General features: G+C 36.8%; 1 long non-coding RNA gene across 8 annotated transcripts; it reads left to right on the forward strand.

Moving 5' to 3' along the window:
* The first annotated feature begins 6,167 nt into the window (after window positions 1–6,167).
* On the forward strand, window positions 6,168–32,698 carry LOC132564620 (uncharacterized). 8 transcript variants are annotated; one of them, XR_009554889.1, is made up of 11 exons: window positions 6,168–6,187; window positions 8,384–8,535; window positions 13,356–13,552; window positions 22,719–22,809; window positions 24,754–24,916; window positions 25,105–25,211; window positions 27,312–27,463; window positions 27,757–27,938; window positions 29,310–29,442; window positions 29,810–29,923; window positions 32,053–32,698. It is a non-coding gene; the product is annotated as an uncharacterized LOC132564620 (long non-coding RNA). The 8 variants fall into 8 exon arrangements; XR_009554890.1 differs by lacking the exons at window positions 6,168–6,187; window positions 8,384–8,535 and adding exons at window positions 9,331–9,507; window positions 25,892–26,071; XR_009554886.1 differs by lacking the exons at window positions 6,168–6,187; window positions 8,384–8,535 and adding an exon at window positions 9,331–9,507.
* The last annotated feature ends 30,574 nt before the right edge of the window (window positions 32,699–63,272 follow it).

Consider the following 63,272-nt stretch of genomic DNA (forward strand, 5'->3'; position numbering starts at 1 on the left):
CTGTTAGTTAGTCCAGTGGGTGTCATTCACTGTGATTGTTTACTGCAAGTCTTCACTGTTATCTATTGATTATTTCATGTCCAAATCAAAGCTGAAAAATGCTTTAAAGCAGATTAAATGTTCAGTTAATATTAAAATTTGGTAATTGAAAAAAAAAATTTAAATTCTACAAAAAAAAATGAAGTTGTAATTTGAAATTGAAAAACTTTTTTGTATAGGTATATGTAGGAATTATTCAAGTTTATATACAGCAAAGTGTATGTAAAGCTGAGTTAAAATCTCAGTCTGAGAGGGGTTTTTCAATTCTTCATAACTCCTGTTTTATTTGACCTACGCTGATTCTGTTTACGCCGAAATGTTTGAAATAGCTCACAGTTGATGAAAATATTTTTTTTTAAATTTTAAAAAAAAAAGTGTCCTATAATAGGACTAAGACCACAATTAAATACTTCCGGGTTCAGTACCCACGAATGAAGTCCCTAAAAAATGTATGTATATTTGGGAAAAAAAATAATATGCCTCTTTGAATTGGATGTTTGCCTATAAATTTGCTGTAGATGTGTTATAGAGATGATAATCTAGCTGTCAGTGTGTAAATCATTCATATTGAACATGTATTTTGTGCTGCAGGATCCGGTGTAAAAAGTCCTGTTTTCACCTCCGGATGTATATAATTGACGTTGGTGACACATATGGAGGTATATCTCCAGAAAATGCCCAACATGATGGGTTGAAACTTTTACATTTTGCTTCTCAGATGTTGATCTTGGCCAGGTGAAATGGAAATTTGCAGATGAAACTTTGGGACTTAGTTATGAATTTTAATGTTACAATGAAACATATAGTGAAATTAATTGTGGTCTTAGTCCTTAATGACATGCCTAAAAATCCATGTTTTTATTTCTCATACCCACATTTTTTGACCGATTCTCATACAAATTGGCATGGTTGTTCTATATTTCATGACTGATTAGGTAGTGAAATAATTTTTAATTCATCACTTCGATTATAATTAAAATTTTAATTGAATTAAATTTTTAGAAAATTTTTAAACTTTATTTTCTGGAGTGATCAGGACATCTATAAATAACATCAAATTAGCATATTTGTGTTCTTGTGTATTCCTACGCCAGATTTTTAAAAGTTAAGATGGAGGATTTTTTTCAAATTATACAAGTACAAGATCTTAGAAAATTCTGTGGTTAGCCCAGATAATGGCTTGTGTAGGATTTGGATTGGACCTGTAACAAGGACAGGGAAATATGGAATTCTGTCATTTAAGGACCCCAGTGATTTAAAATGGAAAAAGAAACATGCACACAGACTTGCTTTTATTTGTTTTTCTGAAAATTTAGAATTGTCAAGTGATCTGGACTGTTCCCATCTCTGTCATAATAGTTTATGTTTAAATGTAGAGCACATAAGTTCAGAACCTCATTTTGTAAATAATAACAGGCAGTACTGTTTAAATTCAAATGTGTGTTATGGTCATTTAGGGTTCAGTGACTGCATGTTGAATTTGAAAATGTAATTGAGTTTTTATTGATTTGAGGGTATTAGCTATTGTACACTGATGTATACAACATTGTCCGACTACCACCACGTGGAGGTTCCCTCATTAGGTAGTCATATATTTTGTTGTTGTTGTTGCTGTTGTTGTTACATTATTTTGTGTTTTTTTTTCTGATTGTTGACATGTCTCTAATAAATTTGTTGTCACCTCTTCTTCTCAATACAGGTGGTCCTGAGGTCGGTTGTCTCCCCTACATGGATGGATGTTGGGATCTAGCTGACCTCTCCTGTAGTCAGACTTCCGAGCGGACCTGGACCTTTTCGCATGCTGCTTGTGCTGTTCTGCTAACAACAACATACTTCTTTTCTTGACAGCAGGTTTGTATTGGTGGTGGCGTTGATATATTTCCTCTGAGCTGAGTTGATTAAGTTTATGTTTGACCTCCCTACTTGATTGAAGAAGCAGTTGTATTCAAACCTAATGACACAGTGATCAGGTGACATCATATCCTTTCCCTCTCAGCCAAGCTCCTGTCCAGCAAAGTTTGTTGTGGAGGGCACGTCCAAGTATCCACTTCTTAGGGGTAGATGTCTCGATACCCAGACTTGACCCCTGTGAGGCATTCATCCCTGGCTTCTTAGCACTTCCAAATGATGTACTGTTGTACCGCCCATCCACAGCTAGTCCGATGGTGCTCGGGGAATCATCTCCTCTCAGGGTGTTGGCCTCCACCACCAGTCTGGTCTTCTCGGACATGTCCTTTTTGTTGAGGGCAGTAATGTCCTTGGACACTTGATTTGCCTGTCGCTGCACTCCACTCTTGGCTCCTGCAGGTATATTCAGGTGTCCGAGAAGTAACGTGGCTCCTTTGGTGCTGACAGCCTGGCCACACAAAGCTGAAGGCAGGTACTTGTTGACAAGGGCTGGCTTTGGTCCGGGCTTATCCGTGTCTGCCTCTCTATGTAGTTTGTACAGTGGAGATCTGTTCTGGCATTTATTACATCGGACAGCACAACTCCATCCCAGAGCCCTTTTCCGCTCGGTGTCCAGTTCAAACTCCGGTACCATGCATGATGTAGTGTTTGGTTGTCCGGCGTGAAGTCTGATGATGGTGTTCCACATTTTCACCATCAACACTATGTCGATGATCCGGTTTCCTTCTATTACAGGCTCAGAGTTGGATTCTTCAGCTGTAACAGTTGCCGGCCGTAGTATCCATGTTGGACAAGGTCTGTCTCCAGTATCTGTTGTTACCAGGGAAAGGCCGTCAGGACTGGGCTTGGTGATCAGCTGAAATTCCTGGGTGGTCAGTCTTCTGGTCAGAGCTGGTCTCTCTTCTCTGGTGACAGGTACCTCAGGATCTTCAACTTTAAATACCTGGCCCTTATTCTTTGGAACATTTCCAGGCTTGAACTAATTGTTCCTTCTCTTTCTGTCTCCCTTCATATTGGTAATGGTCAGTAATGGTCAGTAGTGGTCAGCAGTGTGGTCAGCAGTGGTCAGTCAGAAGTAGTCAGATGTATTAAGAATACAAAAATCAAACTGAAGCTGACCATTTGATTGGTCATTGTGATATACACATCATTGCCTGTTTAATAATATAACATCAAAGGTGTTTCAGAGACAGGGAGAGCCCCAAAAGTAAACATAAAGGCCCAAAGAGAACACCCCACCCCCCTCCCCTGCCTTTGGCATGGGTAGTCTTTGTATGTATACATGTGGCTGTTAGTTAGTCCAGTGGGTGTCATTCACTGTGATTGTTTACTGCAAGTCTTCACTGTTATCTATTGATTATTTCATGTCCAAATCAAAGCTGAAAAATGCTTTAAAGCAGATTAAATGTTCAGTTAATATTAAAATTTGGTAATTGAAAAAAAAAATTTAAATTCTACAAAAAAAAATGAAGTTGTAATTTGAAATTGAAAAACTTTTTTGTATAGGTATATGTAGGAATTATTCAAGTTTATATACCAATTTACAGAACTGAAATATCTTAATAATTGCAAAATCTGTTTCATTTTTCCTGACGCTTGGTGTCTGTGATATGTACAGCAAAGTGTATGTAAAGCTGAGTTAAAATCTCAGTCTGAGAGGGGTTTTTCAATTCTTCATAACTCCTGTTTTATTTGACCTACGCTGATTCTGTTTACGCCGAAATGTTTGAAATAGCTCACAGTTGATGAAAATATTTTTTTTTAAATTTTAAAAAAAAAAGTGTCCTATAATAGGACTAAGACCACAATTAAATACTTCCGGGTTCAGTACCCACGAATGAAGTCCCTAAAAAATGTATGTATATTTGGGAAAAAAAATAATATGCCTCTTTGAATTGGATGTTTGCCTATAAATTTGCTGTAGATGTGTTATAGAGATGATAATCTAGCTGTCAGTGTGTAAATCATTCATATTGAACATGTATTTTGTGCTGCAGGATCCGGTGTAAAAAGTCCTGTTTTCACCTTTACCCCTGACCCGGATGTATATAATTGACGTTGGTGACACATATGGAGGTATATCTCCAGAAAATGCCCAACATGATGGGTTGAAACTTTTACATTTTGCTTCTCAGATGTTGATCTTGGCCAGGTGAAATGGAAATTTGCAGATGAAACTTTGGGACTTAGTTATGAATTTTAATGTTACAATGAAACATATAGTGAAATTAATTGTGGTCTTAGTCCTTAATGACATGCCTAAAAATCCATGTTTTTATTTCTCATACCCACATTTTTTGACCGATTCTCATACAAATTGGCATGGTTGTTCTATATTTCATGACTGATTAGGTAGTGAAATAATTTTTAATTCATCACTTCGATTATAATTAAAATTTTAATTGAATTAAATTTTTAGAAAATTTTTAAACTTTATTTTCTGGAGTGATCAGGACATCTATAAATAACATCAAATTAGCATATTTGTGTTCTTGTGTATTCCTACGCCAGATTTTTAAAAGTTAAGATGGAGGATTTTTTTCAAATTATACAAGTACAAGATCTTAGAAAATTCTGTGGTTAGCCCAGATAATGGCTTGTGTAGGATTTGGATTGGACCTGTAACAAGGACAGGGAAATATGGAATTCTGTCATTTAAGGACCCCAGTGATTTAAAATGGAAAAAGAAACATGCACACAGACTTGCTTTTATTTGTTTTTCTGAAAATTTAGAATTGTCAAGTGATCTGGACTGTTCCCATCTCTGTCATAATAGTTTATGTTTAAATGTAGAGCACATAAGTTCAGAACCTCATTTTGTAAATAATAACAGGCAGTACTGTTTAAATTCAAATGTGTGTTATGGTCATTTAGGGTTCAGTGACTGCATGTTGAATTTGAAAATGTAATTGAGTTTTTATTGATTTGAGGGTATTAGCTATTGTACACTGATGTATACAACATTGTCCGACTACCACCACGTGGAGGTTCCCTCATTAGGTAGTCATATATTTTGTTGTTGTTGTTGCTGTTGTTGTTACATTATTTTGTGTTTTTTTTTCTGATTGTTGACATGTCTCTAATAAATTTGTTGTCACCTCTTCTTCTCAATACAGGTGGTCCTGAGGTCGGTTGTCTCCCCTACATGGATGGATGTTGGGATCTAGCTGACCTCTCCTGTAGTCAGACTTCCGAGCGGACCTGGACCTTTTCGCATGCTGCTTGTGCTGTTCTGCTAACAACAACATACTTCTTTTCTTGACAGCAGGTTTGTATTGGTGGTGGCGTTGATATATTTCCTCTGAGCTGAGTTGATTAAGTTTATGTTTGACCTCCCTACTTGATTGAAGAAGCAGTTGTATTCAAACCTAATGACACAGTGATCAGGTGACATCATATCCTTTCCCTCTCAGCCAAGCTCCTGTCCAGCAAAGTTTGTTGTGGAGGGCACGTCCAAGTATCCACTTCTTAGGGGTAGATGTCTCGATACCCAGACTTGACCCCTGTGAGGCATTCATCCCTGGCTTCTTAGCACTTCCAAATGATGTACTGTTGTACCGCCCATCCACAGCTAGTCCGATGGTGCTCGGGGAATCATCTCCTCTCAGGGTGTTGGCCTCCACCACCAGTCTGGTCTTCTCGGACATGTCCTTTTTGTTGAGGGCAGTAATGTCCTTGGACACTTGATTTGCCTGTCGCTGCACTCCACTCTTGGCTCCTGCAGGTATATTCAGGTGTCCGAGAAGTAACGTGGCTCCTTTGGTGCTGACAGCCTGGCCACACAAAGCTGAAGGCAGGTACTTGTTGACAAGGGCTGGCTTTGGTCCGGGCTTATCCGTGTCTGCCTCTCTATGTAGTTTGTACAGTGGAGATCTGTTCTGGCATTTATTACATCGGACAGCACAACTCCATCCCAGAGCCCTTTTCCGCTCGGTGTCCAGTTCAAACTCCGGTACCATGCATGATGTAGTGTTTGGTTGTCCGGCGTGAAGTCTGATGATGGTGTTCCACATTTTCACCATCAACACTATGTCGATGATCCGGTTTCCTTCTATTACAGGCTCAGAGTTGGATTCTTCAGCTGTAACAGTTGCCGGCCGTAGTATCCATGTTGGACAAGGTCTGTCTCCAGTATCTGTTGTTACCAGGGAAAGGCCGTCAGGACTGGGCTTGGTGATCAGCTGAAATTCCTGGGTGGTCAGTCTTCTGGTCAGAGCTGGTCTCTCTTCTCTGGTGACAGGTACCTCAGGATCTTCAACTTTAAATACCTGGCCCTTATTCTTTGGAACATTTCCAGGCTTGAACTAATTGTTCCTTCTCTTTCTGTCTCCCTTCATATTGGTAATGGTCAGTAATGGTCAGTAGTGGTCAGCAGTGTGGTCAGCAGTGGTCAGTCAGAAGTAGTCAGATGTATTAAGAATACAAAAATCAAACTGAAGCTGACCATTTGATTGGTCATTGTGATATACACATCATTGCCTGTTTAATAATATAACATCAAAGGTGTTTCAGAGACAGGGAGAGCCCCAAAAGTAAACATAAAGGCCCAAAGAGAACACCCCACCCCCCTCCCCTGCCTTTGGCATGGGTAGTCTTTGTATGTATACATGTGGCTGTTAGTTAGTCCAGTGGGTGTCATTCACTGTGATTGTTTACTGCAAGTCTTCACTGTTATCTATTGATTATTTCATGTCCAAATCAAAGCTGAAAAATGCTTTAAAGCAGATTAAATGTTCAGTTAATATTAAAATTTGGTAATTTAAAAAAAAAATTTAAATTCTACAAAAAAAAATGAAGTTGTAATTTGAAATTGAAAAACTTTTTTGTATAGGTATATGTAGGAATTATTCAAGTTTATATACCAATTTACAGAACTGAAATATCTTAATAATTGCAAAATCTGTTTCATTTTTCCTGACGCTTGGTGTCTGTGATATGTACAGCAAAGTGTATGTAAAGCTGAGTTAAAATCTCAGTCTGAGAGGGGTTTTTCAATTCTTCATAACTCCTGTTTTATTTGACCTACGCTGATTCTGTTTACGCCGAAATGTTTGAAATAGCTCACAGTTGATGAAAATATTTTTTTTTAAATTTTAAAAAAAAAAGTGTCCTGTAATAGGACTAAGACCACAATTAAATACTTCCGGGTTCAGTACCCACGAATGAAGTCCCTAAAAAATGTATGTATATTTGGGAAAAAAAATAATATGCCTCTTTGAATTGGATGTTTGCCTATAAATTTGCTGTAGATGTGTTATAGAGATGATAATCTAGCTGTCAGTGTGTAAATCATTCATATTGAACATGTATTTTGTGCTGCAGGATCCGGTGTAAAAAGTCCTGTTTTCACCTTTACCCCTGACCCGGATGTATATAATTGACGTTGGTGACACATATGGAGGTATATCTCCAGAAAATGCCCAACATGATGGGTTGAAACTTTTACATTTTGCTTCTCAGATGTTGATCTTGGCCAGGTGAAATGGAAATTTGCAGATGAAACTTTGGGACTTAGTTATGAATTTTAATGTTACAATGAAACATATAGTGAAATTAATTGTGGTCTTAGTCCTTAATGACATGCCTAAAAATCCATGTTTTTATTTCTCATACCCACATTACCGATTCTCATACAAATTGGCATGGTTGTTCTATATTTCATGACTGATTAGGTAGTGAAATAATTTTTAATTCATCACTTCGATTATAATTAAAATTTTAATTGAATTAAATTTTTAGAAAATTTTTAAACTTTATTTTCTGGAGTGATCAGGACATCTATAAATAACATCAAATTAGCATATTTGTGTTCTTGTGTATTCCTACGCCAGATTTTTAAAAGTTAAGATGGAGGATTTTTTTCAAATTATACAAGTACAAGATCTTAGAAAATTCTGTGGTTAGCCCAGATAATGGCTTGTGTAGGATTTGGATTGGACCTGTAACAAGGACAGGGAAATATGGAATTCTGTCATTTAAGGACCCCAGTGATTTAAAATGGAAAAAGAAACATGCACACAGACTTGCTTTTATTTGTTTTTCTGAAAATTTAGAATTGTCAAGTGATCTGGACTGTTCCCATCTCTGTCATAATAGTTTATGTTTAAATGTAGAGCACATAAGTTCAGAACCTCATTTTGTAAATAATAACAGGCAGTACTGTTTAAATTCAAATGTGTGTTATGGTCATTTAGGGTTCAGTGACTGCATGTTGAATTTGAAAATGTAATTGAGTTTTTATTGATTTGAGGGTATTAGCTATTGTACACTGATGTATACAACATTGTCCGACTACCACCACGTGGAGGTTCCCTCATTAGGTAGTCATATATTTTGTTGTTGTTGTTGCTGTTGTTGTTACATTATTTTGTGTTTTTTTTTCTGATTGTTGACATGTCTCTAATAAATTTGTTGTCACCTCTTCTTCTCAATACAGGTGGTCCTGAGGTCGGTTGTCTCCCCTACATGGATGGATGTTGGGATCTAGCTGACCTCTCCTGTAGTCAGACTTCCGAGCGGACCTGGACCTTTTCGCATGCTGCTTGTGCTGTTCTGCTAACAACAACATACTTCTTTTCTTGACAGCAGGTTTGTATTGGTGGTGGCGTTGATATATTTCCTCTGAGCTGAGTTGATTAAGTTTATGTTTGACCTCCCTACTTGATTGAAGAAGCAGTTGTATTCAAACCTAATGACACAGTGATCAGGTGACATCATATCCTTTCCCTCTCAGCCAAGCTCCTGTCCAGCAAAGTTTGTTGTGGAGGGCACGTCCAAGTATCCACTTCTTAGGGGTAGATGTCTCGATACCCAGACTTAACCCCTGTGAGGCATTCATCCCTGGCTTCTTAGCACTTCCAAATGATGTGCTGTTGTACCGCCCATCCACAGCTAGTCCGATGGTGCTCGGGGAATCATCTCCTCTCAGGGTGTTGGCCTCCACCACCAGTCTGGTCTTCTCGGACATGTCCTTTTTGTTGAGGGCAGTAATGTCCTTGGACACTTGATTTGCCTGTCGCTGCACTCCACTCTTGGCTCCTGCAGGTATATTCAGGTGTCCGAGAAGTAACGTGGCTCCTTTGGTGCTGACAGCCTGGCCACACAAAGCTGAAGGCAGGTACTTGTTGACAAGGGCTGGCTTTGGTCCGGGCTTATCCGTGTCTGCCTCTCTATGTAGTTTGTACAGTGGAGATCTGTTCTGGCATTTATTACATCGGACAGCACAACTCCATCCCAGAGCCCTTTTCCGCTCGGTGTCCAGTTCAAACTCCGGTACCATGCATGATGTAGTGTTTGGTTGTCCGGCGTGAAGTCTGATGATGGTGTTCCACATTTTCACCATCAACACTATGTCGATGATCCGGTTTCCTTCTATTACAGGCTCAGAGTTGGATTCTTCAGCTGTAACAGTTGCCGGCCGTAGTATCCATGTTGGACAAGGTCTGTCTCCAGTATCTGTTGTTACCAGGGAAAGGCCGTCAGGACTGGGCTTGGTGATCAGCTGAAATTCCTGGGTGGTCAGTCTTCTGGTCAGAGCTGGTCTCTCTTCTCTGGTGACAGGTACCTCAGGATCTTCAACTTTAAATACCTGGCCCTTATTCTTTGGAACATTTCCAGGCTTGAACTAATTGTTCCTTCTCTTTCTGTCTCCCTTCATATTGGTAATGGTCAGTAATGGTCAGTAGTGGTCAGCAGTGTGGTCAGCAGTGGTCAGTCAGAAGTAGTCAGATGTATTAAGAATACAAAAATCAAACTGAAGCTGACCATTTGATTGGTCATTGTGATATACACATCATTGCCTGTTTGATAATATAACATCAAAGGTGTTTCAGAGACAGGGAGAGCCCCAAAAGTAAACATAAAGGCCCAAAGAGAACACCCCCCCCCCCTCCCCTGCCTTTGGCATGGGTAGTCTTTGTATGTATACATGTGGCTGTTAGTTAGTCCAGTGGGTGTCATTCACTGTGATTGTTTACTGCAAGTCTTCACTGTTATCTATTGATTATTTCATGTCCAAATCAAAGCTGAAAAATGCTTTAAAGCAGATTAAATGTTCAGTTAATATTAAAATTTGGTAATTTAAAAAAAAAATTTAAATTCTACAAAAAAAAATGAAGTTGTAATTTGAAATTGAAAAACTTTTTTGTATAGGTATATGTAGGAATTATTCAAGTTTATATACCAATTTACAGAACTGAAATATCTTAATAATTGCAAAATCTGTTTCATTTTTCCTGACGCTTGGTGTCTGTGATATGTACAGCAAAGTGTATGTAAAGCTGAGTTAAAATCTCAGTCTGAGAGGGGTTTTTCAATTCTTCATAACTCCTGTTTTATTTGACCTACGCTGATTCTGTTTACGCCGAAATGTTTGAAATAGCTCACAGTTGATGAAAATATTTTTTTTTAAATTTAAAAAAAAAAAGTGTCCTATAATAGGACTAAGACCACAATTAAATACTTCCGGGTTCAGTACCCACGAATGAAGTCCCTAAAAAATGTATGTATATTTGGGAAAAAAATAATATGCCTCTTTGAATTGGATGTTTGCCTATAAATTTGCTGTAGATGTGTTATAGAGATGATAATCTAGCTGTCAGTGTGTAAATCATTCATATTGAACATGTATTTTGTGCTGCAGGATCCGGTGTAAAAAGTCCTGTTTTCACCTTTACCCCTGACCCGGATGTATATAATTGACGTTGGTGACACATATGGAGGTATATCTCCAGAAAATGCCCAACATGATGGGTTGAAACTTTTACATTTTGCTTCTCAGATGTTGATCTTGGCCAGGTGAAATGGAAATTTGCAGATGAAACTTTGGGACTTAGTTATGAATTTTAATGTTACAATGAAACATATAGTGAAATTAATTGTGGTCTTAGTCCTAATATACGATACATTGTGTGAAGTACAAGGAGAATAATAACTTATGTTTAGGTCTATTTTTGAGCATTTCTAGGCATAAAGAGATACATTTAATAGTTATCTAGTATTGTCAATAGATAGAATGTGTTTTGAGGTAATATTAGGGATAATTGCGAAACCGTCGTGTCGTAGTCACGTACACCGGAAGTGACCATCAGGTTATAATAATAATGATAATAATAAAGTTTATTTATTGTCGGTATTTAAAACAGTACAAACATTAGCTCTTTTGAGCTATTTCATCCGACACATGCATACAGTCACACACTAAATACGCAATGACATAATAGATAAAATATAAGTTTAAAACCACTCGGATTAAAACTTTAATATTCCGCAGGTGAAATATTAAAATATAGTATTGTTAAATGTGTCTGATTATATAGGTGTTCTATGTGTGTCTGTAATCATGTGTGCATGTGTTGCATTTACATTTTAGCCCATACCAGCTGTTAATTAGTGTCTTAAATTGTGTAAGTGTGGTTGTTGTTCTGAAATGGTCTTGTAGGGTGTTCCAAATTTTAGGTGCTTCTGATCTAAATGAGTGTTTGCCGTATTTTGTGGTCCTAACCTGTGGTATTTCCGCTGTATTATGGTATCTAAATGTATATGATTTTTCTGTTATGTTTATAAGGTCATGCAAATATGTTGGTGTTTGATTGTTGCTAATTTTGAAAACTTCTATTGCAAATATTCGAAGGCGCCTAATTTTGAGAGAGGGTAATTTTGAACGGGCTAATAAATTTTCGTATGTGTTTTCGTAGTCGTCATAGATGAATTTCAGAGCCCTTTCTTGAATTTTTTCCATTTTTGTGTATTAGTTTCACCACAGAAGTGTCATGTAAGTGGGCAGAAATTAAAGTTCGAAAGAATGAAAGAATGATATATAGTGAGTCTGCCCGGTCTGTTTAAGTGTTTTCCTATGCATTTGAGTGTGTTGAGTTGTTTGGATGCTTTTTTACAGATGTTGGATACATGTGTGTGGAAGTTTAGTTTAAAGTCAAGTGTAACTCCTAGCAGTTTAACCTCTGGTTCGCATTTAATGGTATTGTTGCCTACTTGGAAAGTGATGTTTTCGTTTTGTGTTTTATTACCTACTGCCATGGCTTGAAATTTATTTGGGTTAGCTTTCATGTGATTGTTTGCGAACCAATGTATGAGTGAGTTGCAGTCTGTTTGTAGTGATGTTTTGACTGTTTCTAATGAGGTGTGTGCTTTGCTAATAGTGTTGTCGTCGGCATAGTTGTATAATTTGCAGTGTTGTATAGAGTGGAAAATGTCGTTGATGAAAGTGTTGAAAAGAATTGGCCCTAATATTGATCCTTGTGGTACTCCTTTGTATAGTTCCTGAAAGGTGCTTTTAATATTTCCTAATTTAACCTTTTGTTTTCTGTTTTTGAGATAGTTCGAAATAAGTTCTGAGGCCGAATTTGAAAGTCCATAGTTTTTGAGTTTAAGAGTTAGTAGGTCTTGAGGCAAGCAGTCAAAAGCCTTTGAGAGATCCATAAGTATGCATCCCACATACTTATTCTGGTCTAGTGCCATTTTCCAATCCTCAACGATTCTCAATAATGCTGTCTGACATCCATATCCGGCTCTGAAGGCAGAGAGGTAAGGGTGAAAGACACCATCAAGGAAGTCACTGAGTTGGAAGTGTATGGATCTCTCAAAGACCTTGGACAGTGCCGAGAGTATACTCACTGGTCTGTAGTTTCCTTTGTCGAGGGTGCTGTCTTTCTTGTGAATTGGTCTAACTTGTGCTGTTTTTAATGCGTCTGGGAATGTTTTTTAGGATTAATTTTGTTGAACAGTTTGTTTATGAATTCTATATCTACATGTTTAAATGTAAATTGTGTATCTTGTTTTTTGTTCCTGGCTATGGTCTGTAGACTAGGATGTTGATCGTCAATAGGGGGGCTGTTAGATCCAATATCTTTTGCTACATGAATGAAAAAATTATTAAAGGTGTCTGCTACTTCTGCTTGTTTGTTAATGATTTTTCCTTTTTCTTCCAATATAATGTCTACTTGATTTTGGCAGCCTTTGTTTGTAATAAATGGTTTGATAGTTTTCCAGAAGTTCTGGTTGTTTTGTCCCCCTGTACATCTGTCTAGGAAGTATTGTTTTATTGACTGTTTTCTGAGTTTAGTGACTTGGTTTCTCTGTGTTCTGTATTTTTCCCAGTTCTTGGTGCGGTTGGTGATGTACTTATTGTGAAGCATTTTCTTGTAATATATCTCGTCTTAGTTTCTTGTTCATAAATGGTGCTTGGTGTAATCTAGCTCGTCTTTTTTTCATTGGGGCGTGTTTGTTTATTATGTCTGTCAGTGTTTTGCTGAAGTTGTTGTAGGCTGTGTTAACGTCTGTATGTTTAACTGTTTCTTCTAGTGATGCGTTCTGTAGGTCAATGTGGAAGTTTTCAATGTTAAAATTTCTGAAGCTTCTATATGTTACCAATGGTTGTTTACATTTTTTAGTTCGTGTGGTAGGGCCAGGCAGATGGGGTCCTGTAGCCGGTGTGAAGTCAGGATGTCGCCTGAGTGGTGGCAGCTAGGTCGTAATAAACTCCGTTGGTCCTTCGTCACGGCTACTCGTCACATACACTTCTCAGACAACTCGGACGCTTCATTGAGACGTCATAGAGTCGCGTCACGACAGGGAACTGGAGAGTTTGGTAGCTATGCTCAACTATTTTTTTCCTGTAAATATGCCTTAAACATGTATTTGTATGTATAAAGCATCTTTTGGTGATGTCAGTAAAACAAACAGAATGAAGATATCTTGATATTTGGTTTTTTAACGGATTTTTCAAATTTAAGAATTTTGGGATTTTTTCTGAGGTTTTCCAACCATTGTTGGAAAAATATGTCACTATGGAAAAAAAAAAACCGTATTTGAAAGTTATTTCTCTATTTTCTTTATAAACAATAAATTTAAATGACATGTATCCCATCATATCAAAGCAAGTTTGGCTTCCAAAACATTCCAGAAAATTTTATTTTAGTGCACAAAGATGTCATATTGCTCAAAACTGTTGAAAATCTATTCTTCCACACATGTTTCACCAAAACAAATTCACATATCTGTCTAAAACATGCAAACCAATAAAAAAAACTGTTTGAATACAAAAGTATCAAAATTATAGCCTACCTTCTTTTATAAGAATCCAGCTCTCTCACTTACATGTAGTTGTCTGTAAAAAAAGTGTGTTACAGTAAATTACCTATGCTACAATTTTTAGATAGTATCCTAAATATTATTATTATTATTACTATGTATATACAATGTATAAATATGTTTATTGTACATAATGTTTTCCCTTAAAAGTGTAATAAATTAAAATAGCATAATTTAATTTAAATGCAATTATAGGAAACAAGCTTGGTAATAATGCCATAATCCAGGAATTGAGAAGAGGAATATTTGTGTATTTTTTTTTTTTTTTTTGCTGAATTTATTTTAATTCTCAAAACCAGCTTGAACAAACAAACTAATGTTTAAATTAGTTATATTTTCACATATAGTGAAGCCTGTCTTTGGGACCAGTCACCAACTGCTATTACAACCCTTTTAATAAGGGAGTTTTTATCAGGTAGTCTCAAATTAACCATCAATTATAATTGAACTCTGTAAAATGACCACTTGTTCCAAAGCACTTCAGAGATCTTTATTAGACAGGTTTCACCATAAGGAAATAGCTGAAAAACTAACAAAATAACAAATAACAGCAAAAAAATAGCATAACAAACAAAAATAGTATTTAAAACCATTGTTTAAACAACTCAACAAGTTCATCTTGCTATAAAATTAATTTGAAAAGCAAGCAAACAATTCTTGTATTAAAATCAGTTTTCAACATGTAGCTTTTATTGAATTTTTTCTTTGTTGACATGCAGAGCATTTCATTTTGATATAACACAGGTAACACCAACATGCAAATCACAGCAGAGTCAATGAAACATGAAAGCATGCAGTTCTTGCAAATCATTTTCATTTAATGTAATCATGCAAATAATCACAAACATGCAAATCACCATTGTTTTTCCCATATTTAAGGGTAAAAGTCTCATTTCATTGGTTTGATTGGTTTTGCTGATTTGAACTTTCTTCTCATCCAAATAACAATGAAACAGGAACCACGTGCAGAAATACTAGGATCCAAACCTGTTGTTTCTGGACGTATTGCCAGATCTCCTGAAGCATAGTCCTCCTGAAGTTTGTAAACATACAGGGCCTGGTCCTCTTTGTATTTCACATTGTAATATTCATTAAAACCTGGTACCACTGAAAGAACTTGTCCATCATACCACTGACCATCACTGAATTTGTGTCTTATGTTTTTTCCTACCAACAGAGGTTTGTTTTTGCTTCTCCTCTCCGGAAGTGGCACAGACTTTGCCTCTTGGATTAAGACCTTTAAGTTGGTGGTCAACTCCGATACTGTCTTTTGACGTCTGCCCGTAGAAAACAAATACAAGTTTTTGTCCTTTGTTACCTGCTGCAGAACATTTTTTCGGAAATTCAGCTGAACTTTCAGAGCCCGTATTTTTTCCTTCTTTGTGTCCAACTCCTGTAAACATTCCTCAAGGTTATCCGGTGACTGCCACAAGCCATAATACAATATATCCCTTGTCATATCCTCCTTTCTTTTCAAAATTCGATTTCTTTTTGTGCCAGCTCTTCTTCTTTCCTTCTCAAATTTTCTAATCTCCTTTGTTCAGTATCCTTAATTCGGGCTTTAAACTTTTCCCTTATTTCTGACCCCTCTTTCCTACTATCCTCTATCAATCTGTTCCGATGTTCTTCCTCCAAGCTGTCCAACCATTCGCACGTCTTGTTGTGTGAAAACATAATGTACGATTCATTGCACAGGGTTGTTGCATTTGGTCTGAATTTCATTAAATGGTCTAACTGACCAAAAAAGAATTCTGGCAGTTTATTGTGTTTTAAGGAACTTTGTGTTTGATGTATTAATTCCTCATTTGTTGTAGAGAAAGTACCTCCCGGTAAATGATCTGCTGCTTGTCTTTTCAATAGAGTAAGCATGGCGGCAAAGAGAAACTGTAAAATTTGTATGGTTAAACCATCACTGTCCTCTGAGGAGAATAGCTCTTTCATGATGGCATTGTCATCTGAATTCTCGTTTACGAATGGCCTGAAAGCTCCAGAAATAACAACTGTGCTGTCATCTTTGGCGACTTCGAGATAATCCTGGAGTGCTGACAGAGTCTCATTAAGCGTCAAAATATGGGAGTTGTCTTCCATTTTGCGCCATAGTGGCCCCGTGACAGATTGTGAGATAATTCCCAGAGCTCTACAGCCAGCTATATAGACTGGTTCTATAATATCAGCCTCCACTGAAGAAAGTAGTCTGTTCGTACAGCCATGAACTGATTGCAAAAAATGCAAAATGTTGTGTCGATGGTGATACGCAATGTGTCCCAGTAAAAAGAAGACATTGAATCGATTGTGTTTGTATCGCATAAACTGTACATTATCTCCTTTTTGTCTGCAGTATGACCTGAATGGGTCATATACCCCGTTTTTTATCTACGCCTTTAACAAATGCTTTGCTACATGTTCTTAATAACCTGCTTGTTCCACTTTCACTGCTTTTCACTTCTTGCTCTTCACTTTCTTCCAAAGCTTCTGCACCACCTGGCTTCGACAGAAGAGAATGCTCAAATTTAAGAAGCGCTTCTGCACATACATCAGCAAAATTAACCAGAAGATGCAATCCACAAAAGAAGTTATTCATTTTGGAACAAGCACTTTACTCCTCCTCATTCATTTGCACCAATCCCTCCAGACATTTCGGCAATATCTCTTCCCTGTATTCCTTCAAAAGTTGTTGAAATTTTTTTTCTGAGGCAGCCCGATCCGACATTGTGTTCTTTATGTTGCATAAAATTTTAAAACCTATTTCAGTTCTATTGTTTTGGTCACAGAGTTTGTTGACATCATGTAATATGTCTTTTAGTGTATTCAACAGTTTCAGAACTTTTGATATACATTTCACATAACCCTAGAACATAACTATTCTTTTCTTCATCACTGACAGCAAACACTTCAAAACTCCTTCCATACTTTGAAGTCTCATCTGAATACAGAGTAAGATTTTGGCTTATGGAGATACTTTCCAACTGCTTCTGTGCCAGGGCCATTCTCCGATCACTCATGCGGTCAACAGTCTGTCTACTGGGTAATTTACTTAAAGAACTACCACAAAGTGTTGCTACAGTACTTAAAACATCGGCCATATTCTTTGATGAAATACCATAATTTAACAGCTGCATGACACAGTTTGTTAATTCTGGTGAAAATGCACCCTTATCCTCATCATATGTGGAAACTGGTAATTCTGCATTGTCATTCAGCAATGCCAAGAGATAATCATTTGATTCCTTTAGGGCATCATTTTCTGTTATCACACTGTTCACTTCCTCATTTTCAATTTCATTAACTCAGAACTTTCTTCTACATAATCAGATAAAACAGTGGCTATGTTTTCCAAGGATTCCGTTTCTAAACCCTTTGATGTCAGTTCTTTCTTCAAGTCTCTCACATTATTCTCCAGTTTTCTCACATACTCACACAACTTTTCCTTTGATGATACTGTTTCTTGCATAATTTTTTTTTGTTTTGTGTAGACTTTGTTCTAACACATCCTGCTCAAGTTTTAGTTTTTTACACTGTTCAAGTTTTGATGTTGCCCTTGACAATTTTCTTTTCAAGCTAAGTTTTTCATTTCCTAAAGACAATGTCTTTTCTTCCTTTTTGCTTAAAGCTTCACTTGTGACAGATAGTTCTTCAGCAAGTTCCTTAACAACAGACTGTTCGGCGGCTTCACTTATTTTTTCAAATTCACTTTTTTGTGCCAAAATTGTTTTTACAGGTATCACAAAAATTTGACTATTGAATGATTTCAGCGAATCACCTCCCTTTCCTTTTTTATCTCTTAAAAGTTTATATAACTTTGTCTGTAGTGTTAAAGTTGAAATGGTGGAAAGATCCAATCGGCACAATAATGATAGCCATAGCGCCACTTTATCCACTGGTGGAGTGTTACCGGTACATGTTTTTGCGTATTGAAATAGCTCACACACAAGACCTTTACTCAGTTTATTTTCCATTATGTGGGGTATTGTGTGATGGTGTTCTGACTCCAGATCACTGATGGACAACCCAAATTGGGCCATAAACTTGCCATGGGAAGACATTTTAGATGTTAATATAAACAATATGCAGTATAAATTTGTAAAGTATGTGTGTATATATATAGCGTAAGTGTCTGGATTATTTCTTTTTTAAAGCTTCTTTTAACCTTTCAATGTCTTTTTTCATGCTTTTCATTTCCTTTTTCATATTAGATTACCAATCTAATTGCTTTCTTAAATTTGAAATTTCCTCCTCTAGTGTCTTAATCTTTTCTTTCAAATCCTTGTTTTCTCTTTCTAAGTCTGAAATCCTTACCTATCAGAAAACAAAATGCACCATTCAGACGACTGTTAAATGATATCAAACAAAGCTCATGAATGTTCTTATGCTGTTAAAGTATTTATGGTTTATTAGTCACGAACTGACAGTCTTACTCAGTAAGTTACTGTCACACACTGACTAGGTCCGCAAGTACTCATTCTATTTCATGGACTCGATGATTAATTCACTTGACTGCTCGTATATGCGTAATGCGGTATGAGACTGGATTTTACAGTGAAATTCTTACCATCAAAATGTTTAAGCTGGTGACAGATTGCCCTTTAATTTTTTTACATGGCTTAAGAAATACTTTTTAGCTACAAAATTGAAGTGCTATGCCCTTTCAAACGTTAAAACTCAGGCTATTCAAAAGTGAAAGTAGCTTGTATTGACAATCTCTGCGACCTACCCTAGTCGTAACAGACTGTATGTCAGTTTTTTATATTTATGATTCACAACAAAAAGCGGAATAACCAGACAGAGTTAGAACCACTTACATGCAGATTGAACATATGTGAGACAAATTAAAAGGTTTTTTGACGTGTAATCAGCGTATGGAGGAAAATATGCCGATTTACACATTTCAGTTTTGGATCACATCTTACCGCCATGGATTTTCGTGACGTTTTTCCTTATAAACATAAGTTCAGTTTCGCTTCATTATTCTCAGTCACTCGAATGTTTGGAAGGCTCACGCTTTTATATGATAATTTAACGCTATAAAAAGGCACTTGAGAATGACGCTTTAGGTATAAGGTAAAGTGAAAAAAAAAGTTACCTCCCCTTTGCTTGAGCATAGCTAAGTTTGGGCACTTCAATGACTCCTGAGGAACCTCTACGACTTCAAAGACATAGTGAATCTTCAGTATAGATTACCCCGTCTGCTATTATTGAACAAGTGGGCAGTTATAATTTATGGTGACAAATGTAACGGTGAATTGTACAGTGAATTTCAGTGACATACTTTTTCTCATTATCCATTGTAATATTAATTGGTTGATTAATTAAGTGGTGATTAATTCAATATTTATTTGGCTCAGAGTAATATTATGCATCAGTGTAAAAGTATATGGCTCATTGTTTTTGAGATTGATGTTAATTATTTTTACAGTCATTTACAGGTGCCGATAGAATTCATTTCCAATTTCATGTCAATGGTGATTTATTCAACTCTAGTCAAGAGTTGTATTTTTGATTCATTACCCCAGATATATTGGTACTTGACCCCTAATGATGCCTTGCGATTAAATCTGAGGTGAAAACTATCGCCATCTTTGTTCTTTGATAAAATATAAGTAATACCAAATTTAGATCTGTTAAAAGTCAACGTTAAGGCATTGGGTATGCCAAAATCATGCAGTGCCGGGGGTTGCTCTAATCACTGTCATTCAGTCACAGTTGTATAAAGGAGGGGTTTGTGATGTACTGAGAAACAGTACATATATTCATTAATACGCATACTGAAACTATTTAAGAACATATATAACAAATAACATTATCAGTAAATGTTTCTCCATTTAAAAAATTTGTTTACTAAACACTAAACAACCTCTCCTTAGCATTGCTAAGAGTTTGTTTCACCTCCAAAGATGGCAAACTTCCTGTTGTTACAGACGTGACGTCACACCAAAACCAAGAATTAATGGTAACTCTAGGGTGTAAACATAATGTGATATTGGTTCGAACCCCATATAGTGTCGATCCTCTCCTGGAGGCATTTTACTGTTTCTACATGTACACACAGTGGATTGTTAATAAATTTGTTAAATTTATTTCATGTCTGTTGATTTTATTTCCATCATCTGGTATTCGCCTCTCGACATCATGACAGATGATCGAGTCCACCAGTGGTTTAGGTCTCGCTCGTACACTGTATCCCTGCATTACCAAAGATTTTTTTCTCATATTCCCTGGAACAGTCTGCCCGAGAGTTTGGTCACTAACGGTAACACTTCAGGTGCCAGTGTCTGAATGAAACCCTCCTTTTGGATGATGTGCTTCTTTTGTCTTCAATAATTTACGAAGACAGACTTTATGAAATGACAAATGTTTCTTCTATTCCATCATCAACACTCGACCTGGTAATATTTTGAATGCAGTCACGGATACAATTAATTAGACCATTGTAGGCCTTTTCGAGGATTACTTTACACGTTGCAGGTTTAGCTTGACATAAATGATGTCTGTCTCTATGGTGTTTTTCGAGAAAAGATGTCATGTCTCGAATGTTTGGAAATTGTTTCAATAGGCGGTTACCTTATATAGACATTTTAGGAAAGGTAAATCTATTGATATTGTTCGGGAAATATGTCGGTACTCAATCTGTGGTCAGTGTGAGTGTTTTGTTAGCTCACCTGGCCCAAAGGGCCGTCATTTGTCTGTCCGTCCTTTGTCCGTCCTGCATCCGTCAACTTTTCATTTAAACAACTTCTTCTGAAATACCAAAAGGCTTAGAGTTATTATAGTTGGCTGGAAGGTTCCTTTGATGAAGCCCAACAAAGTTTGCAAAAAAAAGAAAAAATTGACGTTGACCTATATTCAAGGTCACAGAGGTAAAATGTCTTTAAACGATTTCTTCCAAAATACCGGAAGACCTAGAATCATTAAATATGGCTGGAAGATTCCTTTGATGAAGCCCAACAAAGTTACAAAAGAAAATGACCTTGATCCATATTCAAGGTCACAGAGGTGAAATATGTTAAAACCTTTTAAAAGACTTCTTTCAAAATACCAGAAGCCTAGAATCATTAAATATGGCTGGAAGTTTCCTTTTATCAAGCCCAATAAAGTTTGCAAAATGAAATCACCTTGACTTATATTCAAGGTCACAGAGGTCAAGAATGTTAAAATTTTTAAATGACTTCTTCCATTATACCGGAGGGCCTAGAATCATTATATTTGGCTGAATGGTTCCTTTGATGAAGCTTAACAAAGTGTGTGAAAAGAAAAGACCTTGACCCATATTCAAGGTCAAAGGAGTCAAATATTTTTAAAAATTTAAGCAACTTCTTCCAAAATACCAGGAAGCATAAAATCATTATATATGCCTTTAAGTTTCCTTTGATGATTCCAAACAAAGTTGGGGGAAAAAAATGACCTTGACCCATAATCAAGGTCACAGAGGTGAAATGTGTTAAAACATTTTAAAAGATTTCTTTCAAAATACCAAAGGCCTAGAATCATTATACATTACTGGAAGGTTCCTTTGATGAAGCCCAACAAAGTTTGCGAAAAGAAATGACCTTGACGTTTATTCAAGGTCACATAGTTCAAATGTGTAAAAACCCTTAAACGACTTCTTCCAAAATAGCGGAAGGCCTAGATTTATTATATTTGTCTGGAAGGTTCCTTTTATCAAGCTCTAGAAAGTTTGCAAAAAGAAATCACCTTGACCCATATACAAGGTCACAACGGTCAAAGGCGTTAAACCTTTGAACAACTTCTGCTTAACTAAAAGGCCTAAAATCATAATATTTGGCCAAAAGTTTCCCTTTATAGTGTCCGCCACATAGTATGTGAAAATAAAAAATAGCTTGACCCATGAAAATATCTTAAGGTCACGGGGGTCAGATTGTGTAAAATCAACTTCATATTTGGCCAGTTAAAGTTTCACAAAGGTTTATATACAAATATGTAGAACCTTCCAATGACTTATTAAAGGAATATATTGCGCTGGGAATTTTCTTTGCATAATTTAGAATAAATTATAAAGACCTTTCACAGTGATGTCACACTGTTCCAAAAATAGATTAGGCCAAGCCCCCTGGAGGTCTTAGAGGCTTGAGCTAAGTTATGTGAAAAACTACATGTTAGCAAATGACTTATGTTCTATTCACAGCGTTAAAATACAGAAAACATGATTAGAAAGAGAATTGCAAGATCTTCATTTTGATTGAAGATTCGTCATAATTATAGCATAAATAAATAAGAAATTCTAAGTTGATCCCGTTTGCTATGCAGTGTTTATAGGCCTACAGTAAACTGTTATCAGTATATCTCCAGTAACTGGGGCTTAATTGACCACGGTGACATCACTAATGATACACATGAAACGTTTTATTATTGGTTTTGAGTTAGGATTATGGTTTATAATTACATGTAGCTTAATTTTTCCTGTCATTATATTTAATTATTGCTATATATTGTTGACTTGTGCAAGTCTCAAATATGTTGTATCTGTGTTTGTAAACAATGATCTAAAGGGCAAGTAAGCTTCAGCTGTCCTGGGTCATCCGTCCAGCTATAACTAAGAGTTTTTCTGCTATATTGTTTGACCATCTTTTTTCCATGATTTAAAAGAAAGCTATCAATTATATTTAACTGGAAACATCATAAGAAAGTCTCAATTCAACATTGCACAGATGAGGGTGCTGACTACTAAGGGACAGAACCCATAAGCATCTACTGTGGAACATGTGCACAGATATAGTACTGTTGGTCATAAAGATCCAGGTGAGCGATACAGGCCCTCTGGGCCTCTTAAGTTATTATATTGATTGTCAAATTCTGTTGGATATATAATATATGTATTTGTCTTTTAGTACAATATACTTAAGCGGTTGTATTTTAATTACTTGTATATTTTTTGTAAAAACGTTTTGCCTGATAATGTATACCTTCTTTGTACATATGTATGTGTGTTGTACATGAGTTGTTGTCAGCTACAGACTGGACATGTGACACTTGACGGACTTTGACCAAGTTGTTAAATGGTTGAAGGTTTCTGCCTTGTGGGTTTCTTTTTTTTGTCCCTAGTACTTCGGTACATTTGAATTCTATCTCTCCAAGTGAACGATTCAATTATTTTGTCAGTACAACTGAATATTTGCATTATGGCATTTGCACCTGCTTTTGTGGTGACAGAATGATGTGGTGTCATCTGTGCTGTCGTGTGTAACATTAATACACGATACGTGTTAATCTCTCTCTTTTAATAGAGGTAAACAAATTGAACCCAGTAGCTTTGTGATGATCATACTGCTGCAAATGGCGCCCATCTAGGGACCCAATGTTGATCGAGGGTCCAGGGTACTTTGTATTTATCATAACACAATGACTAAACACAGTGTTTACTTGGGGTTGACCGAAATATTTATTTCATCGTAAAGTGGTTTTCCATAGTTAGTACTTCGCGTTAATATCCATTACAAAAGATAGTTCCTAATCAACATACAGAAGCATCCTCAGGTTCTATCAGTTACCCGTCCATATTAAAGTGTTCCATACAAATGTCCTTGGGCCGACTTAGCCAGGGCCCGCTCCATCGCAGAGCAAGTCCCATACAGGACTCTGCCTGTCTCCACAACCAACTCCCAACTCTCTCTAGCTTCTTGATCCCAGACTGACTTCTGCTGGTTATTATTATAGTATAGATAATACCCAAATATTTAATTTCAGCCCAGTACATATTGGACACCAATAATCCAGCCCCCGGAGCATCTAATTATTAAGGCACATGCGACTAGGAGTACCCGTCACCAATTTCCCATCTTTGATCTACCTTATACATTGTTTCTTATCTTGTTTACTTACAAATACGTTCGCCAGCAGGAGGCAGACAGGAGAGAGCATCTACCTGTTCAGATCACTCATACCAGCGATATTCTGCCATGGTGTTTCAACACTGAGGTGCACACGCCTCCCGTTATCAGGCGTGCATCACTACCTGTCACTCACAGGTCGTTAAGCCTGGTCCAGTGCCTGACTTATGATACCTGTTCTTATTGCTCCCTGAGATACCTTTTGTACTTTAATTTCTGACCCAAAATGTACTTTTACTATCCATTTTGTTACATTATTGACGTGATCGTCGGAACCAAATTCCACTGGAACTTTTTACCTGGGGTACATCTGTTGGAAGACACCACTACCAGATGATGTTGACAGTTACACAAGTGTTTCCTTTAGGCCGATAGGCTACCGTGGACACATTTCTTCACTAGTGTTGTTTACCTGGAATTTTGACCTGTACTGAAGATGGACAATAAACTGTGACACTCCTGCAGTAAGGTGAATTATTTATGTGACCTTTTGTCCTTTTCTATTTGGAGTTGATGTTGTCACTTGTTTATTTTGTGCTATTTGATCTATTTGTGATGTGTAATTCTGATGTGACTGTGAGTATGGAGGAAAGATCGTGCCTCTGTCCAACTGTTTCAGTAGTATTCCTTTGACTTTGGTTTATTTGGTCGATGTTGCAGTGTCTTTATTGTTTTTCTATTTACTGGTAGTAGCTGAGGTGTTATACTGACCAAGACATTATAGCTGACATTGCACTGACATATCAAAAAGTGAATGTAACTGTGATATAACTGATATGATGGAATGAAAACTAGTTATTGATTATGGTCTTATCAATGTACACTAATGAATTTCTTTTTCCTTTGTATCAAACAGCGTTTCAGCAACACCACAATCCAGTGGAGATGTGCTGTATGCAACAAGTCCACGTGATGCCACACTTTGATGAGCCAGGGAAGGACCAATTTTACCCCTGGATCTGCAAAGCACATTTACCCTCTCCTATCACTCAGTGGTCACACATGTCATCTAGAATCAGGTAGATAAATGACTACATGTTCATTACATTTGTGATGCAATAAATAACACTGAAGATATAGCTACCACAAAAATTCTGATTATTATTCCTCTAAGTAGGTATTTCAAGGTGACTGATAATAAATAGACCAGTTGTTGTATAGTCGCTATGGTCATTACATATAAATTGAATATTTAATGACATTTCAGATATGTGAAGATGCCAATGCACAGATAATTGTTCTGGAGCGGTGTGTGGTCGACAACAAATTGGTGTATTCATCGACAATCTGGTTATACAAACAACGATATGATGGGTAAGTTATAATAGTGACTCGTTTAGGTGAAGAGAAATTAGTATTCTATAAATGGTGGGATTCGGCCCCCTGGGGCTAAAGGAGCAGGGCCCAATATGGAAAATCTATCTTGTTCTTCATGAATTGCAGGATATTGTCTGAAGTTTGTTTAAAGTATCAGGGTGTGAAAAAATTTTGAAAACACACTCGTCCCACTGGACAAGCCAAGTATGAGAACCAGGTAGGAAATTCACGACAAGTGATACAATACATTTGATCTTTTTCCTCGTCAAATTTAGCCCATGCAAGTTCCTTTGTCCACTCAGATTTGAAATTTTGTTTTTTCTTCTTTATGGTTTCTGATTGTGTCGCTTTAGAGCCCCACTATTCTCACTGCTAGTACAAACATTGGTAAATAAGGCATCTATATAGTTCGTTTTGCCATTTTCTCAGTAGGCCTGTCGAAGAACATAACTTACATTGCTGACATTAACTATGAGTAAAAAGATGGAGAATAAAATAAGAAACGGTAGCCGCTATGCATTGCAATCCGGAATTAAATCTGTCAACTGAAAACGTGTTGTCGATCTGATATAGGATGACAGTTATCATTTGAATTTGTTTTCTTTATTTAAATTGTTTCACTCACATCTGTAATAGAAATAATTCTAAATATTGATGCATAATTCTTTTAATTCCAGAACATAGTGCTATGTCCGATGATATTATATCAATCTACCTCAATGAAATGCTTGTATGACCTGAAACAGGTGCACACTCACCAAGCTACGCTCCGTTGTTTGCGTGGTACGCCTATATGGACTAAGACCCCAATTAAATACTTCCGGGTTCAGTACCCACAAATGAAGTCCCTAAAAAATGTATGTATATTTGGGAAAAAATAATATGCCTCTTTGAATAGGATGTTTGCCTATAAATTTGATGTAGATGTGTTATAGAGATGATAATCGAACTGTCAGTGTGTAAATCATTCATATTGAACATGTATTTTGTGCTGCAGGATGCGGTGTAAAAAGTCCTCTTTTCACCTTTACCCCAGACCCTGATGTATATAATTGATGTTGGTGACACACATGGAAAATGCCCATTATGATGGGTTGAAACTTTTACATTTTGCTTCTCAGATGTTGATCTTGGCCAGGTGAAATGGAAATTTGCAGATGAAACTTTGGGACTTAGTTATGAATTTTAATGTTACAATGAAACATATAGTGAAATTAAATGTGGTCTTAGTCCTTAATGACATGCCTAAAAATCCATGTTTTTATTTCTCATACCCACATTTTTTGACAGATTCTCATACAAATTGGCATGGTTGTTCTATATTTTATGACTGGTTAGGTAGTGAATTAATTTCTAATTTATCACTTCAATTATAATTAAAATTTCAATTAAATTTAACTTTTGAAAAATTTTGAAACTTTATTTTCTGGAGTGATCAGGACATCTATAAATAACATCAAATTAGCATATTTGTGTTATTGTGTATTCCTACACCTGATTTTTAAAAGTTAAGATGGAGGATTTTTTCAAACTATACAAGTACAAGATCTTAAAAAATTCTGTGGATAGCCCAGATAATGGCTTGTGTAGGATTTGGATTGGACCTGTAACAAGGACAGGAAAATATGGACTTCTGTCATTTAAGGACCCCAGTGATTTAAATTGGAAAAAGAAACATGCACACAGACTTGCTTTTATTTGTTTTTCTGAAAATTTAGAATTGTCAAGTGATCTGGACTGTTCCCATATCTCTGTCATAATAGTTTATGTGTAAATGTAGAGCACATAAGTTCAGAACCTCGTTTTATTAATAATAATAGGCGGTACTGTTTAAATTCAAATGTGTGTTAGGGTCATGTAGGGTTCAGTGACTGCATGTTGGATTTGAAAATTAAATTAAGTTTTTATTAATTTGAGGGTATTTGCTATTGTACACTGATATATACTACATTGTCCGACTACCACCACGTGGAGGTTCCCTCATTAGGTAGTCATATATATATATTGTTGTTGTTGTTGTAACATTATTTTTGGGTTTTTTTCTGATTGTTAACATGTCTTTAATAAATCTGTTGTCACCTCTTCTTCTCAATACAGGTGGTCCTGAGGCCGGTTGTCTCCCCTACATAGATGGATGTTAGGATCTAGCTGACCTCTCCTGTAGTCAGACTTCCAAGCGGACCTGGACTTTTTCGCATGCTGCTTGTGCTGTTCTGCTAACAACAACATACTTCTTTTCTTGACAGCAGGTTTGTATTGGTGCTGGCGTTGATATATTTCCTCTGAGCTGAGTTGATCCAAGTTTATGTTTGACCTCCCTACTCAGAGTACCACCAAAGTGTTCAACTTTCTTTTGGATGGCTTTCCCTGCACTGTTGTTTAGGGTCGGAATGGCATTGTCTAACCTCCCCTCAGCATTTCTTCCAAAATTCTGATGTTTTGGTAAGGACACATTCAGGCTTCTGTGACAACCCTTGTTCTTCTGTGTAGATGTGCTGAGTCTCATAGATCGAATAACATCAGTGCTGAGTTTCATTTTCAGGAGCTCCAACACCAACATCTCGTCCTCCGATGTCATTCGAAGTTGATTGATCTGGTTCGAACTAAGGAACATTGATCGCACCCACCAGTTGTCACTGTCACCACCAGAGCACACCATGGAATGCTGCTTGCACTTAGAACAGTCACCTGTGTAGCAGGATACAGTAGCATCTAACACTGCAGGTAAACAAGTCGTGATAGTCTCAATGTTTCTGGAGTGAATTTAAATCAATTCCTTGAAAGTCAGACTGCTCCGGGCTTTCAAGTCTTGAGAAAATACCTTCTGAGCATGAGACCTCATCAGTCTGGTACGACCAGGAAACATTGACTTGCTCAACTTAGCACTGTTACATTTCCGGAACTGTGCTCTGCCTAGGTGAGTTGGGTCAGCCAGTCTCTCTACTTTCCACATGGGATGTAAGGCTCTCATGGCTTCCTCCAGGCCGAGTGGCCGGTGGACGAGTGCATTTTTCGCACTCTGAGTATCCTTGGGTGAAGAGGAATCAGTTTTGTAAAATGTTTTGGTTTCGTCCTGGAGTTTCCAGGGGTTACAGCAATGCTGGTGGGACATGGCTTTGTACTTTTGGACTTTTAGTGATAACAACTATTTTAGCTGTTTACAATTAATTAATGATTTAAAACCTATTCATAATAAGGAATAATTATTAGGTTTATAACAATATTTAGATAATTGCCACTTTCCCTGCATATGGTGCTGGAGAATCCTGGTAATAAATCATACAGTGATAGTATACAATACACATCACAAACGACACACCCAAAACAGGTACATTTAGAAATGCCTAGATTCTGTCCCAATATGGTGTGAGACATGCTTAGGAAAAGGGTAACGATTTTGTATGAACATTTGGTTCCTGTCCATTTGGACCAGAAGGGCAGTGTTGAATTATTTAAAATAGAACAAATTCTTCAACATCTTTATTATGTTGGAATTGGACATTCTTGGTGAAGAGAACTTAGTTACCAACAGCTGCATCTAAACCTGTTTTGGAGGAAGTTGGAACTTATTACAGGGAAGTAGATACAAGTGTTTCAAATATTTTTCCCTTAGTTAAGATCAGTGAATTTCAGCAAACTTAACCAGGTGATCGATACAGGTCTTTGGGCCTCTTTATTTATATTTCCTAGCAAATAGATCTAAATCACATCAAACAATCTAATTGAAAATATATCAATAGAATAAAGGATTATTTGTGCATAATTCGTTTGGAAACTTTATCAAATGTTTCCCTGACGATGTTGATCAATTGCCTTCCATTGTCTGTTTTATCAACAAACTTTGATCATTGTTATTATATCATAAGAACACACCATTGCGGTTTATATGTGGATCAAATATTGAAAAACTGGCTCTGTAGCCTATATACCATTGCGACCTATAGCTGGGGAAAATACAGTACATACATTGCGGTCACATACACCACAGAGCGAATGTTTTCCCGTGTAATGACATAAAAACAGAAATACCCTGACATTGTGTTGAAAATTAAAGTTCATCTCTTATATCAATGCATTTCTACTTTTTTTTTTCAGGAGTAATTAGCATTCCAGATTAAATACCAGCCAGGCAGCCACCTTCTCGACGTTGACGCTTGTCAAAGTGATTTAACATAACACAAAACAATTTCTGAAAAGAGGAGGCCTCCACTTGGCAGAACTGGTAACGGTATACATCATTTCAATACATTCATGGACATGCGACAAAATTATATATACTGGCTAACGTATGTACATCCTTTGATAACAATTCACTAACAGTACGTCTGTTAAATTGTTGTGACAGGGGAAGTAACTGCAAAATTCTCGAAATATTGGTTCACGCTGGTTATGTCCCCTAATTTATTCAGGTGATACATCACATTATAATCTTCTCAAGGCTGTGTTATAAGAACTATAAGGTGACTGTGTAGTCATCGAAACGTCACACTAATCTTCTACTAGTTGTGTAACATGAACCATATATGATTTCCATGCTGCATTTGAATAGAAAGATCTAGTACTTATTGTGCTGAGTAAATCTGTTTCATTTTCAGTAGCACCAACATCTAGTCCTCAGGTGTCATTTGAAGATGGAGATGGCTAAAACTTGGGACCATCGAGCATACCAGGAATGCTGTCTACACTTGGAACAGTCTCCAGAGTAGCAGGTTAACAAGTTGTTATGGTGTTCATTCCTCTGCTGTGAATTTTTATCAAGGTGTTGAAGATCCTTGTCTGGGTTTTAAATTCTTCCTAACACCTGTGTTATGTGTTCTGGGATGATTCTGTTTGTATCATGATGTTTCAACAGATAATAGTTTAATACGACCATGTGGAGGTGGTCCTATACATATTTTAGTTGTTGTTACATATCATATGTCTGTTTGTCCTTAAACAACTGTTACTATTGCTAACTCTAGACAAGTACCCAGTGTATAAGTCTCCAATTTCATATGTAGTTTGCCTTGGTCCCTAGTTGTTTATAGATAATTTTGGACGATCAAGATGGCTGACAGGCAGTCAATTTTTCTTGGCAGTCATATTTTTTTATCGCTATTTCCCAAAGTACAAGATGGATGATTCTCAAATTTTATTTGTTGATTTCCCTTGGTCCCTTCTTGTGTGTAGTTTATTTTAAAACTGATAGGAAAGATGTCTGACCGATGACCATCTTGATTTTTAACAGTCACGGTTTGTTTTTGTTTGATTGAAAATACAGGATAGCCAACAGGTGTCATCTTTGACTTTGCCTATAATAGTTTTGTAGCACCATTTCTTGACAAATACAAGATGGATTTTTCTCAAATTTGATATATAGGTGCACCTTTGTCCTTAGTTTGGTCTTTTGATCTCAGAACAGATGTGAAAAAAGAAAATGGTTGACTTGGCTATCTTGGATTTGGCACTTAAAGAATAAAAACTATTTCTTTAGAGGGAATTTTCAAATTTCATATAATTAAGAGTGAAAAAAAGGAAAGAGGAGAAAAGAATAGAAAAAATCCAACAAAGATCAAATGAAAATAGTGTGCACCAAGATCCGTCTGGGATCTCTTTGAATTTGGTTTCTTTTTAGATCACAAAAGTGTGTCTTGTATACTTTGTCTTCTCAGTACAGGTGGTGTTGAGGCTGATTATTTTTCCTATTGAATGAAACAATCAAGCTGACCTTTGCTGTAGTTGAGCAGACCTGGAGGTGTTTGTGTGTTGTTTGTGATATTTGTGTCTCTGAATGATTCTGTTTGATCTTTAATGTTACACAGATCACACATGTAGGAAATATTTTCAGTAAGTTTTCAAAGAAAACAAATCCAAGTTCTAAAATAGGACTGACATAAACATTAAATATCTTTGGGTATGTATTTTAGGAAAAAATCAGTATGGCTCATTTAACTTCATGTGGATCTTTTGTAGAAATGATTATTATAGAATTACCTTTCCAAAGGTTTTGGTGGTCATCGGTTAAGATTAAATGTCACAACTTCACTATTTCTCAAATAAAAATACTTACATACAATTAAGATATCTGATGAACCCCTTGAGTTTTACTTCATATTCCCACCAGAGCTAAACCCTACCAAGATCTATACTTGATTTGATTTTAGTGATCATCGGACAAGGTTAAAGGTCAATAATATATAGGCTTTAGTGTGGGAATTATTGGACACAATATTTAGTGTAATAATTAAGTGTATAAATGTGTCCCTTTAAAGCTATTCTTTCAAAAAAAATGATAACAGAATAGATATAAATAAAGAGTTTGCTGTTATATATCATTATGTTGACAATACACAATATATGTACATTTAGATAGGCTTGTCTGTAAAACCGATTTGTATGTAAATTAAATAGGCATGACATGTGTAGATGTTTCTTATTGGAAAATAGAGGCTTGCTGTAATTGAAATAAAATTGTCGCCAAAACCCTTTCAAACCTATCTTCTCCTGTCGAGGCAGAATAATTTTGTCTAAGTGTAATAGCTTTAAACTCCTTTTGTTGAGATGAAAGTATTTTGTCAAAATTTGCGCAGAAGCATCCTTTGGTGAAGGGGACTCAATTTCATATAAACTATGATTCTGGCTCCCCTGGGGTCAGAGGTGCATGGTAAAATATGGGAAATAGAGGTAAATCTTTTCTAAGATTTCTATGATATACATTTTTAATCAATTGTCATTAAATTCACTGACTTTTCACATCAAAAACATTGTGGGAAGTTATATTGTTTAAAATCATGAAAAAGTGTATATCTAACATAATTGTCCTGATTACATTTAATGAATTTCTTTTTCTCCTGTATAGATCCTGGCTGTACCAGAACAGAAAACAGAGCTTGTGTTCACTGGATTTGGTCCCAGTAGGAAGGACATTTTCTGGACTGGGATAAAGATGTGGTATAAAGGATAGTGAGAGGGATGACAGTTTCACCTTGCCTTCACAAGATAAGACACATGAGGCACTGAGGAAGGTGGCAGTCTCATTTTACCATTTGGGTTTGATAAATTGAGAGATAGCTGTCTGGCCTCTTTCCAGAATTTAAAACCAACTGTATGATGATGGGAACAGACAGTTAACACCCTTTGTATTTAATTACTACAATTATATAATGATGTATGCAGCACAGTATCTTGAGACTTCATTGTGTGAGGTCTTTTCTGATGGAAGTCAAAGTCAGAGTAGTGATGATTTGTGATCCTGAGGCCGATTATCTCCCTTAGACTGATGAACAGTTAGACTTTTAGGTAGACAATGTAATTTGTGGAATGGTGTTGTGTCTGTGATGCCTGTGTGAATAAATATGCAATATACATTAAGAAGGATAATTTCTAAAGATTTTCCTGGAATCTTCTCTTTTTCAGATTGTTTTATATTTTCCCTTGGGATATTGTGTATTTGTAATTTTTACAGTTTTTGTTCTTTTTATGTAATTAACATTTTTGTATTTTTTCCTGGAAAGTTATTTCAGAATTTTTTCTGGATCTACTTGAAATACAACAAGGTATTTGAGGATTTTGAAATATCAGTTTTTCTGTAGGCTTCTTTAGAAGTTTTTAGATTAAATATTGTAGAAATCTGTGTCTCCTATGGACTGAGTTAGGAAGAGATCCACATGCTTTGAGGAATTCATAGGGAGACAGATGTTGTCTTGGTGTCACCTTCAACTGTGAATTAATTAACTTTGGTATAATGTTTATATAATCCTGGTAAATAACTAGCTGCAGTAGAGAATGCCTCTTTAGCTTGATCTGTTTTATTGGTGCCTATGTACATGATGTAGTAACTCAATAGTACTTAGCCATGTCCCATACACTTCCTTGTAACTCCTGGATACTTGAGGAAAAGTTCCGTCCTGGAAGGGAAGTATGTAACCCTGGTAAATACTAGAGGCAATACATTTCTTGGCTGGAGAGAACTTTACCTTAATTGATTGAGCATATTAGTAAGCCAGAGGTTCCTTGTTTAAATAATGACCTTTGTTACATATAATTGACATGATTTTTACTGGACAAAATAAGTGAAGGGTCATAAATTGTTACCATTATATATTCTGAGAGGAATTTATATGTTACCCATATTGGCTCCCTTACTTTTTTGAATGTACAGCCAATGTGTTGGTAAGGGTGTATGCATGTGTATCATGAGTTTATATTGTACTGCTCTAGTGCACTGTTAGTGTGAATAAATGACTGATAAATACTCAGGAAATTCTGAGGTTTGATTTTTGTATATTTTAACGAAAATATTGTAACGTTTTGGAGATCATACTCCCTACTAAGCCTCTGATATCAATTTCTGGACTTGTCTCTGTGACTCTGATGATGTAACACTTTGATTTACCTGGTATTGTTACTCCTTGTTAATAGCTCTTGGTAGCTTCTAAACAAACATGACATTTAAAATGTTCCAAGGTTTGTCACGTTTCTTTAAAGATTTAAAAGGTTGTTTCATTTTTTATGATCCTTAACTTTTTTTTCGTCCAGTAAAGCCATTTTATTTTGGAAAATTCTCAGAAAAAGCAAAATCTATTTGCTTTCACATCATAAACAAGTTCATTTACAGTACTTTTTTATGGTATTTTAGGCGTGGAGAGTTGTCTCCCTTTGACTGGTGTGGCTTTGAGAATTAGACCAAGTACAAGACTCCAACCCATTATAATGGCTACATGGAGAGAGTGTTTACACCAACAAAGAAACAGATTCATCTCTTTACTGAGTTAGGAGTACAGGAAAATGTTTAAACCAGTAATATCTTGATTACTTCTTAATTTGATTGTAGGAATTTAAACACAGAGAATTGAAATATACAGTAACTGGGGTGATACTGGCAGCATACATATAACTTAATAGTTTCTCTTTCATTTCCCGGGGTCTGAATATATATACATATATTTGTTTCCTTAGAATTTATGTACCAAATCCGAAACCCGAGATACAGATTCAAACACTTTGTCAACATAGATCATTTGTAGTATACCTGTGTATTTCTATTTTCAGTGCAATTACATCACATCATGTAATTAAATTTTTTATATTTCATCAGGACAGAAAGCCTGTTTGATCAGGATTAAAGTGTTGACTAATTATTAGATGAGAGTATGATGAGGTGTACACAAGTGACCTCTGCTGACCCTCAGGGGTCAAAACATGGATCAAATTGACTGAAATTGCAAAGATGTTCTACTGTTCCTGGAAGGAAGATTTTACAGAGGAAGATTAAGATTTTGGGTGTAATTTCTTTTAATTCAAACTTGGTAAGAAGCCTAAGCACAGGACAGCAGTTGATCTTATACACAATTTACATTTGTATTATGTGCAGGCTTTCAAGCGGGCCCTTATTTTCCTAATTTTCCTTATTTATTAACTTCAGCCCTTGTGTTCCTAATTAAAGCTCCAAAATCCTAAAAAAAGCCCTACACTTTTGGTGAAAATCCTAATTATTCTAGATGTTTAAAATTTTCATAATCCATATTAGTTAATACTTTTGGAATTAATGAAATCTACCCTTAGTTGCTTTCAGTACTTTGATAAAGTGTACAGCTTAGAAGACATGTTGGTGGTTATCAAGTGGGCTACTCAGCATTGTCTCGAGCCATGCCGATCTACCTTAATATGGTGAGTATATCATAGCTATAGATATTCGGATTGTATCCCAATGAAAACTAACTGAGGGATATCAAATATGTTCTTTGTCTTATATTACAAACAGAAGCATATTATTCTTTGCTATGCTCATAGCACACCATTTGTGATTATGTTAGTCATTCATTTATCAAAATAAAGGGAGATATAAAAACCTGTTTATGTATGGATTTTTTTCATATGCATGAGATGATGATCATCTATATGATTAAAAGTTAGATAAAAAGGAGAATTATTGAACTGTGTACTTATCTTTTTTATTAATTTTTTTTTTTTTTTTGTTAAGTTGTCTTAAAAAGAACCCGACATTCTTTATATTGTTGTTACACCTTACCTGTATACAAGTTACTATTGCATTCTTAGTTTAATTGTCATGTGTTTAAGGCAGTGTTTGGAATATGTGAAAAACACATGTTTTTTAAGGATTATTGTGCATAATTATTTTGAAGTAGGATCTACATGTAAATATTGATTGCCAGGTTTGGAATACATATAAAATAACTGTAGGTTTATTTATGATGTAATTTTGATTGCCAGGTTTGGAATACATATAAAATAACTGTAGGTTTATTTATGATGTAATTTTGATATTGCCAGGTTTGGAATACATATAAAATAACTGTAGGTTTATTTATGATGTAATTTTGATATTGCCAGGTTTGATATTGCCAGGTTTGATGATACATACATATAAAATAACTGTAGGTTTATTTATGATGTAATTTTGATATTGCCAGGTTTGGAATACATATAAAATAACTGTAGGTTTATTTATGATGTAATTTTGATATTGCCAGGTTTGGAATACATATAAAATAACTGTAGGTTTATTTATGATGTAAATTTTTGAATACATATAAAATAACTGTAGGTTTATTTACGATGTAATTTTGATTGCCAGGTTTGGAATACATATAAAATAACTGTAGGTTTATTTATGATGTAATTTTGATTGCCAGGTTTGGAATACATATAAAATAACTGTAGGTTTATTTATGATGTGATTTTGATATTGCCAGGTTTGGAATACATATAAAATAACTGTAGGTTTATTTATATGTAATTTTGTAATTTTGATATTGCCAGGGAATACATATAAAATAACTGTAGGTTTATTTATGATGTAATTTTGATATTGCCAGGTTTGGAATACATATAAAATAACTGTAGGTTTATTTATGATGTAATTTTGATATTGCCAGGTTTGGAATACATATAAAATAACTGTAGGTTTATTTATGATGTAATTTTGATATTGCCAGGTTTGGAATACATATAAAATAACTGTAGGTTTATTTATGATGTAATTTTGATATTGCCAGGTTTGGAATACATATAAAATAACTGTAGGTTTATTTATGATGTAATTTTGATATTGCCGGGTTTGGAATACATATAAAATAACTGTAGGTTTATTTATGATGTAATTTTGATTATGGTTTGATTTCATACTTTGATCTTATTTGTTGTAGGACAATATTCAACTTCTGTTTATTTGATACAGCCAATGATCCATATGTGTGTCCATTATATGTGTACTTTGTATTTGATATGTGTTAATCCAAGTTAATTTGTTATCCTTTTATATGCAATAAAGTTTTGTCTTTTTTTTTCAGCTTGAATTGGAATGGTGAATACCTCTGTTGATGGCCACTGGTATGATCTTCTGGGTTGGTAATTAGCTTTAATGGTCTTGTAGCCATCCACCCAGTGGTGAGTAATTTTGTATTTAAAAGTGAACTTAATCCCTTATTTTGTCCTAAAAACCCCTAAAAAATCCTAAAATTTGCCCTCATTTTTGAAAAAAAATTAGTCCTATAACAGGCCGTTACTTTTTATCACAAGTGACTTGAAAGCCTATATGTGTACAATGTAGTTATCTTACTTTTTTCACAAGATCATTTCTGTGGCATGTTGCAGGAAGCATTGTGACTCCAGTGACCATTAAGGCCCTTAGGCCTCTTATCTACCTCATGACATGTTGATATTTTATTACAACACTAAGTGGTCGTGAAAGGTCTACAGAATATATCAAATACCATAGTATATTTTGAAATCAGATAATATAAGTAGTAATTATGTTTTATTATCATGTATATGCTCCAAAAGCTACCCTTCCTTAATGCTGGAATGGATTTCATTCAAATTTTGTCTGTGTCATCAGTAGGCATTGGCAAATAATTCTGAAATGAGAAAGTTTATTAGACCTCTAGGAACTTGGCAGTAACACAAAATGGAGAGTTAGACTTTTTTTTACTTCAAAACACCACTAATTCTTTAAGTCTGGGTAGATTTTACTTTGGTCTGAAACATTATTGCAGGTAGGTTATCATTTCTTATATATAGAAATCTGATTTGACCCCCATAGACCTAGTGGTAGAGCCCAAAATGGGAAAATCTTTCTTACTGCTTGAATGGATTTAAACCAAATATGGTATGAAACTTTCTTGTGGCTGGAGAATTATTTCCTGAATTCAGAAAGTTGATTCCGCCCCTAGGGACTTGGGTGGGGCCCAAAATGTGGAATTAGACAATATTTTGCTCCAAAACACTCTTACTTGATGCCTGGGTAGATCTCATCCAAGGCAATAAAAAGTATGGGTGTAGCAACAAGGACCAAGTATATCAAGATCAGAAATAAGGATGTAGCAACAAGGACCGAGTATAACAAGATCAGAAATAAGGATGTAGCAACAAGGACCGAGTATAACAAGATCAGAAATAAGGATGTAGCAACAAGGACCGAGTATAACAAGATCAGAAATAAGGATGTAGCAACAAGGACCGAGTATAACAAGATCAGAAATAAGGATGTAGCAACAAGGACGAGTATAACAAGAGAAGTATAACAAGATCAGAAATAAGGATGTAGCAACAAGGACCGAGTATAACAAGATCAGAAATAAGGATGTAGCTACAAGGACCGAGTATAACAAGATCAGAAATAAAGATGTAGCTACAAGGATGGAGTATAACAAGATCAGAAATAAAGATGTAGCTACAAGGACCGAGTATAACAAGATCAGAAATAAGGATGTAGCAACAAGGACCGAGTATAACAAGATCAGAAATAAGGATGTAGCAACAAGGACCGAGTATAACAAGATCAGAAATAAGGATGTAGCAACAAGGACTGAGTATAACAAGATCAGAAATAAGGATGTAGCAACAAGGACCGAGTATAACAAGATCAGAAATAAGGATGTAGCTACAAGGACCGAGTATAACAAGATCAGAAATAAGGATGTAGAGTATAACAAGATCAGAAATAAGGATGTAGCTACAAGTATATAACAAGATCAGAAATAAGGATGTAGCAACAAGGACCGAGTATAACAAGATCAGAAATAAGGATGTAGCAACAAGGACCGAGTATAACAAGACAGAAATAAGGATGTAGCAACAAGAAGTATAACAAGATCAGAAATAAGGATGTAGCAACAAGGACCGAGTATAACAAGATCAGAAATAAGGATGTAGCAACAAGGACCGAGTATAACAAGATCAGAAATAAGGATGTAGCAACAAGGACCGAGTATAACAAGATCAGAAATAAGGATGTAGCAACAAGGACCGAGTATAACAAGATCAGAAATAAGGATGTAGCAACAAGGACCGAGTATAACAAGATCAGAAATAAGGATGTAGCAACAAGGACCGAGTATAACAAGATCAGAAATAAGGATGTAGCAACAAGGACCGAGTATAACAAGATCAGAAATAAGGATGAAGCAACGAGGACCGAGTATAACAAGATCAGAAATAAGGATGTCACTACAAGGACCGAGTATAACAATATCAGAAATAAGGATGTCACTACAAGGACAGAGTATAACAAGATCAGAAATAAGGATGTAGCAACAAGGACCGAGTATAACAAGATCAGAAATAAGGATGTAGCAACAAGGACCGAGTATAACAAGATCAGAAATAAGGATGTAGCTACAAGGACCGAGTATAACAAGATCAGAAATAAGGATGTAGCAACAAGGACCGAGTATAACAAGATCAGAAATAAGGATGTAGCTACAAGGACCGAGTATAACAAGATCAGAAATAAGGATGTAGCAACAAGGACCGAGTATAACAAGATCAGAAATAAAGATGTAGCAACAAGGACCGAGTATAACAAGATCAGAAGTAAGGATGTAGCAACAAGGACCGAGTATAACAAGATCAGAAATAAGGATGTGGCTACAAGACTGAGTATAACAAGATCAGAAATAAGGATGTAGCAACAAGGACCGAGTATAACAAGATCAGAAATAAGGATGTAGGACCGAGTATAACAAGATCAGAAATAAGGATGTAGCTACAAGGACCGAGTATAACAAGATCAGAAATAAGGATGTAGCTACAAGGACCGAGTATAACAAGATCAGAAATAAGGATGTAGCTACAAGGACCGAGTATAACAAGATCAGAAATAAGATCAGAAATAAGGATGTAGCAACAAGGACCGAGTATAACAAGATCAGAAATAAGGATGTAGCAACAAGGACCGAGTATAACAAGATCAGAAATAAGGATGTAGCAACAAGGACCGAGTATAACAAGATCAGAAATAAAGATGTAGCTACAAGGATGGAGTATAACAAGATCAGAAATAAGGATGTAGCTACAAGGACCGAGTATAACAAGATCAGAAATAAAGATGTAGCTACAAGGAATGAGTGTAATAGGATCAGAAATAAAGTAAAGAAACTATCTTCATAAACAGTATGAATATAGTAAAAGAAAAGACTGTTTCAGAACTTCTGAAGGCCCTCAAACCAGAAAAGTCTCCTGGATTGGATGATCTTCATCCAATATTTCTCAAAAACATTGCCCAGACTATAGCAAAACCACTAACAAAGCTATTTAACCAATCATTAACAACAGGAAGTCTACCAGATGACTGGAAAAAGGCCCGAGTTTGCGCCATTTTTAAGGAGGGAGACAAATGTGCAGCTGGGAACTACCGTCCCATTAGTTTAATATTGGTTATATGTAAAATCCTTGAATCAGTTTTAAGAAACGTCATTTACAAATTCATGAAAAACAACAATTACTTCTCAAACAAGCAGTATGGCTTCTTATCTGGGAGGTCAACAACACTGCAACTTCTAGAAGTATTAGATAAATGGACAGAGGCTAAAGGGCAATATATAGATTGTATATACATGGATTACAAAAAGGCATTGGACACTGTTCCAGACAACCGCCTTATAAGCAAATTACGTTCATACAACTTTTCAGAACAAATAATAGCATGGATAACAGGTTTTTTTGTAAAAGTTCGGAAACAGAAAGTCTCGGTAAATGGTGCAGACTCCGAATGGACCGATGTTACATCGGGAATCCCCCAAGGAACCATACTTGGACCTCTGCTATTTGTTTTATTTGTCAATGATCTGCCAAGCTCAGTCCTATCGGAAATGTACCTTTTTACAGATGACACTAAGATCTTCAAAATTGTAAAAAAAGTGGAAAATAGCAAAAGCCTCCAGAAAGATCTGGATACAATGTGTAAATGGAGCGACACATGGCTACTCAAAATGCACCCGGATAAATGTAAACACATGAGATTGGGTAATGAGACTGGCTGAGGACAGAAAACCTTCAGCTCAAAATATCACCTCAGTGGGAAACACTTACAGTAACCCAAAAGAAGGATATTGGGGTTATAATTGACTGCAATTTATCCTTTGATAATCACATAAGTGAAAAGGTCAAAAAAGCTAGCTCCATGTTTGCTCTTCTCAGGAGAACATTCCAGTTTATGGATCACATGTCTTTTATTCCCTTGTACAAATGCCTAGTACGATCGCACTTAGATTATGCAAGCCCCGTTTGGGCACCATATCAAAAAAAGCATATTGATAAGATAGAGAGAGTGCAAAGACGAGCAACTAAGAGCCTTTCAGGCATGAGTAACCTCAACTATAGCCAGAGACTGGAGCGACTTAACCTACCTACATCAGCATTCAGAAGAGTAAGAGGAGATATGATTGAACTTTATAAAGTATTAACGGAGGATACGACCAGGAATGTTGCAACTTAGTGATGTTATGGGATAACGCTGCTCAAAGACATAGCCGTCGAGTAAACTCAAAAACAAAAACAATATATCCAAAGTGCTTTTCAACCACATTAAGGAAAAACTCTTTTTCAATGAGATCAGCAACCATTTGGAATATATTACCTTAACATGTTATTTCATCAAGTAATATTAACAATTTTAAGATGAATTACACAAACACTAGAAGTACCAAGAGCTGTTCTTTAATTACAGAGCTGCTATCGTATAATTTCCAATTGTATACATGTACATTTTGCAAGAGGTCTGTAAAATAACTTCTAATTTTTTAGATATATTTCAATATTTTGTATAATATATTTTTTGAGTCTGGTATAGAGGACTATTATAGAAGTCCTGCACCGGAAATAAACTTGTCTTACTTATCTTAAAATTGGCCTGAAACATTATCAGGGAGTGGCAATGATATCAAACATGCATGAAGTGATCCCGAGGATGTCCTGACCAAATCTTATCAAATCGCTTTGGTCCAAAATCCAACATAACTCATGTAGAACAGATAGTCAGAACTACACCTCAAGTTTCATTCACACCATTGGGAGTGTGATTTGTTAAGGAAAAGGAAGAGATGGTTTGTTGTTATTTTTCAGTCTGATCAAAATTTCAACATGGTAACTACAATAGCCATCTAGTAACATGGTAACATGAATAGAATCTTATTATTAATGAGTTTCTGATACTTTCAAGTAGTGTTCATATTTGAATTTATCATATTTGTCAACTAATTCTGTGATCTGTCAATTTATTGCAGAGATTAATGTTAGAATGAGGTGTACTATATGTAGAGGATAATATCAGAATGAGTTAATATCAGAATGAGGTGTTCTGTATGTAGAGGTTAATGTCAGAATGAGGTGTTCTGTATGTGGAGGTTAATGTCAGAATGAGGTGTTCTGTATATACAGGTTAATGTCAGAATGAGATGTTCTGTATGTAGAGGTTGTGACAGAATGAGGTGTTCTGTATGTAGAGGTTAATGTCAGAATGAGGTGTTCTGTATGTAGAGGTTAATGTCAGAATGAGGTGTTCTGTATGTAGAGGTTGTGACAGAATGAGGTGTTCTGTATGTAGAGGTTAATGTCAGAATGAGGTGTTCTGTATGTAGAGGTTAATGTCAGAATGAGGTGTTCTGTATGTAGAGGTTAATGTCAGAATGAGGTGTTCTGTATGTAGAGGTTGTGACAGAATGAGGTGTTCTGTATGTAGAGGTTAATGTCAGAATGAGGTGTTCTGTATGTAGAGGTTAATGTCAGAATGAGGTGTTCTGTATGTAGAGGTTAATGTCAGAATGAGGTGTTCTGTATGTAGAGGTTAATGTCAGAATGAGGTGTTCTGTATGTAGAGGTTAATGTCAGAATGAGGTGTTCTGTATGTAGAGGTTAATGTCAGAATGAGGTGTTCTGTATGTAGAGGTTAATGTCAGAATGAGGTGTTCTGTATGTAGAGGTTAATGTCAGAATGAGGTGTTCTGTATGTAGAGGTTAATGTCAGAATGAGGTGTTCTGTATGTAGAGGTTATTGTCAGAATGAGGTGTTCTGTATGTAGAGGTTATTGTCAGAATGAGGTGTTCTGTATGTAGAGGTTAATGTCAGAATGAGGTGTTCTGTATGTAGAGGTTAATGTCAGAATGAGGTGTTCTGTATGTAGAGGTTAATGTCAGAATGAGGTGTTCTGTATGTATGTAGATGTTCTGTATGTAGAGGTTGTGACAAAATGAGGTGTTCTGTATGTAGAGGTTAATGTCAGAATGAGGTGTTCTGTATGTAGAGGTTAATGTCAGAATGAGGTGTTCTGTATGTAGAGGTTAATGTCAGAATGAGGTGTTCTGTATGTAGAGGTTAATGTCAGAATGAGGTGTTCTGTATGTAGAGGTTAATGTCAGAATGAGGTGTTCTGTATGTAGAGGTTAATGTCAGAATGAGGTGTTCTGTATGTAGAGGTTAATGTCAGAATGAGGTGTTCTGTATGTAGAGGTTAATGTCAGAATGAGGTGTTCTGTATGTAGAGGTTAATGTCAGAATGAGGTGTTCTGTATGTAGAGGTTAATGTCAGAATGAGGTGTTCTGTATGTAGAGGTTAATGTCAGAATGAGGTGTTCTGTATGTAGAGGTTAATGTCAGAATGAGGTGTTCTGTATGTAGAGGTTGTGACAGAATGAGGTGTTCTGTATGTAGAGGTTAATGTCAGAATGAGGTGTTCTGTATGTAGAGGTTAATGTCAGAATGAGGTGTTCTGTATGTAGAGGTTAATGTCAGAATGAGGTGTTCTGTATGTAGAGGTTAATGTCAGAATGAGGTGTTCTGTATGTAGAGGTTAATGTCAGAATGAGGTGTTCTGTATGTAGAGGTTATCGTCAGAATGAGGTGTTCTGTATGTAGAGGTTAATGTCAGAATGAGGTGTTCTGTATGTAGAGGTTAATGTCAGAATGAGGTGTTCTGTATGTAGAGGTTAATGTCAGAATGAGGTGTTCTGTATGTAGAGGTTAATGTCAGAATGAGGTGTTCTGTATGTAGAGGTTAATGTCAGAATGAGGTGTTCTGTATGTAGAGGTTAATGTCAGAATGAGGTGTTCTGTATGTAGAGGTTAATGTCAGAATGAGGTGTTCTGTAGGTAGAGGGTAATGTCAGAATGAGGTGTTCTGTAATAACAGATTAATGTCAGAATGAGATTTCCTGCATGTAGAGGTTTATGTCAGAATGAGGTGTTCTGTATGTTGAGGTTGAAGTCAGAATGAGTTCTACTGTATGTATAAGGTTAGGTCAGAATGACGTGTTCTTTATGTAGAAATTAATGTCAGAATGAGGTGTTCTGTATGTAGAGGTTAATGTCAGAATGAGGTGTTCTGTATGTAGAGGTTAATGTCAGAATGAGGTGTTCTGTATGTAGACATTAATGTCAGAATGAGGTGTTCTGTATGTAGAGGTTGTGACAGAATGAGGTGTTCTGTATGTAGAGGTTAATGTCGGAATGAGGTGTTCTATATGTAACGGTTAATGTCAGAATGAGGTGTTCTGTATGTGGAGGTTAATGTCAGAATGAGGTGTTCTGTATATACAGGTTAATGTCAGAATGAGATGTTCTGTATGTAGAGGTTAATGTCAGAATGAGGTGTTCTGTATGTAGAGGTTAATGACAGAATGAGTGTTCTGTATGTAGAGGTTAATGTATGTGTATGAGGTTAATGTCAGAATGAGGTGTTCTGTATGTAGAGGTTAATGTCAGAATGAGGTGTTCTGTATGTAGAGGTTAATGTCAGAATGAGGTGTTCTGTATGTAGAGGTTAATGTCAGAATGAGGTGTTCTGTATGTAGAGGTTAATGTCAGAATGAGGTGTTCTGTATGTAGAGGTTAATGTCAGAATGAGGTGTTCTGTATGTAGAGGTTAATGTCAGAATGAAATGTTCTGTATGTAGAGGTTAATGTCAGAATGAGGTGTTCTGTATGTAGAGGTTGTGTCAGAATGAGGTGTTCTGTATGTAGAGGTTAATGTCAGAATGAGGTGTTCTGTATGTAGAGGTTAATGTCAGAATGAGGTGTTCTGTATGTAGAGGTTATGATCAGAATGAGGTGTTCTGTATGTAGAGGTTAATGTCAGAATGAGGTGTTCTGTATGTAGAGGTTAATGTCAGAATGAGGTGTTCTGTATGTAGAGGTTAATGTCAGAATGAGGTGTTCTGTATGTAGAGGTTAATGTCAGAATGAGGTGTTCTGTATGTAGAGGTTAATGTCAGAATGAGGTGTTCTGTATGTAGAGGTTAATGTCAGAATGAGGTGTTCTGTATGTAGAGGTTAATGTCAGAATGAGGTGTTCTGTATGTAGAGGTTATGTCAGAATGAGGTGTTCTGTATGTAGAGGTTAATGTCAGAATGAGGTGTTCTGTATGTAGAGGTTAATGTCAGAATGAGGTGTTCTGTATGTAGAGGTTAATGTCAGAATGAGGTGTTCTGTATGTAGAGGTTAATGTCAGAATGAGGTGTTCTGTATGTAGAGGTTAATGTCAGAATGAGGTGTTCTGTATGTAGAGGTTAATGTCAGAATGAGGTGTTCTGTATGTGGAGGTTAATGTCAGAATGAGGTGTTCTGTATATACAGGTTAATGTCAGAATGAGATGTTCTGTATGTAAAGGTTGTGACAGAATGAGATGTTCTGTATGTAGAGGTTGTGACAGAATGAGGTGTTCTGTATGTAGAGGTTAATGTCAGAACAAGGTGTTCCGTATGTAAAGGTTAATGTCAGAATGAGGTGTTCTGTATGTAGACATTAATGTCAGAATAAGGTGTTCTGTATGTAGAGGTTGTGACAGAATGAGATGTTCTGTATGTAGAGGTTGTGACAGAATGAGGTGTTCTGTATGTAGAGGTTAATGTCAGAATGAGGTGTTCTATATGTAGAGTTAATGTCAGAATGAGGTGTTCTGTATGTAGAGGTTAATGTCAGAATGAGGTGTTCTGTATGTAGAGGTTAATGTCAGAATGAGGTGTTCTGTATGTAGAGGTTAATGTCAGAATGAGGTGTTCTGTATGTAGAGGTTAATGACAGAATGAGGTGTTCTGTATGTAGAGGTTAATGTCAGAATGAGGTGTTCTGTATGTAGAGGTTAATGTCAGAATGAGGTGTTCTGTATGTAGAGGTTAATGTCAGAATGAGGTGTTCTGTATGTAGAGGTTAATGTCAGAATGAGGTGTTCTGTATGTAGAGGTTAATGTCAGAATGAGGTGTTCTGTATGTAGAGGTTAATGTCAGAATGAGGTGTTCTGTATGTAGAGGTTAATGTCAGAATGAGGTGTTCTGTATGTAGAGGTTAATGTCAGAATGAGGTGTTCTGTATGTAGAGGTTAATGTCAGAATGAGGTGTTCTGTATGTAGAGGTTAATGTCAGAATGAGGTGTTCTGTATGTAGAGGTTAATGTCAGAATGAGGTGTTCTGTATGTAGAGGTTAATGTCAGAATGAGGTGTTCTGTATGTAGAGGTTAATGTCAGAATGAGGTGTTCTGTATGTAGAGGTTAATGTCAGAATGAGGTGTTCTGTATGTAGAGGTTAATGTCAGAATGAGGTGTTCTGTATGTAGAGGTTAATGTCAGAATGAGGTGTTCTGTATTCAGAGGTTAATGTCAGAATGAGGTGTTCTGTATGTAGAGGTTAATGTCAGAATGAGGTGTTCTGTATGTAGAGGTTAATGTCAGAATGAAATGTTCTGTATGTAGAGGTTAATGTCAGAATGAGGTGTTCTGTATGTAGAGGTTAATGTCAGAATGAGGTGTTCTGTATGTAGAGGTTAATGTCAGAATGAGGTGTTCTGTATGTAAAGGTTAATGTCAGAATGAGGTGGTCTGTATGTAGAGGTTAATGTCAGTATGAGGTGTTCTGTATGTAGAGGTTAATGTCAGAATGAGGTGTTCTGTATGTAGAGGTTAATGTCAGAATGAGGTGTTCTGTATGTAGAGGTTAATGTCAGAATGAGGTGTTCTGTATGTAGAGGATGTGACAGAATGAGGTGTTCTGTATGTAGAGGTTAATGTCAGAATGAGGTGTTCTGTATGTAGAGGTTAATGTCAGAATGAGGTGTTCTGTATGTAGAGGTTAATGTCAGAATGAGGTGTTCTGTATGTAGAGGTTAATGTCAGATGTTCTGTATGTAGAGGTTGTGACAGAATGAGGTGTTCTGTATGTAGAGGTTGTGACAGAATGAGGTGTTCTGTATGTAGAGGTTAATGTCGGAATGAGGTGTTCTATATGTAACGGTTAATGTCAGAATGAGGTGTTCTGTATGTAGAGGTTAATGTCAGAATGAGGTGTTCTGTATGTAGAGGTTAATGTCAGAATGAGATGTTCTGTATGTAGAGGTGTCAGAATGAGGTGTTCTGTATGTAGAGGTTAATGTCAGAATGAGGTGTTCTGTATGTAGAGGTTAATGTCAGAATGAGGTGTTCTGTATGTAGAGGTTAATGTCAGAATGAGGTGTTCTGTATGTAGAGGTTAATGTCAGAATGAGGTGTTCTGTATGTAGAGGTTAATGTCAGAATGAGGTGTTCTGTATGTAGAGGTTGTGACAGAATGAGGTGTTCTGTATGTAGAGGTTAATGTCAGAATGAGGTGTTCTGTATGTAGAGGTTAATGTCAGAATGAGGTGTTCTGTATGTAGAGGTTAATGTCAGAATGAGGTGTTCTGTATGTAGAGGTTAATGTCAGAATGAGGTGTTCTGTATGTAGAGGTTGTGACAGAATGAGGTGTTCTGTATGTAGAGGTTAATGTCAGAATGAGGTGTTCTGTATGTAGAGGTTAATGTCAGAATGAGGTGTTCTGTATGTAGAGGTTAATGTCAGAATGAGGTGTTCTGTATGTAGAGGTTAATGTCAGAATGAGGTGTTCTGTATGTAGAGGTTAATGTCAGAATGAGGTGTTCTGTATGTAGAGGTTAATGTCAGAATGAGGTGTTCTGTATGAGGTTAATGTCAGAATGAGGTGTTCTGTATGTAGAGGTTAATGTCAGAATGAGGTGTTCTGTATGTAGAGGTTAATGTCAGAATGAGGTGTTCTGTATGTAGAGGTTAATGTCAGAATGAGGTGTTCTGTATGTAGAGGTTAATGTCAGAATGAGGTGTTCTGTATGTAGAGGTTAATGTCAGAATGAGGTGTTCTGTATGTAGAGGTTAATGTCAGAATGAGGTGTTCTGTATGTAGAGGTTAATGTCAGAATGAGGTGTTCTGTATGTAGAGGTTAATGTCAGAATGAGGTGTTCTGTATGTAGAGGTTAATGTCAGAATGAGGTGTTCTGTATGTAGAGGTTGTGACAGAATGAGGTGTTCTGTATGTAGAGGTTAATGTCAGAATGAGGTGTTCTGTATGTGGAGGTTAATGTCAGAATGAGGTGTTCTGTATGTAGAGGTTAATGTCAGAATGAGGTGTTCTGTATGTAGAGGTTAATGTCAGAATGAGGTGTTCTGTATTTAGAGGTTGTGACATAATGAGGTGTTCTGTATGTAGAGGTTAATGTCAGAATGAGGTGTTCTGTATGTAGAGGTTAATGTCAGAATGAGGTGTTCTGTATGTAGAGGTTAATGTCAGAATGAGGTGTTCTGTATGTAGAGGTTAATGTCAGAATGAGGTGTTCTGTATGTAGAGGTTAATGTCAGAATGAGGTGTTCTGTATGTAGAGGTTAATGTCAGAATGAGGTGTTCTGTATGTAGAGGTTAATGTCAGAATGAGGTGTTCTGTATGTAGAGGTTATTGTCAGAATGAGGTGTTCTGTATGTAGAGGTTGTGACAGAATGAGGTGCTCTGTATGTAGAGGTAAATGTCAGAATGAGGTGTTCTGTATGTAGAGGTTAATGTTAGAATGAAGTGTTCTGTATGTAGAGGTTAATGTCAGAATGAGGTGTTCTGTATTTAGAGGTTGTGACATAATGAGGTGTTCTGTATGTAGAGGTTAATGTCAGAATGAGGTGTTCTGTATGTAGAGGTTAATGTCAGAATGAGGTGTTCTGTATGTAGAGGTTAATGTCAGAATGAGGTGTTCTGTATGTAGAGGTTGTGACAGAATGAGGTGTTCTGTATGTAGAGGTTGTGACAGAATGAGGTGTTCTGTATGTAGAGGTTAATGTCAGAATGAGGTGTTCTGTATGTAATGGTTAATGTCAGAATGAGGTGTTCTGTATGTAGAGGTTAATGTCAGAATGAGGTGTTCTGTATGTAGAGGTTAATGTCAGAATGAGGTGTTCTGTATGTAGAGGTTAATGTCAGAATGAGGTGTTCTGTATGTAGAGGTTAATGTCAGAATGAGATGTTCTGTATGTAAAGGTTGTGACAGAATGAGGTGTTCTGTATGTAGAGGTTGTGACAGAATGAGGTGTTCTGTATGTAGAGGTTAATGTCAGAATGAGGTGTTCTGTATGTAATGGTTAATGTCAGAATGAGGTGTTCTGTATGTAGAGGTTAATGTCAGAATGAGGTGTTCTGTATGTAGAGGTTAATGTCAGAATGAGGTGTTCTGTATGTAGAGGTTAATGTCAGAATGAGGTGTTCTGTATGTAGAGGTTAATGTCAGAATGAGGTGTTCTGTATGTAGAGGTTAATGTCAGAATGAGGTGTTCTGTATGTAGAGGTTTATGTCAGAATGAGGTGTTCTGTATGTAGAGGTTAATGTCAGAATGAGGTGTTCTGTATGTAGAGGTTAATGTCAGAATGAGGTGTTCTGTATGTAGAGGTTAATGTCAGAATGAGGTGTTCTGTATGTAGAGGTTAATGTCAGAATGAGGTGTTCTGTATGTAGAGGTTAATGTCAGAATGAGGTGTTCTGTATGTAGAGGTTAATGTCAGAATGAGGTGTTCTGTATGTAGAGGTTAATGTCAGAATGAGGTGTTCTGTATGTAGAGGTTGTGACAGAATGAGGTGTTCTGTATGTAGAGGTTAATGTCAGAATGAGGTGTTCTGTATGTAGAGGTTAATGTCAGAATGAGGTGTTCTGTATGTAGAGGTTAATGTCAGAATGAGGTGTTCTGTATGTAGAGGTTAATGTCAGAATGAGGTGTTCTGTATGTAGAGGTTAATGACAGAATGAGGTGTTCTGTATGTAGAGGTTAATGTCAGAATGAGGTGTTCTGTATGTAGAGGTTAATGTCAGAATGAGGTGTTCTGTATGTAGAGGTTAATGTCAGAATGAGGTGTTCTGTATGTAGAGGTTAATGTCAGAATGAGGTGTTCTGTATGTAGAGGTTAATGTCAGAATGAGGTGTTCTGTATGTAGAGGTTAATGTCAGAATGAGGTGTTCTGTATGTAGAGGTTAATGTCAGAATGAGGTGTTCTGTATGTAGAGGTTAATGTCAGAATGAGGTGTTCTGTATGTAACGGTTAATGTCAGAATGAGGTGTTGTGTATGTAACGGTTAATGTCAGAATGAGGTGTTCTGTATGTAGAGGTTAATGTCAGAATGAGGTGTTCTGTATGTAGAGGTTGTGACAGAATGAGGTGTTCTGTATGTAGAGGTTAATGTCAGAATGAGGTGTTCTCTATGTAATGGTTAATGTCAGAATGAGGTGTTCTGTATGTGGAGGTTAATGTCAGAATGAGGTGTTCTGTATATACAGGTTAATGTCAGAATGAGGTGTTCTGTATGTAGAGGTTAATGTCAGAATGAGGTGTTCTGTATGTAGAGGTTAATGTCAGAATGAGGTGTTCTGTATGTAGAGGTTAATGTCAGAATGAGGTGTTCTGTATGTAGAGGTTAATGTCAGAATGAGGTGTTCTGTATGTAGAGGTTAATGTCAGAATGAGGTGTTCTGTATGTAAAGGTTAATGTCAGAATGAGGTGTTCTGTATGTAGAGGTTAATGTCAGAATGAGGTGTTCTGTATGTAGAGGTTAATGTAAGAATGAGGTGTTCTGTATGTAGAGGTTAATGTCAGAATGAGGTATTCTGTATGTAGAGGTTAATGTCAGAATGAGGTGTTCTGTATGTAGAGGTTAATGTCAGAATGAGGTGTTCTGTATGTAGAGGTTAATGTCAGAATGAGGTGTTCTGTATGTAGAGGTTAATGTCAGAATGAGGTGTTCTGTATGTAGAGGTTAATGTAAGAATGAGGTGTTCTGTATGTAGAGGTTAATGTCAGAATGAGGTGTTCTGTATGTAGAGGTTAATGTCAGAATGAGGTGTTCTGTATGTAGAGGTTAATGTCAGAATGAGGTGTTCTGTATGTAGAGGTTAATGTCAGAATGAGGTGTTCTGTATGTAGAGGTTAATGTCAGAATGAGGTGTTCTGTATGTAGAGGTTAATGTCAGAATGAGGTGTTCTGTATGTAGAGGTTAATGTCAGAATGAGGTGTTCTGTATGTAGAGGTTAATGTCAGAATGAGGTGTTCTGTATGTAGAGGTTAATGTCAGAATGAGGTGTTCTGTATGTAGAGGTTAATGTCAGAATGAGGTGTTCTGTATGTAGAGGTTAATGTCAGAATGAGGTGTTCTGTATGTAGAGGTTAATGTCAGAATGAGGTGTTCTGTATGTAGAGGTTAATGTCAGAATGAGGTGTTCTGTATGTAGAGGTTAATGTCAGAATGAGGTGTTCTGTATGTAGAGGTTAATGTCAGAATGAGGTGTTCTGTATGTAGAGGTTAATGTCAGAATGAGGTGTTCTGTATGTAACGGTTAATGTCAGAATGAGGTGTTCTGTATGTAGAGGTTGTGACAGAATGAGGTGTTCTGTATGTAGAGGTTGTGACAGAATGAGGTGTTCTGTATGTAGAGGTTAATGTCAGAATGAGGTGTTCTGTATGTAACGGTTAATGTCAGAATGAGGTGTTCTGTATGTAGAGGTTAATGTCAGAATGAGGTGTTCTGTATGTAGAGGTTAATGTCAGAATGAGGTGTTCTGTATGTAGAGGTTAATGTCAGAATGAGGTGTTCTGTATGTAGAGGTTAATGTCAGAATGAGGTGTTCTGTATGTAGAGGTTAATGTCAGAATGAGGTGTTCTGTATGTAGAGGTTAATGTCAGAATGAGGTGTTCTGTATGTAGAGGTTAATGTCAGAATGAGGTGTTCTGTATGTAGAGGTTAATGTCAGAATGAGGTGTTCTGTATGTAGAGGTTAATGTCAGAATGAGGTGTTCTGTATGTAGAGGTTAATGTCAGAATGAGTTGTTCTGTATGTAGAGGTTAATGTCAGAATGAGGTGTTCTGTATGTAGAGGTTAATGTCAGAATGAGGTGTTCTGTATGTAGAGGTTAATGTCAGAATGAGGTGTTCTGTATGTAGAGGTTAATGTCAGAATGAGGTGTTCTGTATGTAGAGGTTAATGTCAGAATGAGATGTTCTGTATGTAGAGGTTAATGTCAGAATGAGGTGTTCTGTATGTAGAGGTTAATGTCAGAATGAGGTGTTCTGTATGTAGAGGTTAATGTCAGAATGAGGTGTTCTGTATGTAGAGGTTAATGTCAGAATGAGGTGTTCTGTATGTAGAGGTTAATGTCAGAATGAGGTGTTCTGTATGTAGAGGTTAATGTCAGAATGAGGTGTTCTGTATGTAGAGGTTAATGTCAGAATGAGGTGTTCTGTATGTAGAGGTTAATGTCAGAATGAGGTGTTCTGTATGTAGAGGTTAATGTCAGAATGAGGTGTTCTGTATGTAGAGGTTAATGTCAGAATGAGGTGTTCTGTATGTAGAGGTTAATGTCAGAATGAGGTGTTCTGTATGTAGAGGTTGTGACAGAATGAGGTGTTCTGTATGTAGAGGTTGTGACAGAATGAGGTGTTCTGTATGTAGAGGTTAATGTCAGAATGAGGTGTTCTGTATATAGAAGTTAATGTCAGAATGAGGTGTTCTGTATGTAGAGGTTAATGTCAGAATGAGGTGTTCTGTATGTAGAGGTTAATGTCAGAATGAGGTGTTCTGTATGTAGAGGTTAATGTCAGAATGAGGTGTTCTGTATGTAGAGGTTAATGTCAGAATGAGGTGTGCTGTATGTAGAGGTAAATGTCAGAATGAGGTGTTCTGTATGTAGAGGTTAATGTCAGAATGAGGTGTTCTGTATGTAGAGGTTATGATCAGAATGAGGTGTTCTGTATTTAGAGGTTAATGTCAGAATGAGGTGTTCTGTATGCAGAGGTTAATGTCAGAATGAGGTGTTGTGTATGTAACGGTTAATGTCAGAATGAGGTGTTCTGTATGTAGAGGTTAATGTCAGAATGAGGTGTTCTGTATGTAGAGGTTAATGTCAGAATGAGGTGTTCTGTATGTAGAGGTTAATGTCAGAATGAGGTGTTCTGTATGTAGAGGTTAATGTCAGAATGAGGTGTTCTGTATGTAGAGGTTAATGTCAGAATGAGGTGTTCTGTATGTAGAGGTTAATGTCAGAATGAGGTGTTCTGTATGTAGAGGTTGTGACAGAATGAGGTGTTCTGTATGTGGAGGTTAATGTCAGAATGAGGTGTTCTGTATGTAGAGGTAAATGTCAGAATGAGGTGTTCTGTATGTAGAGGTTAATGTCAGAATGTCAGAATGAGGTGTTCTGTATGTAGAGGTAAATGTCAGAATGAGGTGTTCTGTATGTAGAGGTTGTGACAGAATGAGGTGTTCTGTATGTAGAGGTTAATGTCAGAATGAGGTGTTCTGTATGTAGAGGTTAATGTCAGAATGAGGTGTTCTGTATGTAGAGGTTAATGTCAGAATGAGGTGTTCTGTATGTAGAGGTTAATGTCAGAATGAGGTGTTCTGTATGTAGAGGTTAATGACAGAATGAGGTGTTCTTTATGTAGAGGTTAATGTCAGAATGAGGTGTTCTGTATGTAGAGGTTAATGTCAGAATGAGGTGTTCTGTATGTAGAGGTTAATGTCAGAATGAGGTGTTCTGTATGTAGAGGTTAATGTCAGAATGAGGTGTTCTGTATGTAGAGGTTGTGACAGAATGAGGTGTTCTGTTTGTAGAGGTTATTGTCAGAATGAGGTGTTCTGTATGTAGAAGTTAATGTCAGAATGAGGTGTTCTGTATGTAGAGGTTAATGTCAGAATGAGGTGTTCTGTATGTAGAGGTTAATGTCAGAATGAGGTGTTCTGTATGTAGAGGTTAATGTCAGAATGAGGTGTTCTGTATGTAGAGGTTAATGTCAGAATGAGGTGTTCTGTATGTAGAGGTTAATGTCAGAATGAGGTGTTCTGTATGTAGAGGTTAATGTCAGAATGAGGTGTTCTGTATGTAGAGGTTAATGTCAGAATGAGGTGTTCTGTATGTAGAGGTTAATGTCAGAATGAGGTGTTCTGTATGTAGAGGTTAATGTCAGAATGAGGTGTTCTGTATGTAGAGGTTGTGACAGAATGAGGTGTTCTGTATGTAGAGGTTAATGTCAGAATGAGGTGTTCTGTATGTAGAGGTTAATGTCAGAATGAGGTGTTCTGTATGTAGAGGTTATGATCAGAATGAGGTGTTCTGTGTAATGTCAGAATGAGGTGTTCTGTATGTAGAGGTTAATGTCAGAATGTGGTGTTCTATATGTAGAGGTTAATGTCAGAATGAGGTGTTCTGTATGTAGAGGTTAATGTCAGAATGAGGTGTTCTGTATGTAGAGGTTAATGTCAGAATGAGGTGTTCTGTATATAGAAGTTAATGTCAGAATGAGGTGTTCTGTATGTAGAGGTTAATGTCAGAATGAGGTGTTCTGTATGTAGAGGTTAATGTCAGAATGAGGTGTTCTGTATGTAGAGGTTAATGTCAGAATGAGGTGTTCTGTATGTAGAGGTTAATGTCAGAATGAGGTGTTCTGTATGTAGAGGTTAATGTCAGAATGAGGTGTTCTGTATGTAGAGGTTAATGTCAGAATGAGGTGTTCTGTATGTAGAGGTTAATGTCAGAATGAGGTGTTCTGTATGTAGAGGTTAATGTAGAGGTTAATGTAATGAGGTGTTCTGTATGTAGAGGTGTCTGTATGTAGAGGTTAATGTCAGAATGAGGTGTTCTGTATGTAGAGGTTAATGTCAGAATGAGGTGTTCTGTATGTAGAGGTTAATGTCAGAATGAGGTGTTCTGTATGTAGAGGTTAATGTCAGAATGAGGTGTTCTGTATGTAGAGGTTAATGTCAGAATGAGGTGTTCTGTATGTAGAGGTTAATGTCAGAATGAGGTGTTCTGTATGTAGAGGTTAATGTCAGAATGAGGTGTTCTGTATGTAGAGGTTAATGTCAGAATGAGGTGTTCTGTATGCAGAGGTTAATGTCAGAATGAGGTGTTCTGTATGTAGAGGTTAATGTCAGAATGAGGTGTTCTGTATGTAGAGGTTAATGTCAGAATGAGGTGTTCTGTATGTAGAGGTTAATGTCAGAATGAGGTGTTCTGTATGTAGAGGTTAATGTCAGAATGAGGTGTTCTGTATGTAGAGGTTGTGACAGAATGAGGTGTTCTGTATGTAGAGGTTGTGACAGAATGAGGTGTTCTGTATGTAGAGGTTGTGACAGAATGAGGTGTTCTGTATGTAGAGGTTGTGACAGAATGAGGTGTTCTGTATGTAGAGGTTGTGACAGAATGAGGTGTTCTGTATGTAGAGGTTAATGTCAGAATGAGGTGTTCTGTATGTAACGGTTAATGTCAGAATGAGGTGTTCTGTATGTAGAGGTTAATGTCAGAATGAGGTGTTCTGTATGTAGAGGTTAATGTCAGAATGAGGTGTTCTGTATGTAGAGGCTGTGACAGAATGAGGTGTTCTGTATGTAGAGGTCGTGACAGAATGAGGTGTTCTGTATGTAGAGGTAAATGTCAGAATGAGATGTTCTGTATGTAGAGGTTAATGTCAGAATGAGGTGTTCTGTATGTAGAGGTCGTGACAGAATGAGGTGTTCTGTATGTAGAGGTTAATGTCAGAATGAGGTGTTCTGTATGTAGAGGTTAATGTCAGAATGAGGTGTTCTGTATGTAGAGGATAATGTCAGAATGAGGTGTTCTGTATGTAGAGGTTAATGTCAGAATGAGGTGTTCTGTATGTAGAGGTTGTGACAGAATGAGGTGTTCTGTATGTAGAGGTTAATGTCAGAATGAGGTGTTCTGTATGTAGAGGTTAATGTCAGAATGAGGTGTTCTGTATATACAGGTTAATGTCAGAATGAGGTGTTGTGTATGTAGAGGTTAATGTCAGAATGAGGTGTTCTGTATGTAGAGGTTAATGTCAGAATGAGGTGTTCTGTATGTAGAGGTTGTGACAGAATGAGGTGTTCTGTATGTAGAGGTTGTGACAGAATGAGGTGTTCTGTATGTAGAGGTTAATGTCAGAATGAGGTGTTCTGTATGTAACGGTTAATGTCAGAATGAGGTGTTCTGTATGTAACGGTTAATGTCAGAATGAGGTGTTCTGTATGTAGAGGTTAATGTCAGAACAAGGTGTTCCGTATGTAGAGGTTAATGTCAGAATGAGGAGTTCTCTATGTAGAGGTTAATGTCAGAATGAGGTGTTCTGTATGTAGAGGTTGTGACAGAATCAGGTGTTCTGTATGTGGAGGTTAATGTCAGAATGAGGTGTTCTGTATATACAGGTTAATGTCAGAATGAGGTGTTCTGTATGTAGAGGTTAATGTCAGAATGAGGTGTTCTGTATGTAGAGGTTAATGTCAGAATGAGGTGTTCTGTATGTAGAGGTTAATGTCAGAATGAGGTGTTCTGTATGTAGAGGTTAATGTCAGAATGAGGTGTTCTGTATGTAGAGGTTGTGACAGAATGAGGTGTTCTGTATGTAGAGGTTAATGTCAGAATGAGGTGTTCTGTATGTAGAGGTTAATGTCAGAATGAGGTGTTCTGTATGTAAAGGTTAATGTCAGAATGAGGAGTTCTCTATGTAGAGGTCAATGTCAGAACGAGGTGTTCTGTATGTAGACATTAACCTTTACATACAGAACACCTCATTCTGACATTAACCTCTACATACAGAACACCTCATTCTGTCATTAATGTCTACATACAGAACACCTCATTCTGACATTAATGTCTACATACAGAACACCTCATTCTGACATTAACCGTTACATACAGAACACCTCATTCTGACATTAACCTCTACATACAGAACACCTCATTCTGACATTAACCTCTACATACAGAACACCTCATTCTGACATTAACCTCTACATACAGAACACCTCTACATACAGAACACCTCATTCTGACATTAACCTCTACATACAGAACACCTCATTCTGACATTAACCTCTACATACAGAACACCTCATTTTGTCACAACCTCTACATACAGAACACCTCATTCTGACATTAACCTCTACATACAGAACACCTTATTCTGACATTAATGTCTACATACAGAACACCTCATTCTGACATTAACCTCTACATAGAGAACTCCTCATTCTGACATTAACCTTTACATACGGAACACCTTGTTCTGACATTAACCTCTACATACAGAACACCTCATTCTGACATTAACCTCTACATACAGAACACCTCATTCTGACATTAACCTCTACATACGGAACACCTTGTTCTGACATTAACCTCTGACATTAACCTCTACATACAGAACACCTCATTCTGACATTAACCTCTACATACAGAACACCTCATTCTGACATTAACCTCTACATACAGAACACCTCATTCTGACATTAACCTCTACATACAGAACACCTCATTCTGACATTAACCTCTACATACAGAACACCTCATTCTGACATTAACCTCTACATACAGAACACCTCATTCTGACATTAACCTCTACATACAGAACACCTCATTCTGACATTAACCTCTACATACAGAACACCTCATTCTGACATTAACCTCTACATACAGAACACCTCATTCTGACATTAACCTCTACATACAGAACACCTCATTCTGACATTAACCTCTACATACAGAACACCTCATTCTGACATTAACCTCTACATACAGAACACCTCATTCTGACATTAACCTGTACATACAGAACACCTCATTCTGACATTAACCTCTACATACAGAACACCTCATTCTGACATTAACCTCTACATACAGAACACCTCATTCTGACATTAACCTCTACATACAGAACACCTCATTCTGACATTAACCTCTACATACAGAACACCTCATTCTGACATTAACCTCTACATACAGAACACCTCATTCTGACATTAACCTCTACATACAGAACACCTCATTCTGACATTAACCTCTACATACAGAACACCTCATTCTGACATTAACCTCTACATACAGAACACCTCATTCTGACATTAACCTCTACATACAGAACACCTCATTCTGACATTAACCTCTACATACAGAACACCTCATTCTGAACACATAACCTCTACATACAGAACACCTCATTCTGACATTAACCTTACATACAGAAACTCTGACATTAACCTCTACATACAGAACACCTCATTCTGACATTAACCTCTACATACAGAACACCTCATTCTGACATTAACCTCTACATACAGAACACCTCATTCTGACATTATACAGAACACCTCATTCTGACATTAACCTCTACATACAGAACACCTCATTCTGACATTAACCTCTACATACAGAACACCTCATTCTGACATTAACCTCTACATACAGAACACCTCATTCTGACATTAACCTCTACATACAGAACACCTCATTCTGACATTAACCTCTACATACAGAACACCTCATTCTGACATTAACCTCTACATACAGAACACCTCATTCTGACATTAACCTCTACATACAGAACACCTCATTCTGACATTAACCTCTACATACAGAACACCTCATTCTGACATTAACCTCTACATACAGAACACCTCATTCTGTCACAACCTCTACATACAGAACACCTCATTCTGTCACAACCTCTACATACAGAACACCTCATTCTGACATTAACCTCTACATACAGAACACCTCATTCTCTAACAACCTCTACATACAGAACACCTCATTCTGACATTAATCTCTACATACAAAACACCTCATTCTGACATTAACCTCTACATACAGAACACCTCATTCTCTAACAACCTCTACATACAGAGCACCTCATTCTGAAATAAACCTCTACATACAGAACACCTCATTCTGACATAAACCTCTACATACAGAACACCTCATTCTGACATTAACCTCTACATACAGAACACCTCATTCTGTCACAACCTCTACATACAGAACACCTCATTCTGACATTAACCTCTACATACAGAACACCTCATTCTGACATTAACCTCTACATACAGAACACCTCATTATGTCACAACCTCTACATACAGAACACCTCATTCTGACATTAACCTCTACATACAGAACACCTCATTCTGACATTAACCTCTACATACAGAACACCTCATTCTGACATTAACCTCTACATACAGAACACCTCATTCTGACATTAACCTCTACATACAGAACACCTCATTCTGACATTAACCTCTACATACAGAACACCTCATTCTGACATTAACCTCTACATACAGAACACCTCATTCTGACATTAACCTCTACATACAGAACACCTCATTCTGACATTAACCTCTACATACAGAACACCTCATTCTGACATTAACCTCTACATACAGAACACCTCATTCTGACATTAACCTCTACATACAGAACACCTCATTCTGACATTAACCTCTACATACAGAACACCTCATTCTAACATTAACCTCTACATACAGAACACCTCATTCTGACATTAACCTCTACATACAGAACACCTCATTCTGACATTAACCTCTAAATACAGAACACCTCATTCTGACATTAACCTCTACATACAGATCACCTCATTCTGACATTAACCTCTACATACAGAACACCTCATTCTGACATTAACCTCTACATACAGAACACCTCATTCTGACATTAACCTCTACATACAGAACACCTCATTCTGACATTAACCTCTACATACAGAACACCTCATTCTGACATTAACCTCTACATACAGAACACCTCATTCTGACATTAACCTCTACATACAGAACACCTCATTCTGACATTAACCTCTACATACAGAACACCTCATTCTGTCACAACCTCTACATACAGAACACCTCATTCTGACATTAACCTCTACATACAGAACACCTCATTCTGACATTAACCTCTACATACAGAACACCTCATTCTGACATTAACCTCTACATACAGAACACCTCATTCTGACATTAACCTCTACATACAGAACACCTCATTCTGACATTAACCTCTACATACAGAACACCTCATTCTGACATTAACCTCTACATACAGAACACCTCATTCTGACATTAACCTCTACATACAGAACACCTCATTATGTCACAACCTCTACATACAGAACACCTCATTCTGACATTAACCTCTACATACAGAACACCTCATTCTGACATTAACCTCTACATACAGAACACCTCATTCTGACATTAACCTCTACATACAGAACACCTCATTCTGACATTAACCTCTACATACAGAACACCTCATTCTGACATTAACCGTTACATACAGAACACCTCATTCTGACATTAACCTCTACATACAGAACACCTCATTCTGTCACAACCTCTACATACAGAACATCTCATTCTGTCACAACCTCTACATACAGAACACCTTATTCTGACATTAATGTCTACATACAGAACACCTCATTCTGACATTAACCTCTACATAGAGAACTCCTCATTCTGACATTAACCTCTACATACAGAACACCTCATTCTGACATTAACCTCTACATACAGAACACCTCATTCTGACATTAACCGTTACATACAGAACACCTTGTTCTGACATTAACCTCTACATACAGATCACCTCATTCTGACATTAACCTTTACATACAGAACACCTCATTCTGACATTAACCGTTACATACACAACACCTCATTCTGACATTAACCGTTACATACAGAACACCTCATTCTGACATTAACCGTTACATACAGAACACCTCATTCTGACATTAACCTCTACATACAGAACACCTCATTCTGACATTAACCTCTACATACAGAACACCTCATTCTGACATTAACCTCTACATACAGAACACCTCATTCTGACATTAACCTCTACATACAGAACACCTCATTCTGTCACAACCTCTACATACAGAACACCTCATTCTGACATTAACCTCTACATACAGAACACCTCATTCTGACATTAACCTCTACATACAGAACACCTCATTCTGACATTAACCTTTACATACAGAACACCTCATTCTGACATTAACCGTTAGATACAGAACACCTCATTCTGACATTAACCTCTACATACAGAACACCTCATTCTGACATTAACCTCTACATACAGAACACCTCATTCTGACATTAACCTCTACATACAGAACACCTCATTCTGACATTAACCTCTACATACAGAACACCTCATTCTGACATTAACCTCTACATACAGAACACCTCATTCTGACATTAACCTCTACATACAGAACACCTCATTCTGACATTAACCTCTACAAACAGAACACCTCATTCTGACATTAACCTCTACATACAGAACACCTCATTCTGACATTAACCTCTACATACAGAACACCTCATTCTGACATTAACCTCTACATACAGAACACCTCATTCTGACATTAACCTCTACATACAGAACACCTCATTCTGACATTAACCTCTACATACAGAACACCTCATTCTGACATTAACCTCTACATACAGAACACCTCATTCTGACAATAACCTCTACATACAGAACACCTCATTCTGACGATAACCTCTACATACAGAACACTTCATTCTCTAACAATCTCTATATACAGGACACCTCATTCTGATCATAACCTCTACATACAGAACACCTCATTCTGACATTAACCTCTACATACAGAACACCTCATTCTGACATTAACCTCTACATACAGAACACCTCATTCTGACATTAACCTCTACATACAGAACACCTCATTCTGACATTAACCTCTACATACAGAACACCTCATTCTGACATTAACCTCTACATACAGAACACCTCATTCTGACATTAACCTCTACATACAGAACACCTCATTCTGACATTAACCTCTACATACAGAACACCTCATTCTGACATTAACCTCTACATACAGAACACCTCATTCTGACATTAACCTCTACATACAGAACACCTCATTCTGACATTAACAGTTACATATAGAACACCACAATCCGACATTAACCTCTACATACAGAACACCTCATTCTGACATTAACCTCTACATACAGAACACCTCATTCTGACATTAACCTCTACATACAGAACACCTCATTCTGTCACAACCTCTACATACAGAACACCTCATTCTGACATTAACCTCTACATACAGAACACCTCATTCTGACATTAACCTCTACATACAGAACACCTCATTCTGACATTAACCTCTAAATACAGAACACCTCATTCTGACATTAACCTCTACATACAGAACACCTCATTATGACATTAACCTCTACATACAGAACACCTCATTCTGACATTAACCTCTACATACAGAACACCTCATTCTGACATTAACCTCTACATACAGAACACCTCATTCTGACATTAACCGTTACATACAGAACACCTCATTCTGACATTAACCTCTACATACAGAACACCTCATTCTGTCACAACCTCTACATACAGAACACCTCATTCTGTCACAACCTCTACATACAGAACACCTCATTCTGACATTAACCTCTACATACAGAACACCTCATTCTGACATTAACCTCTACATACAGAACACCTCATTCTGACATTAACCTCTACATACATAACACCTCATTCTGACATTAACCTCTACATACAGAACACCTCATTCTGACATTAACCTCTACATACAGAACACCTCATTCTGACATTAACCTCTACATACAGAACACCTCATTCTGACGATAACCTCTACATACAGAACACCTCATTCTGACATTAACCTCTACATACAGAACACCTCATTCTGACATTAACCTCTACATACAGAACACCTCATTCTGACATTAACCTCTACATACAGAACACCTCATTCTGACATTAACCTCTACATACAGAACACCTCATTCTGACATTAACCTCTACATACAGAACACCTCATTCTGACATTAACCTCTACATACAGAACACCTCATTCTGACATTAACCTCTACATACAGAACACCTCATTCTGACATACAGAACACCTCATTCTCATTAACCTTACATACAGAACACCTCATTCTGACATTAACCTCTACATGACATTAACCTCTACATACAGAACCTCATTCTGACATTAACCTCTACATACAGAACACCTCATTATGTCACAACCTCTACATACAGAACACCTCATTCTGACATTAACCTCTACATACAGAACACCTCATTCTGACATTAACCTCTACATACAGAACACCTCATTCTGACATTAACCTCTACATACAGAACACCTCATTCTGACATTAACCTCTACATACAGAACACCTCATTCTGACATTAACCTCTACATACAGAACACCTCATTCTGACATTAACCTCTACATACAGAACACCTCATTCTGACATTAACCGTTACATACACAACACCTCATTCTGACATTAACCGTTACATACAGAACACCTCATTCTGACATTAACCGTTACATACAGAACACCTCATTCTGACATTAACCTCTACATACAGAACACCTCATTCTGTCATTAATGTCTACATACAGAACACCTCGTTCTGACATTGACCTCTACATAGAGAACTCCTCATTCTGACATTAACCTTTACATACGGAACACCTTGTTCTGACATTAACCTCTACATACAGAACACCTCATTCTGTCACAACCTCTACATACAGAACATCTCATTCTGTCACAACCTCTACATACA

Source organism: Ylistrum balloti, unplaced genomic scaffold (assembly GCF_031769215.1).
Source record: "Ylistrum balloti isolate Yb309-2 unplaced genomic scaffold, AGI_CSIRO_Ybal_v1 Utg372430, whole genome shotgun sequence".
Lineage (NCBI taxonomy): Eukaryota > Metazoa > Mollusca > Bivalvia > Pectinida > Pectinidae > Ylistrum > Ylistrum balloti.